Genomic DNA, 72,089 nt, shown 5'->3' with positions numbered 1-72,089 from the left:
TCGTGTATAGTGGGTTTTTCAACTGGGCCAAGTTTCGTAATTTTTTTCTTTTATGGATTTTCAAAGTAATTTTTTTTTATCTTATTACTTTTATCTATGTGATTTGAATTTTTGTGCAATGTTGAGATGTAGAACATACATTCTACCGACTTAAAATTTTTAGCATTTAATATGATTTATTTCATATTTAAAAATATATTGGTATATAAGCATGAATTGTTTAGTTCGGTTCGCAAGTTGGATTAAGTTTTTGGGTTAAAAATGAACTTAATTTTTTGGCCGAATTTTTGCACTTCTTTGATTCACACTTCTTAACAATGTAATTGACATCGAAGAAACAAAATAAAATGGTGAATGATAAAATAATCGAATTGAATGGTACCCACTTAATTATTTTGGTGAGAGGAAATTGAGGGAAAATAATTTGCTTTCTTATTTGATTGAACATAATTTTTTTTTTAAGACAGAAATAAGTGAGTCACTATGATGATTTGATTTATTTTTTCATGTTATTCAATGAGTATGGTTAGTTAGGGAATTATCAATATGACAGACTGCAATTGTTAGCATTTAAATTCATGAAGGTCCATTTCAGTTGCTTTTAATTTTCTTTTGGAATGTGAAATAAAAATTCTAATTTTAATTCTCATATATTTATTAGTTTAAGAAAATCATAAAGTACTCTTTCTTTTCGTGTCCCTTAAGACAAAATTAAATTATATTGATTTCAAAAATTTTATCTTTTCGTTTTTTTCGCCCTAGCCGCTCTGCTAGGGTTCGTGGCTCCGGGCGTCTTCGCCCGTTCGGCGAGAGCTTTCTCTCCGGTTTCCAGGGAAGTCTCTCTTTCTCTGCCTCTTTCTTTTAGCGTGGCTATTTTTTCTTTCTGGTTTTTTCGATTTTTTGGCCGGTTGGCGGTGAAGCTTCGGGACCCCTATTTTTTTGGTGGGGTTTCCCATCCGCGTTCTTTTATTGAAGCTCTTGCTGGTTCTAAACCTCCCTTTCCGGATTTGTGTGCTTCTACCTTTCGTGGATTACCGTCTTTATGGGTTTCCGACCAAGAAATCAAAGAGCTCGCTGCCCCTTTTCAGTTTTCCCTTGTTGGTTTCTTCCCTTCTAAAAGACCCTCTCTTGATTCTATCCTCAAAATTTTTTTCAATTTGAAGTTGAAAAGTGAGTTCTCTGTAACGGTTTTGGATTCTTCTCATATCCTGATAAAGCTTGCCAACGATCTTGACTATTGTAGGGTGTTCTGTCACCGCTCTTATCTAGTGTTTAATTGCTTTATGAAATTGACGAAGTGGTCGCCAACTCTGGATATTGCTGTTGAATCGCCTGTTATTCCAATCTGGGTTTCTTTTCCTCGGTTGCGCCCTCATTTTTTTTTTCACCTCGTATTTTGTTTGGACTTGGCGGTCTGTTTGGTAAGCCTCTGAAGATTGACGAAGCTACTGCTGTAGGTTCCCGCCCTTCCATTGCCCGTGTGTTAGTTGAACTTGATATAACTAAATCCTACCCTAAACAAGTTTGGTTAGGTTATGAATCATTAGGCTATACTCAAGAGGTTGTTTTTGATGAGTTTCCTTAATTCTGTGCCGGCTGTAAGTGTATCGGACATGTTAATGGTAATTGCAAACTTGTTCCTCCTGTGATTCAAAATTTTCCCAACCCTCCTTTAGCGCCTGTTAGTATAGTTGCTGAGGGTGTCTCTAAGACTTCTCTAGAGGGTGAGATGTTGAATAATGTTGTAATTCCTGAGAATGTTCATGCTGTTGAGCCGTCTGTTACCCCTGTTTGTGGGGTGGTATCTGTCGCGGTGGAGGTTTTTAATGATGCTGTGTGTCCTGCTGTGGGTGAGTGCTCTCCTAATACGAATGCTAAGGAGTTTACTGTTGTTCCTTTATCGGCAGAACCCATTTCTGTTCCTATTAATGTTGCACAAAATGATTTGAATGAGCATGTGTCTGATCTGGTGGAGTCAAATTTAACTACAGTGGATTCTGGTGGAATGGAGGCTGGCGGGACTACTGCTGGTTTATCCCCAAATGCTATTCCTTTCTTTCCTCCTACCATACCAATTCCGAGTATGAATCCTTTGTTGTTTCACTCGGATACCGTTAATGTTGCACCTTTGGTCACTGCTCGGGTTGATATTGTGGCTGTATGTAACCCGGTTATCAATGATTTAATTGAAATTCCTGTGAATTTAGTGTATTCGAATTTTATGGCAAATCAGGTTGGGGACTCGTCTGGTTTGGACATTATGAACCACTTTAATTGGTTGAATGAATCGTCGGATGGTGAATCTGTATCTGATTTTTCAGAAGTGGCAAATCAGGTTGGGGACTCGTCTGGTTTGGACATTATGAACCACTTTAATTGGTTGAATGAATCGTCGGATGGTGAATCTGTATCTGATTTTTCAGAAGGTGGCTTGGCTTCTCCCTTTTAAGGACCATGTAATCGCAATTTTGATATTAACACGTAGACCCCTATGAGGATTTTAATTAAAAAAAAAATGAATGATGATGTGTTTGACAAACAAGATGATTGGGAACTAAATCATGTACATGCTGGGTGAAATTTATGCTTAGATAAATATGAAGTCGTCAAAGAACTATTTTACTATGATGGATCATTTGGAAAAGTTTAGATCAGAAATTAACGTTTTGTTTGGAATAGCTTTTTTGTTGCTTCTTGAAACAATTTTTTCGTACAAAAATTTTAATTTTTGTACTAAAAAGCTGTTTTAAGAAGCAGTAAGAAAGCCGTCCCAAATGAAACCTAAAAGCTGGGAATAACTCTCGTAGTTTGAATTCATATTGTATGAAGTATTTTTGTATTAAAAGTATATTGTTGGTGTTGTAAATTTTTTTTTTTTTTGGCTTGTGTGAAGTGCTTCATTATGTTTATCACTTTTGCGAAATATTATTCTATTAGGATCATAGTACTATACAACTCATTCAATTTTGTCGGAAAAGAGATCCTCATCTACTATTGGATCATAGAAAGAGACTATGGAGAAGGGTCCAAAGTGGACCAACTTAATTAGGGCACACAATGTAATTTATTTGACATGGTCGAAATGGACAATTTCAGATGAGTTTCTTGCAACAAAAGTGTCTGTATAAGTCCCCCACATCTAACCTCACTTTCTCTCTCACACACACATTTTCTTCACTCTCTCACACACTCATTTTCTTCAATGGCTTTCTTACTGATAGATAATCATGCTTGATTTTAGAATAATATATTTACAACAATGAAGAAAGAAGTTTCGTGTATAGTGGGTTTTTCAACTGGGCCAAGCTCCGTAATTTTTTTCTTTTCTGGATTTTCAAAGTAATTTTTTTTTATCTTATTACTTTTATCTATGTGATTTGAATTTTTGTGCAACGTTGAGATGTAGAACATATATTCTACCGAGTTAAAATTTTTTGCATGTAATATGATTTATTTCATATTTAAAAATATATTGGTATATACGTATGAATTGTTTAGTTCGGTTCGTAAGTAGGATTAAGTTTTTGGGTTAAAAATGAACTTAATTATTTGGCCAAATTTTTGCACTTCTTTGATTCACACTTCTTAACAATGTAATTGACATCGAAGAAACAAAATAAAATGGTGAATGGTACCCACTTAATTATTTTGGTGAGAGGAAACTGAGGAAAAATAATTTGCTTTTCTTATTTGATTGAACATAATTTTTTTTTAAGACAGAAATAAGTGAATCACTATGATGATTTGATTTATTTTTTCATGTTATTCAATGAGTATGGTTAGTTAGGGAATTATCAATATGACAGACTGCAATTGTTAGCATTTAAATTCATGAAGGTCCATTTCAGTTGCTTTTAATTTTCTTTTGGAATGTGAAATAAAAAATATAATTTTAATTCTCATATATTTATTATTTTAAGAAAATCATAAAGTACTCTTTTTTTTTTCTGTGTCCCTCATGAGGGAAAAGTTATTCTGTGCAGATACCGCACGAACACCATCCAGAACAAATTAGAGCGAGTCACGTCATCCTTTTGATATGTACCACGGTGTGTATCACTGTATACCAAGTGACGTTGAGCGCTCTGATTTGCCTCCGAATGATTTGATGTCCGCACAAAATAATTTCTCCTTATGAGTTGTGTTTTGAGAATTAGCAAGTGAAAGTTTGGTGTGGTGGAGATGAGTGGGAGAAGTATATTTTGAAAATATAAAAAACACCAAAAGGTTTAGTACTTTTTCAAATAAATTATTTATTTTGAAAATAATAAAAAAGGAGTAAATAAACACATCTAATTTTCATTTTAATTATTTTTTAAAACAAGAACAAAAAATGTTCCTAAACAAGACCTAAGTTCAATTAACTATTAATAACAAGGGAACTAAACACTAATAATTAATTATAATTAAATTTTAAAAAAAAAAAAACTAAACACTCAATATAAAATTATTAAAATTAAATGCATTAGAATTAATTTCTCCAATGCCTTATAATTAAACATAACCTAAGTGTTCCTCTTTCACAAAGCATCCTATGTGGATCTCTTCCCTCATTTGTATGTTCAATTTATAAGGTACAACACTCTATACTAAGTTGCCTCTTGGGAGAGATTATTCTGTGCGGACACCAGACAGGAGAACCGTCCGGTTCACGCTTAGATATCGAGCGGTACCGAGTACCGCTCGGTATAAACTTGGTATCGGACGTAGCGCATTTTCATTGGGGGCTGGAATCCGAACATAATAATTTTTCCTATTCTTGGCCATCCCTACAAAATGAAATTAGTAATTGCCTCTCTTTAAAGATCATCTGTTGCTATCTTGAGTGTTACCATATGTAATTATTTATTGCACCAATGACTAGAGGTATCAAAATTGGGTCACGGGTCGAGTTCGAGTTAACCTAATCCCTACTCGTTTTTGCAAATGGGTTTGTTTTTCAGACCTAAATGGCTAAATCCGACCCTCTTCAGGTTTGGGTCAACCCAACCAAACCCGTAAGGCAGCGACACAACAACAACTTCCAAAGAGATGCGTGGGTGGGCGGGTAGTAATGCTGGAAAATGCGTAGGCGAGCAACAGCGTGATGCGGGCAAGCGATTTGGGTAGGTGCAGTCAGGAGATGCATGCAGATGTGTGGGCTGGCGACTCGGGTAAACCTGTGGGCGGGATATGCAAGCAAGTGACGCGACCACGGGTCATTCTCGGGTTTCTGAGTCAACCTGAACCCGACCCATTTTTTAAAACGGGTCGGTTTTTTGAACCCGAACTTGACCCGTTTCACAAAATGGATTAACCTTAACCCGAAATTTTTAAGTTGGGTTCGATCGAATTTTTGGGGCATGTTAAATATTGACACCCCTACCCATGACAAAAAAGTTTGGGTTGGCTATGACAAATCACAACAAATGTCCAACTGCTGAATTTGGTAAAGTTTTAGCCTACTGCTTTCATAATTGCATTCATGTCCATCTGTCCAAATATTATATTAAATTAACTTCTTCCTCGCTTGTGGAATTATAATAAGTAGGTGTGTCAATATTTGACACGACCTGATAATCTGACTGGAACACAACCCAAAAATTTTGGGTTAGGGTCAACCCGAACCTGGAATGAGTCGGGTTTGAGTTCAACAATTCGACCCATTTCAAAAAATGGGTCGGGTTCAGGTTGAACCTTTGACCTGAAGTTGATCCGTTTTTGACCCGACAACTTGAGATTAACCCATTTTTAGACCCGAGCAGTTTGTTGTTGGCACCGGGTCATTCGGGTCGTGTCAGGTTGACCCATACCCGAAGAGGGTCAAGTTCGGGTCTGGAAAACCAACCTGTTTACAAAAACAGATTGGGGTCAGGTTGATCTGAATAGTGTCGGGTCAGTTTCAGATTCAACCCGAACCCGACCCATGACCCGTGGCTCAAAATTGACATCCTTATAAGAAGCATGTGTCCAATGTGGTGAGTGAGTCCCCATCCTCCTCGAGAGAATTATTAGGATATCATTATAAAATCCATTACTCTCTATATAACTTTTGTGAATTATTTGAATGATGATTTGTCTACAAACAAAATGATTGAAAACTTAGGCTTTATTTGGGATGACTTTCTTACTCTTTTTTAACATAATTTTCTAATATAAAAATTAAAGTATTTATATTAGAAAGCTGACTTAAGAAGCAATAATAAAATCATCTCAAATAAAGCCTTAATCATGTACATGCTGATGGGCATATTTTAGTCATGAAAAAACTATCTTTCTATGATGGATCCTTTGGGAAAACTGGGAATCGTGTGAGCCTTATTGTGGATATAAAATAAGTATATTGTCGTGGCTGTAAAATTTTTAGGGTTATGTGATGTGCTCCATTATGTTTATCCTTTTTGTGAAAGAATATTCTATTAAGATTAATTATATGAGAGAGTACTATACAACTCATTTTTTATTTTGTCGGAAGAGAGATCGTGAGCTACTATTGAATTGTAGAAAGAGACTATGGAGATGGGTCCAGAGTAGACCAACTTAATTAGGGTACACAATATGCAATTTATTGACATGGAAGTCAAAAGCTATCACATGAGTTTCTTACAACAAAAGCATGTAAGGCTTCGTTTGGGGGCATCTTTCTGTTTCTTAAAGTAATTTTTTAGTACAAAATTTTTTTATTTTTATACTAAATTGCTGCTTTAAGAAAGAGGCCTAAGTCCCCCACATCTAACCCCACTCTTTTTCTCTCTCTCATTTCCCTTATTTACTTTCTTATTAGTAAATAAACTGATTTGATTTAAGAAATAATATATTGAAAAAAAAAAAAATCTATGAGAAATCATACGGTACGTAATGAGCTGAATATGAACATAAAATCGTTTATGCTCTTTTTTAAAATGATTTAAACACAAACAAAGCTTCATTATTTGTGTGTTCCTGCACCATTTTAATAAATATTATTAAATATTTTTTGAATATAAAAAATAGCAACATCAAGCCTTTATCTTATTATCAGGGTCGGAAAAAAAAAAAAAACTATGTGGGCGACTACATGAATCTTTTTTGAATGTTCTCCCTTATTCTGCCATATTATGAGATAAACAAAATACAAACAATGAAAATAAATCCATTTCGTTTATTTGTGTAAGCCTCATTTGCATGGGCAGATCCTCATTGTATTGAAAAATTAAATTTTAAAGGGGATATTTTGGAACATTTTGGGTATTTTGGATATTTTGCTCCCTCTAAAAAACAAATTTTGTCATAATTTTATCAATCATAAGCGTCTTTGCTCATCTCCCACCCAAAAAAAATTTTTTGCCCGCCCTGAAAAAAGAAGCTGGATCCGGCCCTACTCATTTGCACACCTTCCAGTTGTTTTTTTTAATCTTCTAGGCTTCCGTGAAAATAAAAGTAATGCACGCATTGTTTGTATACCTAATTTTAGTTCAATGCTAAGTAAATTAGTCCTCTTTCGATCTCTTTCATCACAAACGTGGTAGCACATAAGAAAAAGTTCTTAATATGTTTGTAATGGCTTATATCAGCTCATCAACATAAAAAGCATTTGTTGATCGATCTCAACTTAGATTTCGTTTGGAACGGTTTTTTTATTACTTTTTAAAGTTGTTTTTCTAGAATCTTTTGAACAAAAAAATTTGATTTAAAAATCAGTAGGAAAGTTATTTCAAGCGAAGCCGTAGAGTCTTTTAGAAATAGACGGATAGCTTTTTTATTGTTTTATTTTATACTGCAAACAAAATTTTAAAAGGACATTATTATTTTTTTATTATTTTTTAGAAATTATGTAATGAGAAGTTGATTTTTAAATAAAACTTGTTAATGTTGATAATTTAAGAAAATATTTGCTAAAAAAAATATTTTACCCATAATTTTACAACCATCATTATAAAATACTGCAGCCGTCCTAAACACCCATAGGCTCAACCCCCAATACTTGTGTATTTTGTAAAAATCATCTTTGCCAAAACTTTACTTCGAAGAAAAAAGTATTAAATTTGATAAAATTCTATTGTATGATCAAATATTTTATGATAGGTAAGCTTTTATATCTAAATTTTTTACATGCTTTATTTGAATTAGTTATTTTTCAATGATAAATAACTATAAAAATGTTATATTTAAGAAAAAAATTGTGAAAGAGATATAAAATTATGTGCTTGCTCTTTTTACAGGATACCATTGGTTATTGATAATTGAATTGCCTTTTTTCAGGGGAAAAAAAAATATCTTACACTACATTGACTCAATTTCAGTATAATTAATTTTTAAACATAATTATTTTGAGATTATTTTTAATGAATAAATAAGAAATTAATATTTATATTACATTCTTTTTTTTTAATTAATTAAAAATATCCAAACCAAATTTAAATTAAAATATTCTTGGCGGGTGAAATCTGGCCCTTCATTTTCAGAAAAGCCAAAATAGGAGAAGTTTAAAAATCATCTTATTACATAGATTCTATATATTAAAAAAAAAATCAAGTTCATAGGTCTTAAATCAGAATAGATCAAATCACTGTTACCTTAATATAATTTATTTGCAAACGAAAAATTGAGACGTTCTGTTCTAATACGGCGCCACTTCAGAACTTATCTGTCAAGTCACGGTGAGTTCGAACTTCCAATCGGGCTTTTTTTGGGCTGCTCTATTAAGGGGGCCTTTTGTTTATTGCCCACATGTAAGAGCCCAATAAAATACGAATTCAGCCCATCTTAGCTCATCCATATGACAGCCCATATATATCTGTTAACAAAATATCTTTTACTTAGGCTTCGTTTGGGACAGCTTTCTTACTGCTTCTTAAAGCAGCTTTTCAGTAAAAAATTTAAATTTTTCTACAGAAAAGCGGCTTTAAGAAACAGTAAGAAAACCGTCCCAAACGAAGCCTTAATTTAAGCGGAAAAAGCTATCACCATAAGATAGTTTTCTTCCGGCCTTACGGGTTTCAAAGCGGTTCTTCGAATAATTTTTTAATTTTCTTTAGTGGTCTAAAGCTGTTCTTGGAATAAATTTTTGCCATTATTTTTCTCCTTGTTTTAAAAAGAATATATACAAAAAAGTTGTAGAAAGCAATAAAAAAATTATTTCAAATAAGACCTAAAGGGTTTATTTGGGTTATTTTTTTATTGCTTTATAAAATAGTTTTTTAACATAAAAATTTTTAGTTTAAAAATTTTTTTCATGATAAAAAATTATTTTAAAAAATAAAAATAAAACTTTTTTCAGTTGAAGCCTAAATCGTCAATATTTTGACCAGAGGCAGTTTTTTGGACCAAAATCAGCCGATCACATAATTAATGAATTGACATTAACTAAGAAAAAAATTATGTAAATAACGTCAGTATATATCTAGATGCCGTTAGATCAGATGCGTTAAGGGCCTAAGGCCTTCTCGGGTTACAATAAACTATATCCTTTGTATATATAATTTACACTAATGGAATAAATCAAATTAAGTTAGATCTTCTGATTTTTTTCTATTCACAAAATTGTCACGAAAAATATAATATCTCCTATAATATGCTTTTATTATATATACATATGTTCAAAATTACATGATTACACATGTTCTATTTTTTACTTAAAGAAATTTTAATTTTTTTTTAATAACCTACATTTTTTCTTATAATTTGAATAAGGGTTGCATGGCTTGATATTTGTACATACAATTAATACATGAATGTCAATGTACCATGGGCAATGATTTTCCTTCCCATTCTTAGAGTTTGCCCAAAAAGCGAATTCTTAGTTCACGACCGATCAACTGTAGCAAAAAAAAAAAAAAAAAAAAAAAGACATCTTACTCAGGTTTAGGTTATAATTTTATAAAATCTTACCCTCATTGTTGGCTCAAATTCTTTTTTTTTTAATCTAGGTCTATGGACTTTTTTATTGGAGAGAAATTATTCTATACAGCGTTCGGACAGGAAGAACTATCCGGATATATGAGTGTATATATAGTGCGTATAAAAATTTTTATATACAATGTATACAAATGTGTATACAGTGTGTACACTCACATGTCAGGACGATTCTTCCCGTCCGGACTCCGCACATAATAATTGATCTTCTTATTGACAATGCCTCTCTTCCGTAAGAAAATTTAAGAAACTACATTATTTGGTGATGGATTTTGGTTGGATTTCCTCGAAGGAGCTCATTTCTTTATGGTTTCAAAGTGATCTCTCGCCTAAAATCGCTAAGAATTAGTGTCAAGCATTCATATCTAGCTCCTTTCCTTTTCCACTAAGCGACTCGCTTCATTTATCGTTTCTTTCTTTATATATAACTCCACTGTTTTTCTTCTTGTTAATTAGATGTTATTTGATTCTACATGTTGAGTGTGCTAGGAAACATTGCCTTATCTAGCTCACGGATTGTTCGAAATTTGATTTAGGTTTTGTTTGAGATAGCTTTTTATCACAATTTTTTTATGTTAAGATTTCATTTGGAATAATATTTATTGCTTTCTAAAATAATTCTTTAATATAAAAATTATTAATTTAAAAAAAATTAAACTAGAAAGCTACTTTAGAAAACAATAACAAAATTATTCTAAACAAAACCTTAAAATCATGAAATATACGAGCTTTCACTATTATAGGAGGTTTGAGGAGCCAAGCCCCTAAACCCTAAAATACAAGAGTTTCCGTATACTACTAAAATTTATTCTAGTAGTATATTCTTGAAATATTTTTAAGTCAAATCAATTATTATTTTTTCATAATAGACACATGACTTCTACTTAATACGCTCTCATCTCCAATAATCTCCTAATCACATAGAAGCTTTTTTTTATCTTTTATGATATATTCTCTTTTTTTTTTTTTTTTCCTTTTTGCTTTCGTTGATTTCAATGCCTAACACCATAAGCCTTGAGCTTTCCTTTGAATGGGCAGCGCTCAACAGTGCTTCCACCAGACCAAAACTTCTGTTTGGGATGGTGTTTTCCTGTTTTTTCAAAAGCAAATTGCCCATAGTGTCGAAGAAGCTCAATAGGATAAAGCCTGACTTTATGTACGAACATCTTTTTTTATTAAATTTTTTAACGACATTGAATGCCAAATATATTAATTTAACTTAAAAAACCCATCACCAATTTTAAAATTTTTTATCAACCAAATAAAATTCCACCCACTCCCAAACAAATTCTTATAAAACTAAAATTTATTTTCTATTTAATATATTTATTATGCAATAGATATAACATAAAAAAATTAAAAAAATATATTAATAATCACCACAAATAAAATCAGCTAAATTCTACCAGCTGCAAGTAAGCAGTCATGATCAAAGGGCCAACCCCTCAACCCCTTAATATTAACTCAACGCTTTCTTCTGTTATCCAAAGCTAATAATACTCTTTCCACCATTAGTAAACTATATGCATTCCACAACCTAATGATAACGAATCAATCATGATATCATATATGCACGTTGTTTGTGCTGAAGGTCAACACCTGCACCCTTAATCATAGCTAAATAATACTTAATTAACACAGTTTAATCCACAAATTAGACGATAATTAGTAGTTTGACCAGCCATGTATTGTTAACTTGACCGAACAAATATATTAGTTCTCCATGCAGCAAAAGCTGATTAATATTTAGTTTGTTTTGCTGTCCTTACTGAAAGACGTACACAAGCTTCCATAATTTTGTCATTAGGTTTATTTATTTGTTATTGCATTGATGTCATTTTTGTAATTTTTTAATGAAGATTCCACGACAAAAGTAATAAGATGTCAGCCAGGAGGAAGAGTGTTTCCCACTCCTACAACTCATGCATGAGAACTGAGATTTCGGTCTTTGCCTGATCAGTGCCTCTCAACTGCCCAATTGTATATTTACTTGCAGCTTTGTCTGTTTAAATTTTGCCTGGCAAAGTGTTATAGATAATTGTTGATAAAACAATTTTACACGTATTTTCTGGGGAGATTTTACATATTAAACTGAGTAACAATTAGATCGAACCTAAGTTATCCGGCCATAGGGGTGTCAAAATCAGGTTGCGAGTCGGGTTCGAGTAAAACCAGTCAGATTTTACAACTTGAACCCAATCTGCAAAATCCCGGGTAGAAATCTCAGGCAAACCAGGCGAAGTAGGCAAAGACGGGTTCGAATGGGCCAGACGTGTGGCCGTGGGGGTGCGAAAAGACCGGAGTATCGGATCGTGCGAGCTGCAGGAAGATCAGTGAGACGGGTTCAACGTTGCGAGTCACGCAGTTAGGGCTTGCGTCTGGCTTCTGCAGGCGGGTCAGCAGGAGCGAGAGTGCCGGAGTGCGATCTGTGAGCCATTAGGCGACTCGACCACGACGAGAAGATGCGGTCACAGGACGATGCCATCGAGACGAGGTCAGTCACGCGTGATATTCTCGGGTCAATCTCGATTAGTTTCGGGTTCCCAGGTCAACTCGAACCTGTGCTGATTTTACAAATGGGTCGGAATCCTGAACCCGACACATTTCTCAAATGGGTTGACCCTAATCCAGAATTTTCAGACCGGGTTCGAATTTATTTTTTTAGGTCATGTCAAATATTGACAGCCCTAATTACCCGGTTTGAAATGAAAAAGAAAGAAAAAAACCACAAACTGAAAGGTCTAAAAATAAAATCTTTCTATAAGAAAGAAAGATTCAAAAATATCATATCAGATAATAAAATTGTTGAAATAGTTCAAGCGGACGACTAAGTAACAAGAAATGGGAGGAGAAGGAGGCAAATATAGCAGAAATCATCAATCAGAAAACCAAAGTAACAAGTGAATACTGAATCGCGAGCAAGATAGGCCGCCTCATTTAATACTACACCAATAGTAAACGGGATATTCAAATTAGGCAGCTTCAGGTTTTTACTTTTGTAATGAATATTACTTTTGACGTTATTAAGAATGCTGGTAGAGTTAAGAGGAGTATTGCTGTATGTGGAATCGTCCAAAGTTTCTCTCCGTCCAGATACATATAATAGATGAGAGTGTAAGTAGTTAAAAACCGACAAACTTCTTTCTAAAAGTATGTTCCATATTAGAAGAAATATGTCAGAAAATTGGTTGAAGAGATTGGCTAAACAAAAAGTGATCTTCAAGTGGAAGGCGCTTTTTGATTCATTCAGACGAGAAAGATAAGGAAAAGCTCATGATTTTTTTTTTTCCTTTTTCTTCTTTAAACTTTCTCGTAAAGTATCAAGGTGGAATGGCATTTTAAACCTCTATTCGTAAGAGTATTGATATGTCATAAAAAAAATATCTTGAATGGGCACGAATCTCCAGGTAAAAATCAAGTTGGAAACTTCAAAAATTAAATCCGGGGTCATCTGAACTCCGATTTAAGCAAACTTATAGTCAAATTGTGCATCTCTGAAATATGAACCCAAAAACACCAAATTCGACTCAATCAGAGCCCAAATGAGTTCAAATCAAGGACCCGAAGAGATATTGTAAAGTTCGTACCACAAATTGAGTTACCAAATGGTTTCAAAACATGACATGCTTATAGTCGAATCGAGTGGCTCGACGAGACAAATCCAACGAGCCCAAGATTGCTGAATTTCAACATCATTAAGACCTTCAAATGTCTGATGAACGGTACACGATCAAGGGATTCAATATCGGCCGTCCATCAAACCACTACACATTTGCCCCTGATCTCTCACCTATTTACTGGCCATGCCACTCTAGATCTAGAAATCTATAAATAGACCCCTCATTTATCTTGAAAGGAGAACTAAGCAAAAAGAAGAAGAGAAGAATGAGACGAGAAGAGAAGGATGATAATAGGGAAGAAACTCCTCCTCGACCACCGCCGCCGGAATTTGGAATTTTGCCCTAGTGATGTTGGAATTCCGTACGACCTCCAAGTGACACTGTAATTTTGCCCGACCTCCAGGTGACGCCGAGGTTTCACCCGAACTCCAAGTGACGTCGGAGTTCTGCCCGAATATCATTTAACGCCGGAGTTCTCCTTGGCCGCCAACTGACGTCGGACTTCTACTCGACGTCGACCTCCGCTCGTCTTCAAGTTTCTATCCAACGACGGACTTCTACCTGTTGTCGGACTTTCACCGGACATCTATCCAATGATGAATTTCTATATATTGCTGGATTTCTACATGTCGCCATCCTTCTGACTTCCGTCACTCGCCGATTACGGTCCCTCTGACTTTCGTCGCCCACCGACTACAGTCCTTCTGACCTCCGTCGTCCGTCGACTACGATCCTTATGACTTACATCACACACCAACTACAGTCCTTCCTACCTCATTCGCCCGCCGACTATGGTCCTTCTGACTTACGTCGCACACCGACTACAGTCCTTTCGACCTCCGTCGCACGTCGACTACGATCCTTCCGACTTACATCTCCCACCGACTACAGTCCTTCATATCAAACAAACACATCAGTGGTGATTCTTTGTATTCTCATTATGTAATATATGCTATAAGATGTACATCAAGTTAAGGCCTTCCCCCAAGGAAGGACCTCATTTGTAATTGACTGCAAATAATAGTAGATTCATTCAAATTGGGCTAGGCTCCGTGATTTTTCCCCCTTTTTTAGGAGTTTTTCTCGTAAAAATATTTGTGTCTCATAATTGCTATACCCTCTCTCTGTATTTATATACGTATCGGATTTGCGTACAATGTTAAGACGCTAAATTTTATATTTCTCTACCACCACGAATACTCCTAGACGCAACTAGTATATATCACATGTCTCTTAAATTTGTTTAGAGATGTTTTATATCACATACATATATATAATATAAGTTTATCATCTTAGCTTTATACAAATATCCAGCACACAAATAGATAAAATAGAGGGGTGCATCATTCACAAGAGACACTAGAAATTTTACTTGGAAACCCCAAAAAAGGGGCAAAAACCACAGGGCCTTGCCCAATTTGAATGAATTCACTAATGCTTGTGGTCGATTACAATTGATGCCCTTCCTTAGGGGAAGGCATAGACTCAATATTACAAATATATATCATATAGAGCACATTATATAGTTGAAGAATGACATAATAGTTGTTCCCAAAAGAAAGTTGTTCTCTTCATTTGGTTGGCATATCCATAATCGAATGATGATGGTTAAAAGGACCGTAGTTGATAGGTAACGAAGGTTGGAAGTACCATAATCGAGAGACGGTGGTCAAAAGGTCAATATATAGTTGGCAGACAACGATGGTTAGAAGGATTGTAGTCTAACGACGTTGGTAGGAAGAATCGTAGTTAGGCAACAATAGTAGGAAGAACTGTCAATGACTGCTAAATGGAGGTCCGACGGCGATTGACGAGAGGAGATTCAACAATGACAACCTGATGGATCATATTTATCAGTGGTAGTGTCGGGGTGGAGCTTTAGAATTCTCTAACCTTAAGAGCCTTTTCTCTTCTTCCTCCTCCTCCATATAATAAAGAATTAGGATTTAGTTATAGTTTTGTGGGATCGAGTTGCATGTCTTGTAAATAGTTTTTTGGGAGTTGCATGTTTTGTAAATATGGAGAAAATCAAGGGCACGTTGGGAGTATTCCATCGAATGGTCGATATTGATTCATTTGATCATATAATGTTTATCAAGCATTTATGTAAAAAAAAATGATGTCATAATTGAACAATCTTGGCCTCATTAGATTCATCTCGTCAAGCCGCTCAACTTGAACATATTTAAGCATGCCATATTTGATGATCATCCAGTCATCCAATTAATACATTGAACCTTCCTAGTATGCTTTGGACTCTTGATTTGGACTCATTTTGGGTCGGATTGAACCGATTTTGGTGTCGTAGGGATCATCTCTTTGAGATGTTCAATTCAACTATAAGTTTGTTGAATCAGATCTTGGATGATTCCAACTTTAATTTTGGAAGTAATTTATAACCTGGTTATGCCTCGAGATTCATGCACGATCAAGACAATTTTTTTTATAAATCAATAATACCAAGAATAATAAAAAAATAAATTGGGAGCTGTAGTCCCAAGAGAAAATAAACAAAAAAGGATGAAAAAAGATAATAAAAAGGATGTAAGCCACAAAAAGAAACGCATGAAGAAACTAATAGTAATTTTTTTTAGAATCACAAGTTCTCTAAAAATATATCATTTGAAGGAAAACCTATAAGCTGGTGATTCAATCTAACACATTAAAAAAAGAAAAAAAAAAAAAAAAAAAAAAGGAAGGCAAGCCAAACGTAAACCACCAAGAGGGCAACCCAAAAGAGGGAACTTAGGAAGATCAGAAGAGCATCAGCAACCAGTCATCGCCAGCCGAGAAGGTGCAACCCAAAAGTTTTCAAGCATGAGAACCTGCAGAAAGTCTAGAAAGAGCATAAGAAACCAAACATATAAAGAAATTCTACTAAAGGAAGACCCTGATAAAACACACCATAAACCAAACCAATTCAAAACAACCAAAAGAGAACCCAAAGCCAAAGCCCAAAACAATAGGATCCAACCGAGACTAAACAGAAGAACCAAAACCCCTAAAGCCCGACCAACCACCAGAAAATAAAAAATTCACAGCCATAAACCCACAAAACAATAACAAAAAAGAAAAAAATAGAGGAACAATAACAAATAACACAAAGACCTGCTGACAAAGTTTTTTTTAACTTTCTTTTTCTTATTTTTATTTTCACGCTATGGGAAAACACGCAATTACCGTCGAACGTTCTGGCAAATTTTTTGTTGTAGGAAAGTACGGCGTTCGTACCGACGCATTTTGCGACTGAAAACAACATCGTTATTTCCGGCAGAACGATCATCGGTAGTTTTCCGACGCCCAATACGCCGGGGTTAATGTCGAAAAATACAAGCATTTCATTCTGAGCGGCCAGAACATAGAGAAACTAGCTTTATCAATTTTCAACACACCCAAATTAAAGTCCTTTAAAGGAACTTTAGAATAGGAAACATAATTATCCGCATCACAACAGATATTATCTGAGAATTCCTCCTTCCAATCCGAATGATCAACATGATCAAAATAGTGCTCACCAACAAAGTATAAGGGGAATTTTCTTTCACACATTGCAGTTAGGATATCCCCCTAAGTATGAGGGAAATTTTTTCATTTTTAGGATTTTTCCCAATATCTTCCTCTACTTTAACCATCCAATTCTAATTCTACTTATAATATACACATCGAATCCATCTCTAGAATCATCAACAAGAAGAATATAATCAACAAAATGCATACACCGTAGTACAATCTCTTGCAAATGTCTATCGAGAAAATCCATGATAAAAGGAAAAACTTACGGTGGATTTCCTGCAAATGAGGCGGCGACTATATATCGGCGGAAAATTAATGTCGGTCGACGAACCGGTCTCGGCAATGGCAGCGTTCGGCTGAGGCAACTGATGCGAGTAGAGCAAACCGAAATGAGGGGGAAAAAATGAGAAAGAAAACGACGTCGGGAGGGAAATAGGGATTTCTTCATCGGCTTTTACGATGGATTTTCCACTGGCATAGTTACTGGTACAAAATCCGTGAGAATGCGTTTGTCGGGTTTAAGTAGGCCGGCGCAATATCCACGGGATATTCTGACAATATTTTTTGGAGGATAATACGCCAGAATAAAATGTTGGTCTTATAAATAACGACAAAGATGCCGGCGGACAATCCACCGGAAACACCATCGTTAAGGTTCCAGTGAAATATACGTCGATTGATTAACCGCTTTTACTGGCATATTTACCTCCATTGGAAAGTCAGATGGTAATACAAGATTTTCTTGTAGTGTTCTTTCACTTAGGTGCCCTCTCGATTGATGCATATTATATTGAAATTGTCTTCATCACTATCGGTGGGTCTAGAAACCTCTATTTATGTTCCTCTTAAATTATTGCAACTTTATGCCTCTTCCCATCCACTTAATGATTCCTCTTTGTAGCTCATTATAATGACTATATCTAAACTGTAGAGGATAAACTTTTAATCTCCATTAGTTGGGACCCTATAGATCCCCTTAGGTCAATTTTAACTCTACTTTTTTGCTAAAAATATATGCAGTTATTATAGTTTTTGAATTTTACTATCCTCTTCTCTTGTTGGTAGTAAGCTCCATACCAAAAAAAAATTGGATAATATTCAATTACCTTCTTTATCATCAAATGAGGGTATACTTACTTTGTTATTTTTAAGTAATGATATGACCAAAATATTTTTCACTTTCATTTTCCTTCGATTTAAAAATTATATGATGAGAACCAACCATTGTATTATATTAAGAATTATATGATGACCCATTACTCACCAGAAAATATTTATATTTCATTGGCTCTAAATTAGGATGAAAGACTACAGTAGTACATTTTTTAATTCAGCCATGTAAGTAAAGTGATTCTTCATGTGTATTAGTAAATGAACTCTAGAATTCTATCTACTTAATGAATGTCTGATTGCACTAGTTTGCATTTTATTTTCGCACCTAAGGCTTAATCTTTTTATTGCAAGTTTTTTTTCTCAGGTCTTTTTATTTGAAAAACCTACCCATACTAATTACTTCACTATTTCTCTAAATAGGCCATCCATTATTGAAGTACTTGTTAAAGTTGGTGTTAGTACACACTTTTCTTATTCTAAATGGAATAGTTCAAAAAAAAAAAAAAAAAATCATATCATTAAGGATATGTATACAATAGTTGTTACTTGTGTTCAAATATAAATTAGTTTGACAAAGTATTTTTTCTATTTCAATTGGATTACATCAAGGATCAGCTTTAACCACATATCCTTTTCCTTTAGTAATGAATATTCTTATTAGATATTAGGAAGAGGAAGTACGATGGTGTATACTTTTTAATGATGATATTCTTCTTGTAGATAAGATTAAAGATGAAGTTGAAGAAAAAAATTAAATTATATAGATCAACCTTAGAGCCTAAAAGTTTTTATTTGAGTAGATCTAAAATTGAATACATCGAGTGTAATTTTAGTCTTAATAGATCTAGTTGTTATGACATTGGGTGATCAAATAATTAAAAAGAGTGTGTTTTAGATATTTCGGGTGTATTAATTGTTCATAGATGGTGAAAAAGATTGGCATATTATTAGTAGAATTTAAGTTGGATGGTTAAAGTAGATGAATGCATCGAGCCTATATACTATGTGATAGAGAAGTACCCCTAAAAACTTAGAAAATCAATATTAGATGGTAGTAAGATTTGCAAATTAAAACTTTATGGCGCAAAATGCTAGCCATTAAAAGAGAAGTATAAAACTAAGTGGTGTTGCAGAAATGATGATGCTCAAATTGATGAGTGATTTTACATTCAGAGACAAAGGGAAATGAGTTCATATATACATGCAAAGATTATAGTATCTCCAGTGGCAAATAATGTTAGAAGAGTCACTTTAGATGGTTTGGTCACATAAAACATCAGCCTTCCAATGACCCAATTAGGAGAGTAGATGTATTAGATCTTACCTATGTAAATAAATGTGCATGTATACCTAAATGACTTTGTTATAAAATATTAGAAATGATTTTTTCAATAGAATTAAATGAAATTTTGACTTTTAATAGAACACAATAAAGAAATAGGATTCATGTACGTAGCCGACTACACATAGTAGGATAAAGACTCGATATTATTGTGTTACTGTTTTTTATAGTCAATTATGCAAAGAGTTGTGACTATTATTCAAAAGACCCAAATTTAGTTATTATTTTTATGCAAGTCACACATGTAATCTCTATCTAATGTAAGAGAAAGAGTATGCACATCAAGCCTTCTCTAAACCTAAAGCCTATGATGACAGTGTTTTCCTGGGCTTCCACTTCATCTTTTTTTTAGTAGTGTAACTGAGCACTTATCTTTTGTTAAAAAAAAAAATTGCATTCTACCAATTTACAAACAAGTCTTTATCAAAAATCGATTAAGTATCTACATAAGATAGATGTCCAAACCGGTTATAATCAATTATCATGTGGTTTGGAATTTCTACAAAAAAAAGTCACCATGAGCCATAGACATTGCTTTCCACTTCTCCTTGTCCTGCGAAGTGGAGGATTAAAAAGAGCAGAAAGCAATGGGAGAAAGGCAAAAGGCAGACGTAAATCATAGATGTAGGGTCTTCAAAAGTATAGTGAAGGCTTTATTCATGAATGATGTAACTCTTGTAGCTAGAAAATATCAAATTTGATGAATATATAAATAAAACGACAGTGCCAACCAGGAGCCTACAACTGATTGATACCAGACAGGCTATGCTTTGACTTCCGCCCCCTCCTCCCTTACTTTTTCAAATATACTCATCTCCGATCTGTCTCTCTTTGCTGAATTGAAAGCCTCTTCTTGTAAGACACTTAGTAAGCTTGTTGGCTGAAGCCAGAAGGACCCCTAACTCCCTTCGTTTTCTTAGTTTTTCATTTATACTCATCTCTGATCTGTCTCTCTTTCTAAAAGAATCCCTCTTCTTGTAAGGAACTAAGTAAGCTTGCAGGCTGAAGCCAAAAGGAAGCTGTCAGAGATGGGTAGGGCTCCTTGTTGTGACAAGGCAAATGTGAAGAAAGGACCTTGGGCACCTGAGGAAGATAATAAGCTTAAGGATTATATAGAGAAGTATGGGATTGGTGGAAATTGGATCGCCCTCCCACAAAAGGCTGGTTAGTGACCATGATTCATCTCTCTCTCTCTCTCTCTCTCTCTCTGTCAAATTAGGGAGATTTTTTGGTGAGCATAGTTCAAATTTTCTATTTCATTTGATTAGTAACTGTACTCTATGTAATTTAGCTTTACTCTGGAGTCGGTATCAATATAGAATAAATTTGAGCGAAATAAAGAATTTTTTCACTTAAATTTTCTATGGAAATTAATGTTTTGAGGGTTGAAATTGGCTTGCTTGCAGGGCTAAGGAGATGTGGGAAGAGTTGCAGGCTGAGATGGCTAAATTATCTGAGACCAAACATAAAGCATGGTAACTTTTCTGATGATGAAGATAGGATCATATGCAGCCTCTTTGCTTCCATTGGAAGCAGGTTAGTTAACACTCTTTTGCCTTCTTTTTCTCAATTATTCTACTTTTAGCTAGGCGATATCCCTTTTTCACTCCATCATTAATTTACTTTAGAAACCTGCAAATGACATAAAAGAGAAAGAAGGAATATATGAAAACCATCATTCCTTACTTGCTTTACCAAAGAGCACTCATGGATTAAGAAGCTTCTTCCATACCTGACCACCTTCCATGCATTCTCAGCCCCATGCATGCGAGATTTAGAAGCCTAGCTTCCTTCTTAAATTTAACATAGATGAAAAAAAAATTAAAATTAATTTAAATTTAGATCAGAATATAAGACTTCAATTCTTGAACTTCAAGGCGTTTTTTTTTATCGAGTTATGAAGCTCTCTATGAGAAAATTTGGATAAGTTTTTTGATTAGGATTATCAATAAATTTATTTTGAAATAATGTTATATCTGATTAATCAATCAAAATTTATATCACAGTAATCATCTCAAATTAAATATAGTAATTATAAATTGAATCCTAACTAAATTTGAATCTAAATTTGTCTCTAGTCAATATACATAGGCTAATACATTTTCAACATATTTCAATATAAGAAATTATTATGTTAATATGAAATATGTTGAAAATGTATTAGCCTCATAAGTGTGACAAGCGTTGTTGATCTGAAAATTTGTCTCTCAATTGAAAATTATTAAGTGTCATATCTGCTTAGTTAAAATAAACTCTCTTTTATTTACTGACATACACTTTTCAAAGTGTAGATGGTCCATAATAGCTTCTCATCTTCCTGGAAGGACAGATAATGACATTAAGAACTACTGGAATACAAAGCTCAAGAAGAAACTATTTGGAATCTCGCCAACTCAAAGGAAATCAAGTCATCAGGTGAAGCAGCAGAATCAACAATTACCAGCTTCTCTTGATCATAATCTCCTTCATCCCTCTACTTCTACTTCATTACTATCCCATCACCAATACTATCCATCCATATTTTCTAACTCCACCACTTCATCCCCATTAGTTCAAATGTGGCCATCACAGCAATATCAGACTGAGTTAAATAGCAGCAAGCTCCTCATTTTTGGAGGAGACCAGTTGAACTGCTGCTCTTCTGAAATAAGCTTCGGGAGACCTATGGAGTTTGAGTCAGAAAACTATTCTCTCTTTAATGAAATAGGAGATCAGAAACTTCTCTTTGGTAGCATTACAGGAGGAGGAGGAGTAATAGAAGCTCCACTGATAAATTCTGATTATGAGGAGATTAAGCAAGTGATTAATCCCAAAAACATCTACTTTGATGACCCCAGAAGAGCAACCGAGGCCAGTGGGAACAGCTTTAAGCCCCAAGAAAGGGTCATGTACTATTACTGATCTACAGCTATGAGCTAGCTATCAGAGATCATCAAAAGGAGGAGGAAATTATTAGCCGAGTCAAATATAGGTACCACCTATATGTATTTGATTTATGTATTATTATCTACAGTAAATATTCTGTATCTAATAATACATAAAAATTCATAATAGTATATGCGTGACTGTATATGAGCTTTACGCACGTAATAATTTCGAGAGAAGAAGAGAGACTTAATTAAGGAGTTAAAAACGTTTTGTTCTTAGCTTGGTAGATATATTGGATGAGCCATGGAAGGGAGTACATGAGCTCAAAAAGATCAGTGTGGGGTTCCATATGGTTGTGTGCATTTCAATCTTTCTACTATTGACATGATTGATGTTCCTTTTTATTGGTACAGTCACCAAGACTCAAATGTTCAGAGAAGAAATAATTATTTTTGGTCCATGCCTTCCTGAAGACATAATTCCCAATATCCTAAAAATAAGAAAGATAAAAAATCTCTCTCTCTTTGTCTCTGGGTTGCCTTGTATTCTGAACCAAGAGAAAAAGGCAGCTTGCTTTCATCTTGTAGTTTGAGCCAAATGAGGAGGCTTTGGAGTTCATGAAGATCTGCGAGTTGTGGAGCTGGTTGGGTAATAACTGATCGATCGTTCACGTCTCTTGGACGTTATACATGCATTTTTTATTGCAAGTTTTTTTTTTTAATTTGAATGTTGAAATATATAAAAATATAAGAAGTAATTTAAAATATATTTGAGATGCCTATAGTATTTTATAAAATTAATTATAGTGTTAGAGTAGATAAAATAACTTAGGTTTTATTTAGAATAGTTTTTATCACTGTTAATTCTTTTTATATAAAATTTATATTAAATTTAAGAAATTCAAAAGAAAATTTTAAAAATGATGTTTTAAAGTATTTAATATGCTAGATGTTTTTTTTATTTTATTTTATGCTGATTTAGTATTATTTATTTTGTGCAAGATATTAGCATTGTCATTATTTCCATGTCAAATATTTAAAATAAAACTAGACTCCCAAAAAAAATGTAAGTCTAAGATAGCTTTAATTATCATATTTTGTTAAAAACATGAATGTTTTTATTTTTATTTTTTGAACTTCATATCTATAATAGTTGAAAAAACTCATCATCTTGGATAATTTTTTTAAGGAGTATAACACTATGTATATTTGCATGTTTAAAATCATCAGCAACTCTATCTCTAGTCAATTCAATTTCGCCTCGAGATCAGCTCAGAGTCATTTGATGATCTCATGTCAATTCAAATCAAATATATTTAAATTTGGCTCAATCCAACTTAAATATATTCAAAATTATGTGTATAAGCATTCGTATACTCAGATATATACATATAATTTAAATTTCGATTCATCTTGATACAGCTCAATCTGATCCAAACTTATCTCAAAATTATCTCGAAATCAAACACATCAAAACTTTCAATCATTGCTCTACTCCTTTAACCTACTTCAAACTTAAAAATCAATTCAATCTTCGATCTAAAATTTCGGCCATACACTTATCAGATAAGTCATATCCAATTCACAATTTTTATATATTGTTAGATCTAATTCCAATCATTCAAGCTATATAAACATTACCACTAATAACTTATTAACAGCGCATTATGGCTTTCTTCTCAACGGTAAAGGATCTGATCCGAACCTGATCTACAACTTAGTTGTCTTTCTAATATTTTAATTAATATTATAAGTTAGGAGTAATATGATATTATAAGTATTAGATGGAATCCTGACGTCAAACTCTATGATTTAGCTCTTACTTTTTGAAGTGAGATTCTTCTTTGGTGGTACATATTTTTTATGGATTTGTGTTTGGGAACTAAGAAGGATGTCAGTTTACTCTCCATTAATTTTTTAGGATAGCATATCCCTAGATGAAGAGAGAAAATTTGTCGGGTTCTTAGGTTTGGCGATGCTAACAAAGACTAGCTGGTATAATATTTAAAAAATTTTACCGTTGAGTGTATAGGTTTTTTGGTTCTTCTCTAACAGTAATTTATATTGCATGAAATGAAACTTATAAATAGTTACATTGATGATGAGAAAAAGAAAGACTATTTTCAAGTGCATATAGAGTACTTTCCCCGTAAGGAACAAATCGCACATATGTAGTAAACACAAAAATTATAAGAACTTCTAAAACCTAAAAAGACTAGGGGAAAAAGCAAGTTATAGGGTACTTTTATAAGATACAGCCTGTTCAAGTACCAAAATTAAAGAAGTTTGGCAAATCTAGACATCCATGGGAGTGGAGGATTAAAGGTTGTGTAGCATTATAGGTGAAAGTTTGGTAGTGACGCACCGAATTGTTTTCGAGAAATAAGCTTCAAACGATATGCTCATTTTTATTCCATAATTATAGAATAAAATTTCTCAAAATTTTGAAGAAAAATGTCGTTTCCGATAAGTATGCAGTTAGCAAATAAGTTTGTTTATAAGGCGGGAAGATGTTGCAAAAATGGAGAGAAAAACCTTAAGTACGAAGGAACTTTCCCCACAATAATCTCACATTTTTTGTTCTACAGCTTGGTATATTCTCATGACAATATCGAAGGAATTAACATTTATTGAACTTTGTGGGATTAAAAATGCATTATTACTGAAATGACAATGTTGAATTGATATAGGATTATTGTTTTTTATATCATTGCCAAACAAAGATGTTGTGGAATCCAATAAGAAAGTACTTATAGGAAAATCGTTATTGCAACAATAATATCATTAGATTTATCTAGCATCTCAGGATTAGTAATAATGAATATAGTTTGGGTTGGAGGGATGTTACAATCAATCAACCCCTTAGTGATAATGTAATACATATCCAAAAAGGACTTAGAAGTATTATCAATTATAATGTTTTTCTTTGGCTTTTCTTAAGTTAAGGCATTAGAAATATTAATTATTTATTAAAAGCAATGCATTAGTTATGATAATAGACTAGTAGGCCTTAAAAATTTATCCCTTATCAACATTCATGAGAAGTGTAACCACTTCAATTTTTTTCACAAATATATCAATAATGTCTAACTCAATAAAAACCCATTCAACAAATAGGCAAGTAGTTATAACTATAACAACATCAACAATTAAGGATTTATCAATAATAAAAATAGTAGTAAATGAATTCTTCCAATGGGGAAAGTCACCCACAATGACAAGATAGGTGATGCATAAGAAGAATCAAATTTGAGAGTCCTTTTCAACATCCTAACATAAAAATACATCAATATAGTATGATCTATGCTAGAAAAATCTAGTGTGATATTAATATATACATTGTAAAACAAAATGTGTCATATATATATATATATATATATATATATACTTACAAATGATTTGCAAAAACAGCTCCAGATTATCTGCAAAAACCAAGCCAGATGATCTGCAAAAACAGCTCCATATATATATAATTAAAGCCAACAATAGAGTAAATATCAAGTAATCTAAATGATATCTAGCTTAAGTCTACCAATAAAGACCTTGCCTATAAGAGAAAATTTAAAAGGTATTAGCATGTAGTTTTTTACTTCAATAAAAATAAGGGCATCTTTTCAATAATGAGTAGTGAGTGATTTGAATAAAATATTTGAGTTCTATGACTTTTAAGCATCAGAAGTTTGCAAAAAATATTTAGGGATGCATTGTAGTTGTAATAACTCAAAATTTTGAAATGGTTTTCTTTAATAAAAAAATTTGAATTTCAACATTATGCATTGTCGAAGAAGGAAGAGAGAGGGAGGAGAGAGAAGGTTGTTCAGAACTTTTCTTCCATCAATTTTGTTATAAGATTTTCTTTTATTTATTATAAGAAACCTAAATCTCATTTTAGCTTTCAATGATTTCGAGTTTGACAAATTTATTCTCTTCTAAACTCGATAAAAATGCATTATTCTCTTAATTTATTTAGTTTTTACTGTATAACTTTTTGTATATAATAGATATGAATACTTTGGTCATTTTGACATTAAAAACACTAAATTTCACCTGGTATATTTAAAGTTATAATTTTTTTAAAGTTATAAATTTTCTTGTATTGAACATAATTGACTATTTTATACTGTATTTTGATTGTGGCGTTTATATAAGCAGGAAAAAATGTCTGTTGACACTATAAAAAGAGTTGGCTACTTGGTTGTTAAAACATAATATTTTATGCAGGAGGATGAGTGAATGTGCTTTCTTTTAAAGATATTTTATGGTGTTATCCAGGTTGTAGATTGTAACAGTTGATTGAATGACTACAATGAACAGAAGGTGAAGACTCTTAATAATTTTTAAAGTCACCTGTAATAATAATGATAAAAGATGAATTATAATGATATAATGATTAAAGAATGAATAAATGAAATAATGACAATATCACATTAAAGCTGGATATCTTATCTTGCTGAATCATATTCTAATGCATGCATATAATGATAGCATTGATAGATAAAATAGTAACGTGTCTATATAGATAACATCTGAATGGATGCAAATATTGATGACATATAATTAATAGAATATATATAAGAGTATAAGACTAATGTGATATTGTACCTGTGATTCTTTTTAATTATTGATACTTGAATGATTATAATACTATTATTTTACTAATTTACTAATTCGCATGCATGTTATTAATTTCTATATTCATTGCAATATTTTTTTTACTTTTATTATTGATCATCTTGAACTTTACAAATGATAATTGATCATTGATGAGATTGATTTTATTAACTGAACTGAGTATGGATATTAATTCTCCAAGCCTTGTGTTGAAAGCTTTTGTGTGTCTGAGTTACTATTGATTCTTTAGTTTATTATGTGAATTTGAATGATTTCAATAAGGGTGGGAGTCAAGACTAGGTGGAATGAAATTGATAGAGATTCTCAGGTCTTTCTTTAGATTTCGTTTTGCATTTTTTTTCATTTTATAATTAGGAGTTTATGATAAATTAGTGATTGTAATCATCTCATGACTATGATATATTAATTTTGGAAGAATGAATATAGTGAAATATTTTAATATATATAATTTTAATTGCTTTTGCTAGAAATTTGTTTATATTGATGATTTATAGAAGCTCTAGTATATTATTAAAATGATAAAAAGACAATTCTTCCAAATTTGAATATGAACCGTGATAGTAACAATCCAGTATAATGATGTCACCTAACCTCCAATCCTCATACAAAACAAGAGTAAAATATAAAACTTGAGGTGCAATCCGCATCAATAGTTCAAAAGAAGTCAAAAGGTAATGCTTAAACACTATAAAAGTAATTTTTTAAATAATAATATTTTTAAAAGAAGATATGTAAATGAAAAATTCCGTTGTATTATGTTATGCTTAACCAAAATAAGTATACAAATGTATATATAATAGAGTTTCTAAGAAAGCTACATAGATCTCAGACCCCACGGTTACCAGAGAGGGAGCTGGTTATAAATTAACGGTTGAGATTGACTGTGTACCTACAGTTAGCAGAGAACACTGTAAGTGAAGAGAATAAACGGCAGGCTCTAATGGAGATACTTACTCATTAGAAATAGTGGAAATATTATTTGTTTTAACAAATATAAAAAATTTCTGAACTAAAAATTCTTATACTAAATACTACTTTAAAAAATAAAAAAAAAATATCCCAAAAGATTTTTTTTTTTAAACAAAATGAGTTACAACATTCGGCGAACAATACTGTAAAAAACAGGATACACGAGCTAAAAATCAAAACAATAAAAAAGACAGATAGAGATCAATAGAGGGCTCAGCAAAAGGCCAAGGCTTCCAGCATCCCCGTAGCCTCGCAAAGACCATCCAGTAAGGTGAATAAAGCGGACAACGAACACCCAATTTGAGGACATCACCAAAGGTTGCCACCAGCAAGACGAAGAGGACACGAGAGCCCCAGCCATATCATTGCCCCATCCTCGATCAAAAAACAGCAAATAAGCGAACCAGGTAAGAAATTAGATAAGAAAAGATAAGTAAAACTGTTTATCCCAAACGAAATTAAACACAGTAAATATACTTATTCTTCAGCGTTCCCTACAGCTATACAATTTATACACTCGACTTAAAGCATAGGATTCTCATTAAAGTTTGGCTAACATGGTTTGATTTTTTCTGAGCTACTGAAAGCTAAGTTTGTAGCCATTGGTGCGTGTCAGTGTCTAATTAGTTCCCCTTACCAATTCATTTCTCATCATCATCTTCTCTATGCTGAGATGAGACTTTATATGAAACCATGCATGTTGTGTCTACAATTATTTAATTATTTTAAAATTATGATTCTGATGTTAGTTGTCTTGTCATCAATTGTTGATCAAAATAAAGTCTATCTAACTTTCTCCATAAAAATTCATGGATGCAATGAATGGATAAATAGCACCATATGGTTTTATTTTACTAATTATTATTAATGATGAGCAGTGATATTTAATATTAATTCAAAATGAAATTTTTATGAAGTTACAGCTCAGTTTATAAGCTTTTTCTATTGTGAAGCAGTTCATGATCAATAATTAACTAATCATGTAATGATATGAACATTATAAGAAATGCAAAGCTTGTTCAAAATAGGGATATCTAATCCAAATTATAAATAAGACTGCCAAATTTTCCTTTGAGATAAATAATATAGTTGAGAATTATTTTGCTTTATATGGTAATTATTTTATAACTATTGCTTAAATTTTATTATTTTAATAAAATTTCTTTTATTTTGTGCATGCTTAAGAACACTTGATATAATTTTTTTTTTTTCGAGGAGAGGATAGAATTGGTGCCCTAGTAACTTTTCTTAAGAGCTAAATTGATTCCCTTATTTCCTCGCTAGGCGGGAGTATTGGAGTAGAATTGGATGATCCAATGGATGATTTTCAAGCAATGTATAGTTGGAATGTTGCTCACATCGTTGTAAAAGCCTTTTGTGGAGGTGGAAAAAAGGGTAGGAGAAAAACTATAAGAAAGTAAGTTGTTATGTTTGTTGCTGCAGTCTTTTGTTGTTGGCCTCCTCTGTCGTTTTTGGTTTTGGGTTTTGTGATGTCTTAGTTGGTGGCTGAGTCTTGTGTTTATGTGGGGGCCTGTTGTACGTGTGTTGGTCTCCTTTCTCTCGGTTGGTTGTGGCTGGTCGATTTTCCTACTGAGGTTATTAACCTGTTGGTTGTGTTTCGTGGCCTGTTTGGGGTTTGATGTAGCTCTTTTGCCTGGGTTGTTAGCTGACGGCTATTATTGTGGTTTTAGCAAATTTCATAGAAAGAGTCAAAGATTAAATTTCATAGAAAGAGTCAAAGATTAAATTGATATTGTTATATATTGGAGAAGGATTGATTTGATAATAATAATAATAATTTCTATGGGTTTTTGGCTTTGGCTTCGATCGGTCCTTTCAAATCAACCCTTCTATGAAATTATGTACAATTTCTCCGCAAGTACTCAGAAAGGACCGAAGCCATTAAAATTAACTATTGACAGCACTCAAAGTGGAAATCCCCACATTTTCTCTTCTTCTAGATTAGGGCGAACACTCGTGCCTGTTATATTTTTCTTAACTTCAAGCATATGTGCTCCTCTTTGCTAATTAAAGTAACTATATATACAGCGGGCATGCTGCAAGCTTTAAAGTTGACAGCAGCAAAATGAAATGCATATGGCCTATCAGCTTTATTTTTTTCTTCAGGAAAATGATGATGAAAGTTTGAATATAAGAGATAGGGGGACCATATAAGCATTATGTGTGAAATTGTACCGATGAAATGCATGCATGCTACTGAAAAGGTGCATCCGGCCCTTAATATTACAGGGCAAGCGTGCTTCATTACCTTATATGTGCAGCTTCTGAAGAATGGTACTGGAAAAAAATAAATCTAACTGAGCTCTTGATGTAACAGTATACACCACAAGTGTAGCATATATATACATTAAATAGAAAGAGATTTTGTGAGAATTATAAGTTTAGGGTATACAAATTAAAAGATAATTATTTTGTACAAATACATCAACCAAAATCCTCTAGAACAAGCACAAATATCAATCATCAATGCAATCTTTTGATTGGAAGTTTTGGAATTCAATTTGGGATCATGTCGACTTCAACAAATTTATAGTTGAACTGGTTCTCTCAATGAGACAAATACATCGCAACCAAAAGTGGTATATTCCGACAACAAATGAGCCCCAATGAATTAATTGAAGTATTGTTAGAAAATTTGAAATATTAATTGAAAGATCAAATGATATTCAAATGTTGCATGCTTTTAGTCAAACCGAACACCACCAATGAGCAACCACCGCCGTCTTAACACCACCGTCATTCGACACTACTGAATCATCGCCATTTAGCCAGTCTCATTGGACTACAATCATCGATAATTACCATCATCTGATCAGTATCATCGAACAACCACCATCCAAGAACATTGTCATCCCACCACCACCATCAATCACAATCTACAGATCACCATCATCCAATTATGGTCCTCCAACCACTATCACTCAATTATGAGCCTTCAAGGACCATCAGTACTAGTCTACAATCCCCCAATCATTTTCACTTCTCCCGAACATCGTTGTCTAACTACACTACCCCAACCTTCATCACCTGACAACAATTACCAACCATCGTCACCATACTACGATCCCTTACCAACCATCTTGCAATGTTGATATCCTTCCAACCGATGTCGTCTAATTATGATCCTCATAACCTCTACCATCAGACTACACCGATGTTCATTGACTATGTTACCATGTGTAGCCAACAACATTAACACATCATTGCATATAAGTTTGACGCATGCACAAAAATTGATGCTTGTTAATTTTATCATTACCAACAACGACACATACCATCATCTATACGATCGATAAATGTCGTTGACCTGCTAGATTTTCTAGTCATTGGTTTTCCTTCTCAAAGGAGAATGATCGAATAAACAGTAAATGATTTTTTTAAAGATAACCCCCATACCATAAGGCTTTTTCAACTGCCACCATAAAATCATCATTTGTAGTTCATGTATACTATGTTTTATCAAAGTCTTCTCCAATTATAAGAAAGACATCATTTTTAATCAACTACATACTTATGTTGCAATCCTAATAGTTTTTATCACATTAGAGATATTAAACAACAGCTTTTGAGTTTGAATTATTCTTTTCATCATATTAGAAATGAAGTTAATGCCTGTGCTTCCTGGCTTGCTCAGTGGGGGGTTGTGATCTCAATGGTATTTTTGATTTCATTTGGTCCAATAGTCCTGAGCAGCTTTGGGACTTACTTAAGCTAGAGGAGAATGGGGTGCCTTATGTTTATGATTAACTACTCTGTTTATTGGTGGTTCTTTAATCTGTTGCATTGTTATAGGATTATGGTTTGCATTACTACTTGGTTTTTGTGGGATTTTTGGTTTTATTTATATACGTATTACTTCTGTGGTGTAGTTTATTTTTTGTTTTAGAATTTGTGTTGCTGTCATTTTCTGGTGCTCCAGGGTATTGCTAATTTCGTTGTAAATTTTGACTTGAGCAATGATCTTACTGGTTATAATGTTGATGGTCCTACCTATTGTTGCTCTTCTATCTTCATTTTCTGGAGTGCTGGGGGTAACGGTGGGAATGTGGCTGCCAATTTTGTTGTAGCAGTTATGGTTTTATGGAGGATTTTGCAGTTGGGGTTATATGGTTTCTGTTGTTGTTTGGTTATGGATAATTTTCTGTTGCTATTGTGGGCTCCATCTCTATTTTCTAATGGCTGGGACCATCATTGGTGCGATGGCTAGAGTAGGTTTTCTTTTTTCTGGCAGCTGTTCCCTATCAGATTGTCTGTGAGTTGTATTTTAAACTTTATCAAAGATCGTAGGTGTTTTAAGATGGTTAGTTGGGACTGGCTGGGCTCTTTTAAGATGGTTTTTGGTTTTTATGAAGGTAGGATTGAGTGGCGTGGGGATGTTCCAAATGAGGCTTTTTCGAAGAAATTTTATCTGAGCTCTTTAAGTCTTAATTCCAAGTTTGGCTTCACTGAGCACAAATCTTATTCCACCTACTACATTCATATTCTCTCTTTATACCTATGTGATTACTTAACCTATTTATTGTGGTGGTGTAGGTTTTTCTTTGCAACTATTTTCTTTTGCAGGTGGAGCTCATTCTGGATCAGTCCAAGGATTTTTGTAGAAAGATTGGGGTTTATTGTGATACTTGTTTCTTTCTTTTTTGGATGCTAATCTATAACGTAAATAGCTTGTTTCTAGGTTGCATTGCCTCTTTTGTTAGGGGAGTTTATTGGCTCTTAGATTTCACTCTGAAATATTTTGTACTCTTTTGAGCATTTGTGAGTCGATGGACTCCTTTAAGGTCTTTGTATTCCTTTGTGTTTTAACAAGTAATCCCCTTTGGGTTAAAAAAAACAAACTACATATGTACATTAGTAGAATAATTTCAAATAGGATGAGCCATGCGATTTTTTTTCTTTTTGAGTTTATCCACCTAATAGCAATAGTGCATCTTGTTAACCTCTTTTATCTGTGTTGAATCTTCTTCGTTAAAAGCTAAATAGCTCAATATTTTCTTATCACTTCAAATATTTTAGCCTGCAACATGCACTAAAAAATAATAGTCAAATTTTATATCGTAAAATATTATATCCTTATTATTACTGGTTTCAGCCTTTTTTCATTTTACTCCCTTCTTTTGTAGTTTTTTTTTTCTGTATGTATGGTGGCTGGATTTGGGTTTTTGATGGGACGCCGTCTGATTGTGACTTTTTTGGTAGTTGTGGTTCGATCCACTTTTTTTGCAAGAAGTTCGAGCTGATTGAGACTCTTTTGCTTTTCTTTTTTTGGGTGTTGTCGTATTGCAGCCCTAGATTGTTCTTAGGTAATTTTGTAATTGTTAGATTAAGGAACCATCAGCTCGTACGTTTTATTTTGTAGCTTTTTCGAGCATTAGTGAGAATATTCTTGGATGGATCCACTACCTCTCCACCAAGATCCATTACTGATGCTACCAGCCAGATTGTTTCAAATCCAAACTACAACAACCGGCTCTTGTTGGATCAGAATCTTGTTGTGGCGTTGTATTCTGTCATATCATCCACTATTCTGCCATATGTTCTTACGGTTGAGCAATGGACTGAAATATGGACTACACTTGATCGTCGAGACTTCAGTCAAGTACCCGATCAAGAATTATACAATTTAAGCATGAGCTTCATTATCTGACAATGAAAGACAAAACAATATCTCAATATCTTCTTCTCTTATTTTCTCATTAAAAACTCACAAATTTAATGTACTAAATCTAAGCTTAATTCTAGTCTAGTAAAGCCCAAATCTTTTTACCTCAATCAAATTTAACTTGTGACCTACATTTAAGATGGAATCATAATCAACAATTTTTTTTTCCAAAACACACATTAAATTAAGACTTCATTTGGAACAACTTTTTTACTACTTTCAAATACAAAATTTTTTAATCCAAAAAAATTTTGTACTAAAAATTGCTTTAAGAAGCAATAAGAAAACCGTCCAAAAGAAAACATAAGTCACATTACTTAGTATTTGTTTTTGACAATTTTCTTATTACTTTCTAAAATGTTTATTTTTAAACAGTGAAAAAATAACGGTCTTATAAAAAAAATTGCTTTGGTAAACAGTAAGAAAACTAAGGTTTTGTTTAGGACAGCTTTCTTACTGCTTTTTAAAGCTGTTTTTTAGTTCAAAAATTTTACTAAAAAACTGCTTTAAGAAGCAGTAAAAAAACCGTCCCAAACCAAACCTAAGAATTCATTTATGACAGCTTTCTTACAGCTTCCTAAAGTAGCTTTCTAATAAAAAAATTAAAATTTTTGTACTACAAAGCTATAAAAAATTAAAATTTGTGTACTACAAAGCTGTTTTAAGAAGTATTAAGAAAGCCGGGAAAAAACCACGGGGCCTAACCCAGTTGAAAATGATTCCACTAAAAGTTAAGGAAAGTACAATGGTCTGACTCGTCCTTGGAGACGACCATATTACAAATATCAATTGAGAGTTTTGCAAAAGTCCAACATCACTCCACTGTTAGGTGATGATCTGTTAGCACTCCGGTGTCAGGCGATGGATCGGCAGTGGCACTTTAGTGTCAGGGGGTACTTCAGCTTCGGATGGCACTTCGGCGTCCCTTGATGGTCCGTCAGTGATGCGACAGAACTACGACGGTGGTGCGGCAGAACTACGGCTATGGTGCGGCAGAACTACGGCCGTGGTGCGACACTACTCCGGCGTCCCTTAGTGGTCCAGCGGTGGTGCGGCAGAACTCCGGCGGTGGTGCGGAAGCACTCCGGCGGTGGTGAACCATATAAGTGTGTATATTAGGGGTATAACCATATAAGTGAGTCAAGCCAACTCGTGAGATGAATTGGACTCGATAAATGGCTCGTTAGTCACGCTCGATGAGCTAACGAGTCAAACTTGAGCCAACTCTGACTTGACTCGTTAGCTTGCGAGCTAACTCATTTAAGTAAAGATTAATATAAAATGTATTTAAAATATATTAGCATTTAGTATTTTAAATACAAAATTCAATTTTCTTCAATTAAGTTAATTTTTATTATTTTTCTTTAATTTTTCACTTTTTAAGTATTTTTATTATAATGATTATTTAAATCATAATCATTTTCTCTTTTTATTGTAAAATTGGAACTAGTAGAATAAAACTCGAGCTAGAATTCGAACTTAATTAATTAATCAAGCTGCAACTCGGCTCGGCTCGGCCCAGCTCATTTACACCCAGCTTATGTGGCTATGTACATCAATGTAAGGAGCTTTCTTGACATATATGGATCTTTTTATAGCATAATGATAGGGCTAAAAAGAATGATAGTGATATTACATTTGTTTAATCCCTAAAAAAAAGTTCAGTGATTCGGTCTTCAATTCAATGATGAAGCACGGGAATGAGAACTCAAACTTATCGCTTTTCTAAGGCTCCTTTGGTTGTTTGAGGTTAATAAAATATTTTTGAAAACAGTGAATTTAGTTAAGCCTATTATTGAGAGTTATAATATTCAATATTGAATGAATAATTACATACTTCTTAGAAGCTCAAAATATTTAAACCTTTATAAAAGTTAAAAAAATTCAAAATTTTAGGCATTTAGATAATTTTATTATATAAATTTTAAATTCCATAAACTGCTTCAAATTTCCTTAAATGTAAGGATTTAGTTGTCATCTTTGGGCTGTTCCACTTTTTCATATAGTTTCTTATAAACAAGTAACAATTACTACTCATCTAATCATTTTGCCTATTCTTCAGTAAACAAGAAAGGATTGTACTTTCTTGGCCACGCGGCTTCCACCCATGGGCCGATCCAGCTTATTTTTTTAGGGTGGGCAAAAAAAATTTTTTGTGGGGATAAACAAATATGCTTAGAATTGATAAAAGTATGACAAAAAAGATTTTTGAGGGGGCGGGGGGGGGGGGGCAAAATGCCCAAAATATCCAAAATATTTCAAAATATCCCCTCCAAATATTTAAAAAAAAATTTTTGAGGGTGGGCCTTGGTAGATCCGCCCATGCTTCCACCACATCTCCTCGTCGTTATTTCTATCTCTCTTGTATTCATTTCTATATACAATGAATGTTATAACTTATAATGAATAGTGATCTTTTCCTACAGTTCATTTGTTTATTTGTTTATCTTCTTGCCTCTGTTTGTAGTGTTAATATGGTATCAGAGCAGTAATCTTCTTTTCTTCTCCTCCTCTCCATTTTTTTTTTTCCGGATCTCTTATGGATCCCTCTCTAACAATGTCTTCTTCCAACCAATCCGCTATCGAAGCTCCAGCTCCTTCCCTTTCCTCTCTGATGACTCAATCGTCCCTTAAGTTCTTGATGAGTAATGTCAAGAATATCATTGCTCAACCTCTCACAGCCAGAAGCCATCCTCTCTAGAGATCTTAGGTTCTCAAATTATTTCGCGCAATGGGTATGAAGGATTCTTGGATGGATCCACTACCTCTCCACCAAGATCCATTACTGATGCTACCAGCCAGATTGTTTCAAATCCAAACTACAACAACCGGCTCTTGTTGGATCAGAATCTTGTTGTGGCGTTGTATTCTGCCATATAATCCACTATTCTGCCATATGTTCTTACGGTTGAGCAATGGACTGAAATATGGACTACACTTGATCGTCGAGACTTCAGTCAAGTACCCGACCAAGAATTATACAATTTAAGCATGAGCTTCATTATCTGACAATGAAAGACAAAACAATGTCTCAATATCTTCTTCTCTTATTTTCTCATTAAAAATTCCCAAATTTCATGTACTATATCTAAGCTTAATTCTAATCAAGTAAAGCCCAAATCTTTTTACCTCAATCAAATTTAACTTGTGACCTACATTTAAGATGGAATCATAATCTACAATTTTTTATTTTCCAAAACACACATTAAATTAATACTTGATTTGGAACAACTTTCTTACTACTTTCAAATACAAAATTTTTTAATCCAAAAAATTTTGTACTAAAAATTGCTTTAAGAAGCAATAAGAAAACCGTCCAAAAGAAAACATAAGTCACATTACTTAAGTTTTTGTTTTAGACAATTTTCTTATTACTTTCTAAAATATTTTTTTAAAAAAAAAAAAGTGGAAAAATAACGGCCAAAACCTATCCCAAACAAAAACTTTTTAAAAATCACCTCATCAATTGCCAAAATATAATTCCATATTAGAAAATAAGAACAGAAAACAAATTCTTACAAAATATCCAAATAGTGCACAAAATACTTCCAATAATTAAATCATTCGTTCAAATAAGTTATGACAGCTGCATTCATCCATTCAATTATTAAGGAGGCCTCCGAAAACAAACCTTGATTCTTTTCTTTAACTGGTTCTTTCGTCAATAGGATCCCAAAAAGAAGAAACAATTTTTGACAGCATACCTCATGGGGATTCCGATTCCTTTCTCTACCCTGTTCAGGCAGCGAGTGAATTACCCGTTGCTTCCTCTCAAATGTTACAGACAAGAAAGAATGAAGAAAGCTGATCAGGACCAATTTAATAGATTTGACTGGTATCCAGATGATAATACTTTCTATATAACATTATTTGAAGACCCAGTTTATGGTATAGCCGATATGGGACTATGATATGTGAATTGCATAAATCAAGAATAAATCAATGTAGGTTAAGGTTTCATTTGGGTCAATTTTTTTATTGTATTTTAAAATAATTTTTTAGTACAAAATTTTAATTTTTATACTAAAAACTGTTTTCAAAAGTAATAGAAAAATTGTACCAAACGAAACTTAAAACTGATGAGACAAATATAGCCGAGTACCAACATTATGGTCTTGTCATCGAGCAATTATTATGTCTGGTGAAATTCGAACGTATCCGAATTTATACCGAGCAATACTGAGTTTTAGGTGACATGACGGGTGGTTATTGGTCTATGAACGCATTCAGTGACCAGACGCAATAATTGCTTCTTGTCATCAGGTGAAGTAAGGCAATTAAAAGAGGAACTAAGAAAAGCAGTGGTAAAACTGTACAAGGTAAAACACATTTTTCAGCGGAGTTGATGGGAGTAAAATTTTAAAGTTCTAAAGGCAAGTCTTAGGGCCTATTTGGTATAGGATTGCATTTAATTTTAGTAGGATTTAATAAATCTTGTAAATTCAGATAAATCTTGTAAATTGTTTTGTATCACACATGTTAAATTATGATAAATCTTGATATATTGTTTGGCAACGTATTTTAGGATTTAAGATAATTGGTTCATTTAAAAATTAAATTTATTGTGTTTTGAATTAGTTTTTATGTTCATTATATGTGACTATTTGATAATTAGATAATTAGTAATATAAAAAATAATTTAATAATTAACACCCAAATAATTAATTTAATAATTAATGATAATTAAGGTAACTTTTTAATTATGTTACTAATTATTTACTTATATTCTTAAATCCAAATTAATTCATTAATTATGTTTTGAAATGATAAATTATTTAATTAATACACATATTAATAAGTTAATTAAAAATTTAAATATTATACTAATTTAATGACAAATATATGACTATTAATTATAATAACCAATAAATTATAAATATTAATTAAATTAAATTAGATTATTTAATTATATTATTGATTATATAAGTAATTAATTAATTATTATTGTTTGAATTTTATTAATAATGTTTATTAAGATTAATTTATACTTGCATAGGATTTGTTTTTCCTCGTCATCATTTCTTCGTGGCTGCTTCGGCTTCCCATGCTTTGCGTGTTGTGCGTGCTTCACATGACAGAAGCTTGCTTGTTGATTTTGCCTCCTTTGAAGGCGTCGGATTGACAATCACCACTGGAGCTTGCTGGCTATGTTGGTAACCGCCTCCTTCTTCCTTCAAGACGAAAGTTAGTTCGCTCACAGACTCGTAAATACTATAGTTTGTAAATCCTTAAATTCGGCAAATGACGGGATTTAGTAAATCTCATATTTACAGCGTAAATTTGTAATTTCGGGATTTACACGGGATTGGGATTTACGAGCGCTCAAAAACTTTTTGGCAGGTTTTACCACAAATCCGGCTTAAATCCAAGAACAAATTCAATACCAAACAGCCTCTTATACTCTTATCAATCAACGCAACGATGAATAGAGAGTAGAGACTAACATAAAGCCAAATTAATTGATTTTTAGATCTAAAAGCATAAAGTCTAAGATTTTGTTTTGGATTATTTTCTTACTTCTTAAAGTAGCTTTCTAGTTAAAAAATAATAATTAATTTTTGTACTAGAAAGTTGCAATACAAAAGCCATCCAAACGAAGCCTAAAACATGAATCAAATGTTATAAGGGCATTGTTCTTTAACTTCAAATGTACACAACTTCATACATATTATTGCTTTTACTTCACTATCAAAGATTAAGATCATGCTTTACAATAATCATCAACAAAAGTTTACTACTAAAAGTAGCCTTACATCATTCTTCATCAGAACATCATGTTGTGTGACCTAGGACATGTTTGTGAAAATTAAATAAGAAATATAATAGACATAGCAACACACACAAATAGATATATATATACGTCCGGGACCTATGCGTTAATATGAAGAAGAAATTACAAGTCCGTAGCGAATCAATAGCCCTCTAAAAATACAACATTTAAAAGAAAACCTACGAGCATTTGATTCTGTTTATTATAAAACAAAACCCACAAAAAAGAAAGGCTGAAAAGAAAATCAAAGCTAAAGAGACTAAAAAGGCCACAAAAGAAATCCAGTCAGTAGGAGTTGTCGAACAATAGCAGCCACCCAAGCAAGCACAAATCCCATGAGGAGCAACCATAGTAACCTGAAACAGCCTGCAAAAGGACCTAATAAACCTTTGCAGAAGAAAGAACAAAAAACTAGAGCACCAAAAGGATAACAAGATCAACAACCACAAGGCAGAAAAGAGAAGACAACACGATAGAAAAGCTACGTGAAACCCAGCACCCCGGACAACAAAGAAACAAACAACAAATGATAGAGACCAAGAAGTCCCCAACAAGACATTCTAACATGACAACCAACAACCCCACAACCAATAAACAATACCACCACCAAGAAAATGAACATTCAAAAAAGACCAAATATACAATAGTAGAAGAGAAGAAACCAAACTATTTTCTTTTTGGCTTCTTCCTACAATGTTTGCTACCACCCATAGCAAAAGCTTTTTTAACAATGCGGTTAACATTCAAATTTTACATCTCCTGAACATCATCCATAGGCCCATCTAAGTCGTCCCCATCACCCCTGCAGGTTGAGGATACATAATCTTCAAGCCAATCGTTTTGCTCCAAACAATCATTCTCCATATTACCCACTAATTGGGTAGTCAAAATCTCATTATAAATAAGCGAAACTGGGACATCTATAGCTGGTTCCATCAACGACACAAGAGATTCATCAGAAGCCTCAACAGAAGAGTCCACCACATCCCCATACCTAATATGCACAACACCCATGAGTAAGAATGACGACAACCGCAAGAATGAACATTAAAAATATCATATACAAAAGTAGGCGAGATAATGGGAGTAGTTATAAGGTTAATTATACAATTAGCATCCATATATGCCCTCACTAGTCAAAGGCACACCAACCTCATCAGCATCACCAAGAACTGAAATCAAGTGAGCATTGTCCACACCACCATGGCCCACAACATCCCCAATGCCAACACATGAAAATGATCAACATCCACATCAGAGATAGTTTCATTACACAAGGCATCATTTACCACCACATTAGAAACAGACGAAACATAAATCATAACAATTATATCTAAATTATCCAAATTGTCCAAACCATCCACAGCATTCCCAACAGAATTAACATTAACAATAACAATAATAGAAGCATTAATAGAAGCACTCGACAGGGCAGTATTAGAGAAATAATCATTACATTTAACTTACGAATTACATTTCAATTGCACACCCCTTAAATCACTCGAGGAAAATATCTTCACAATTGATCATATTAATATTCTTAGCATATCTTCACCAATATGTTAGTTTTAAGTTAAAATTAACTTTGCATTAATTCTTGGATTCTAATTTGAAAATTATTATTATTTTTATTAGGTAGGTCTCGCGATATTTTTATTGCCCAACATTGTGATCTAAATAACTTAGAGAATTAGTTGTAATTTTATATAAATTTTTTGAATTTTAATAATACTCTTTTGTTTTATAATACTTCTGAGAGATTTCCCTATTTTACTAATTAAATTATTCACTATAAAACATATATTCTCATCCATATTCATATTCTTCAATATAATTTATCCAACATACATAAATTTATTGCATCTAGGTAATATTTACATTCTTATAAATAATTATTATTTAAAATTATTAATAACTCATATCTATCAAAATTATACATCATATACTCAATATTTATTCAATTAGTAATGCGATTATCTTCTTAACAGGTCATCGAAAATCAACTTAATCTAATACAAATTTAGAGGCATATTAAATTTAAAAACTTTCAAAATTAAATTCAAAATCATCTAAACTTTGATTTCAACACACTCATACTAAAATTGAATATCGTCCAACCACATGAACGACATCAAAAGTAGTATGATCTGGATTTGAATAATCCAAGATCAAGCACTTGAAGCATCTTTCATGCTTATAATCAACTCCGACACATCCATTCGAGGAACAAACAATCTCTAAATATTTCATGCTTATAGTCGCATCGAGCATCACAACGAAACGAATCTAATGAGCCTAAGACCTCTTAATTCCAACATCATTAAGACACTTACCCAACCCATGCATACTTATACTCAACTCACACTATATGCATGAGTTCTACCCAATTTTGAAAAATATATAATAGAAATACAATCTATGGAGAAATTCATATGATTTATCCAATTCTGATAAAAAATTCGACGTTATAATATAACAAGCATTTTCTGCTTAGACTGAACCAAGTAAAATTTACTGAGTTAATGCAATTTTTGTATATGGTAAAGTCTTTATTATTTGGCCTAAACTCTTTTGATCAAGTATGAAATTTTCTGTCTAAAATCTATCAACATAGAGTAGACCCTCACATAGAATTTCTTGCTGAAATCTGCTTAGCTTAAAAAATTATGAATCAAAGATGAAATAAGATAATTAAAAAGAATTATAATAATTAATATTGGTGTTATTTATTATAGAAATAGAAAAAAAAATATAATTATAGTTGTTGCGTCCTGGAATATTCGCGACGGTAGAGAAATATATAGTTTAATGTCTTAGCATTGTACGAAGATCCAGCACACAATCAGATAAGTGAGAGGGCGTAGCATTCATAAGAGACACCAGAGTTTTTACGTGGAAAACCCCTAAAAAGGGGGAAAAACCACGGGGCCTAGCCCAGTTGAAAATGATTACACTAGAATTTGAGTCGGTTACAAAGGGCTGACCCGCCTCCAAGGGCGATCAGATTAAAATTAACAATTATTTGATAGAAGTCTGGCGTTAGACCCGGTGTCACCTGATAGTACCCTGGCGTCACCTGGAAGTTCGAGTGTTAGTTGGTAGTCTGGCCTTAAGCAGAACGTCGGGCCTTGAGCAGAACGTTGGGCCTAAACGTCGGGCCTTAACGTTGGGCCTTGAGCAGAACGTTGGGCCTTCAGTCGGGCCTTGAACAGAGCGTCGGGCCTTCAGTAGAACGTCGGGCCTTAAGCAGAATGTTGGGCCTGAACATCGGGCCTTCAGCAGAACGTTGGGCCTTCAGCAGAACGTGGGGCCTGAACCGCGCCGGTCCTGAACGTCGGGCCTTGAGGTGGTGGTGCAACGAAGCTCTGACGATGGTCTGACGAGGTTCCGGCGGTGGTCCGGCGAGCTCCTGTGGTGGTCCGGCGAGGTTCCGTCGGGGGTCGAGGAGGAGCTTCTTCCTTCTCTTCACCACTTATCTTCTTCTCTTCCCTTCTTGCTTCCCCCCTTTTTGTGAAGAATGAGGGCTCTATTTATAGATTTTCTGGAGTGGCATAGCTCGTAAATAGGCGTGAGATCGGGGGCTAATAGGGAGTGGTCGAATGGACGGCCGATATTGAATCCTACGATCGTGCACCGTTCGTTGAACATTTGAAGGCCTTAGTGATGTCGGAATTTGGCAATCTTGAGCTCGTTGGATTCATCTCGTCGAGTCGTTTGATTCGAGTATAAGCTTGTTAAAATCATAGACCATTTGGTAACTCAAATTGTGGTATGTACCTTCCAACAGTGCTTCGGGTCCTTGATTTGGACCCATTTGGGCTCGGATTGGGTTGAATTTGGTGATGTTGGGTTCGTATTTCCAAGATGCTCAGTTTGACTGTAAGCTCGCTGAAATCGAAGTTCGGGTGCTTCCGGATTTAATTTTTGAAGTTTCCGGGTTGGGTTTTGCATCGAGATTCGTGCCCAATCAAGATAATTTAATGATAACGTATCAATAGTAATTGTTTGATTATCTTTATTTATATTAATAAAGTTTAAAAACCTAAGAGTAACAATATTATTCTCTCAAGAAAATCTCTAAAGAGTGTTTGAAATTTTACTTTATTTTTTCCTAAAATTTGATTAGGGGTCTAAATAAATGGCCAACCTAATAACCCAACCCAACCCAAAAAATTTGGGTTCAAATTGCCTTGATTAATAAATGAGTCAGATTTGGGTTGTGCATTTCGACCAATTTATTAATAAGACGGGTTCGTGTTAACCCGTCAACCCCATTTTGATTTGAAAAAGACCCATATAATATTTTTTCCCTTAAATTCTTTTATTTGTTAGTGTAACCTTCACATTTTTTATCAATTAAACTAAAATTTATAGTTAACAATGTTAATAAAAATTATTTTTTAATTAAAATGAATTATTGGGTCAAGTTTGAGTTGTTGGAGGCTGGGGTATGGGTCAACTTTTTTGACCAGTTTATTAAAGATGTCGGGTTTAGGTTGATAAGATTCAGGTCGTATGAATTTTAAGTTGGACCTAAATTTGACTTGTTGATCTATTTTGACATCCCTAAATTTATATCTAAATAGAAAACATATATCATGATATATTGATTAAATTTTACATTATGATTAAATTTAAAGTACTTACTTGTTATGGGATCACTGAAATATATAATAATAATGATAATAATAAAAATAATTCATTTTTATGAGAAAAATTTTCCAACTAAATTGAGATATGCATTTAGTATTAGGGTAATAAAAATCTAAATATTTCAAATATTCTGCTATATTTTTAATGGTAAATATAATTTTAAATATAAATAAAAAACTTTGGTGTCTCTTATGAACGCTACACCCTCTCACTTATCTCATTGTGTGTTGGATCTTCATATAATGCTAAGGTGTTAAATTATATATTTCTCTACCGTCGCGAATACTCCAGGACGCAACAATTATATAAATTATATACATAAACTAGTTAATATTAATGATATTTTAATATAATTTAAAGAATAAAATAATAGATAAAAATAATTTTAAGTGTTTAAATATAAAAAAATATATACATTTTATGATATATATATATATATATTCTATCTTATCTTGATAATTCCATGTTCAAGAAGGTCAAACGCTAGTTTCGCAAGGATTGGACGTTTCTTCACGGCAGTCCATCCAACCGTCCAAAAATTAAAGAAGTTTGCTCACGTAAGTCCATCCAGCCGTCCAACACGAGTCAGGTTTTTGGAGTGAAGAAATCGAACTAAGCAGCTGGCTAGAAGGAAAATCTCTGACAAATTGTGCACCGTTGATTTAACAGCTGTCGCTAATCCATGTCATTGTGCAATTACATTAAACGTGCGTTGCATTAGATCGTCCGCTTAGTGAAATCTCGCCGCTTGCAGTCGTACGGCCATGTATAGATGGAAAGTCTTTCCTTTCCATCTCGCAATCGTTTAATTTCCTAGCTCAAATCAAAATCTACAATTTCTTTCGCGGGAGAACAGGGGGATGGAGAAGGCGATTGAGAGACAAAGGATTCTTCTCCAGCATCTCCAGCCATCTTCTTCGAACGGATCTTCCGTGCTTTCGGTGAGCACCGATATTTTTCCTGGCCTGCAGGATTCTTGATTGTTTTTGGTTATGCCTTTCTATGATTTAGGGTTTTGATCTACTATTTAGTGTTACTTCACTTTCACGCATTTGAACATGTGGAGTTTTTACCCCTTTCGGACCCTGGTGTTGCTTAAGTTTGGTTTTTTTTCCCCTTAAGTTACCTCTGCTTATCTTTCATTTGTAGTCTTTGATTGAAATTATGTTACTTGGTGTGTAATTACCGTACACTTACTTGATTCAGGCATCGGTTTGTGCTGCTGGGGATAGTGCGGGGTACCACAGAAATGCTTCATTCGGTGATGATGTTGTGGTTGTTGCGTAAGTCTTTAATAGCTGTTAATTTAATTGCAAAAATATGGTTAATTGTTTCATGTTTTTGGTTATTGTTTGATTTTGCGGATGATTTTTTTTGGTTTGAGAAACAAAATGGTAGATTGGTATTCAAATTCGTTCTTTACGCCGCGAGCATACTTTATCTTGGAATTAAAACAATTTATTGATTTACGTCTTTTGTTTTTTGTTTGAAATGCAAAAAAGATCTATATATTTAATCATTTTGATTGCTGGATAGTGTGGTATTGTTGGAAATCGGGCCAGTAGAGTGGGGTCTGTGTCAATTTCCTTAGAAAATTTTGATCTCACAGAGACATAGTCGCTTAAAGTAAATACCTATGCAATATTTTTTATGTGAAAAACCTTGAGGGGAAAAACAAGGGACTTTTTTCAGTTGAACAATTTTTATTCTTTATAGGAAATTGGTACAATGTTGGTTGACTTTCAAGTAATTTGAGGAACGTCCAATGCATTATGCATTTTGGGCAATCAGAAAAGGTGAATTCGAAGGCACTAATTTTGGTCCTCACACCAATTGGCTGTAGATGTTGTATGGTATGCAGAAAATGGAGCTATGTCATGCTTAAAGCTCGCTTCAATGCAATTATTGTTTTTGATGAATTTGATGCATGATTTTTAAGGAGATGACTACAACGCGAGCCTTGAATGAGATGGTTGCAGCAAAAGCAGGGTTGTGATGTAAGTCTTGCTGGCGATGATTGCCGTGAGCATGGTTGTGATGCAAGCGAGGTTGTGATGGGTAGATATTGAAGATGGATGCAACGAAAGCAAGGACAGGAAAAAGATGGCTATAATAAGCAAGGTTGCGATGTAAGTGAGGATGCAATGTATGTCTCGATAGGAGGAAATTTGTGGCTCATGTGAAGTTTGCATAGTAGGTCTTATCAAATACAATTGCAATTCATGCTAAGTTAGGGCATCCTCTTGACGTGTTAGTGATTACAGTGTAATTGAAGGTTGCAACAAGGTCTTGATGTGATGACTCTTGTAGTGCAATCAAAGATTTTAGTGCAAGTCTTGATTCATATAGGATGGTTCATAGGAATTTCAAAGGATTTGAGCTGCTCTTTGAATTTGAAAATTTCTCCTCGTATTGGGCCTATTGGCTGAATGTGGGGCTATTTATAAATAAATTTTAAAAGGACATCATGGTCCTCATTCAAAACATTCCTTGTAGCTACTAATAATGAGTGATGCAAATTTTTCTCTCAAATGTGATCAAGAAATGTTGCCCCTGGCTTGATCTGGTTGGCCATCTTAGACCATGTTTCACTTGGTTGGTTGATGTTTGTTCGACGATGGCACCTAACAGTGATCATTGCCGATGATGTGTTTAATCAATGATTTGAACATACCACTTGGTTGATCTTTATGCATCTAGTTCATTGATGATGACAGGTCAAAATTTCAACAATCTAATTGATGAAAATAATTCTAATAAGGTTTGTCATATTTGCTTTTGAATAGTCAGGAAAGAGAAACGACGCATTTTTACATGGAAATGTTTAACTTTTTGACAAGCGACATTTGTCACAAACAATTGTCAAAATGGTGGCCTATAGAGATTGCATTTTCTCTGGAAGTTGAAACATTCATGATTGATTTGCACCATAAAAATCTTGCGTTGACATGATTAGAGGGCACCAATGTATTACTCTTGCTTTAGCATTTTTTATTTCCATGAATTTATTTGAACAAACTAGTTTTTTTGGAGAAGAGTATATCTTTCTAAACTTGTATGGCATTGAATTGTTCCTTTAAGAAAAGGTTCAGCTCTTCTAAATTATTTTACGATTCATTCATTGATTCAAAATTTATGCTATATTTGGTGAAATTTTTGGATTCATTTGCTAAAGAATCCAATTGGAATCAATTGATGTCCCTAAGAAATAAATCAAACCTTTTTGAATTGTTTGATCAAATACATCTTGGTTTGTGCTCAAGTGATGTTCTCATAATAAGATTCAGAGAAGACGTTTGTTATTTTAGCTTCCACATTAATTGATCACATAAAGATTTGTTGACTCTATCTGTCACTCTTGATGAAGCACACCTCGGCGACACCTAAGAAGGAACGCCTGGAGTAAACTTTACTATTTGATTTAGATCATCATTAGCACTTACTTTAGATCCATCAGCAACAATATGGTTGAAATCTCTATCAACATCGGTTTTGTTTTAGTTATCTTTTTTTTCCATTAATAATCAGTAGGGGCACTAGTAGTGTAACACAGATCTTAAAGATGACATGGCTTGATTTCTATCCTCAGATTTACCAAGGGACCAAGTTTTTCCCCTAATCGATGGGCACTATGTTCTTTCCTGTATCCTTTCATTGAAGCTTATACCCCACCCAAGAAACCTGTTCAAGGAGATCATCTTTAAAATTCTAGCAATTAGTCCCAATCCTTTATTTCCTCAAGCTTATTTATTGTCTTGGGTATGCAGAAAACACGGTGGATATTTCTTGATCTCTGAAGTAGTCCATAATTTTTCTATTAAGGTGCTCAAGTTTTATTTCTACATGTTGCATCAATTCATTACCATGAATGTAAAGACATTTGTTTTAGTTTAGTGCTTTAAAAACGTTTATAGAATATGTTTCATACTATTTGATTGTATTGTTTTCTTCTCCTGGCCCTGCCAATATAGATCGAATGGTTATCTTATGCTTGGTTCTGTTTTGTCATGGTTTTCATTATTGCTGTTGAAGTTTATTACTTGCTACATAGGAGGACCGTGGAGTTGGGCAATTTCTATTCATTCATTATTTGAAAATATTGTTTATTATACAAGTGGTCATTTTTAAAGTATTGGATTTTATATTTAACGGAGAAAAAGGATTCATGTAGCCGACCCCACGTAGTGGGACAAAGGCTTGATGTTGTTGTTGTTGTTGGCTTTTATATTTACTGGCAAACTTTCATTATATATAGGGCTTATCGAACTCCAATATGCAAATCCAAGCGAGGTGGCTTCAAAGATACACATCCAGAGGACTTGCTTGCCACTGTGCTCAAGGTTTATAGTTGATATTATTTGAACTAGCTTATATGATTACCATACTGGCCAAATTATCAGATGTTTTAGCCTTTTGTTCATCATGAAATAATTAGTTCCTGTGTTGATTTTTTTTAATTTGTTATGGATTTTTCTTTCCCTTTATACCGTCATTGCAGGCTTTGGTAGAGAAGACAAACTTGAATCCAAATGAGGTTGGCGATATCGTGGTTGGAACGGTCCTAGCTCCTGGCTCTCAGAGAGCCATTGAGTGCAGGATGGCAGCATTCTATGCTGGATTTCCTGGTAACTTGATCATGCCCACTCTTTCTTGTGACCACATGCTAGAACTACTAAGTACCAATTATATCCTAATCATGCATCTCATATCTTAGTGTCTTCTTCAACATGCAGAGACTGTTCCCCTTCGAACAGTTAACCGGCAGTGTTCATCTGGTCTACAAGCAGTTGCTGATGTTGTTGCTGCTATTAAGGCTGGTTTCTATGACATTGGTAAGATTATTTGGTCACCATGTGCCTGTTGGGTTCTTTTGTTTTGTTCATTGAACTCATAATGTGGTAATCTGATTTGAACACAAAGGAATTGGTGCTGGACTGGAGTCTATGACTGTTAATGGGCCTGGCTGGGATGGTTCTATAAACCCCAAAGTATGTATTTTACTCAGTATCTGTGTATAATGAGCATTTTCATCTTCGTTAAATGCATTAAACCTACTCTAATAATAACAAACAAGGTTAGAAGCTGAGGATGACTTCACTATCATCATTGAAATGTCTTTCACTTATTTATTCTATTTTATTTCTCAGGCGAATGCATTCCAGCAAGCTCAGGATTGCCTTCTTCCCATGGGAATTACATCTGAAAATGTTGCACATCGGTTTGGTGTGACTCGACAGGAACAAGATCAAGCTGCTGTAAGTTTTAGCTCTACAGATAGTTCGTGCTCTTGATTTTCTGCTTATATATATATATGCTGAAGTTTATCAGCTTTGTACAGGTTGAATCTCATAAGAAGGCGGCTGCAGCAACAGCTAATGGTAAATTTAAAGACGAAATCATTCCTGTGACAACAAAGGTAAAACTAATTCAATCGTTATTAATGTTGCTGCTGTCAATATTTTTGAGCAAGCAATGATTGCGTAAAATCTCATAAGCATTTTATTATTACTTGTTAAATATCTATATGTTTATGTTTAGTACATGCAAAAATTATACTGGCGTTAAGTGGTGTAATACCATCCATCTAAGCTTTTGAATCTCATGTTTTATCACCTAGAAACTCTTGGTGGACAGCACTATTTTTGCAATCTCTGCATACAACAAATAAAACAGCTTCAAACAATAAATATCCTTCATTTTTCAATAGTGTGTGAGGCCATGGGGATGTACTGTGAATTTAAAGCGTTTTGGAGTGCTTTTGTTGTCAAGCAACTCTTGGAGGACAGTTCTATTTTAGAAATCTCTACATATTAAAATCAGTTTCAAACAAGAAATATCATTCTTTGTTGAATAGAGTTGGAGGCAAAGGAGGGGTTGTGAACTGAAGCAGTTTTGGAGCACTTTTAGCTGTATTTTTTTTTTTAATTCTTTGTAATTTCAATGTTGATATCATGTAGATCATTGACCCGAAAAGTGGAGCTGAAAAACAAGTTACGATTTCCATAGATGATGGCATACGCCCAGAGACATCTCTTTCAGGATTGGCAAAACTTAAACCAGCCTTTAAGAAGGATGGAAGCACGACCGCTGGTATTGAATAAGTTCTTTCTGTCAATGTGACAACCTTTTATGTTCTTTTTCCTTTTATTTGAACTTTCAATTGTATGCGTGCATTTAGGCAATTCAAGTCAAGTCAGTGATGGTGCCGGAGCTGTACTTTTGATGAGAAGGGATGTAGCTGTCCGAAAAGGGTTCCCAATTCTTGGAGTATTTAGGTATGTTTAATCCCGTAGAAATTGTTTTTATGCATTTTTGTTTGTTCATGTCTTGCTAATTCCTTCTTTTTGTCCTATTCAGTAACTTGAACTATTCTTAAAACTTAAACCAGTCTCTCTTTTCATTGCATTGCATGACTATTCTGGCTTCATTCTTGTTATTGCATTTAAACAATGTAGGAGTTTTGCTGCTGTTGGAGTGGACCCGGCTATAATGGGTATTGGTCCTGCTGTTGCAATCCCCGCTGCTGTAAAATCTGCTGGCCTTGAGATTGATGATATAGATCTTTTTGAAATAAATGAGGTAATTTTTTGTTGCTTTCATTTTTCTGTTAACTGAAACTTTTTCTTTGTTTGTCAAGTTTGCATACCTAAATAAGCTTCATTATGTATAGGCTTTTGCTTCTCAATTTGTATATTCATGTAAGAAGCTTGAGCTGGATCATGCTAAAGTTAACGTCAATGGAGGTGCCATTGCTCTTGGGCATCCTTTGGGTGCTACAGGTATGCTAAATTATATTAACCAAAATTTTATCTATAAATCTTGTGACACCTATTTGCACTGATAAGTTCTGCACGTTCAAGCTCATTAAATGGTTTAGATTTTATGTTATAAGGTAGAACGAATCTGTGTTGATATGCCTAAAGGAATAACCATGTTGATATAGAAAATTACCTTTTTTTTTAAAAAATTTGCTCAAGCGGTAGTATTTTACATAAAAACATCATTAGAAGGCATATAAATTTATCGTAAACTTACCATGTGTAACATTAGTGCCCTGGTCTTCTCACTAAAGTTTCGCTTGTTTAGCCAATGTTTGGGTTAGAATGTCACTGGCATTACCTTAATGGAGACAATATTACGATGAAATTGGCATTTTAGTTTTATTGTCCAGTTTGTTTAGCTTCATTACCTGATTTGCAAATGCATATATATTATCTCCTTGAGGTATGCCTATGTTTGATGAATGTCTTCAGTACAATGTAGAAGACACGCTGATTCCATTGCTTATGATAAGAGCATTTTTTGTCTATAATTTTGAAACGTTTTTTTGTCTAATGCTGACAAAATTTTCATTTATAAATTATAATTTCATCAAGTGGTATTTTCAGCCATTTCTTATCGTTGTACTCGTGTAGATATATCTTTTGTTTGTCTTGTCTATCCTGTTTCTGTGTAATGGCTGTTAATATAACTGACGCTGGACTGTTTTTAACCTTTCTGGGATTTTGTAACAATCGGGTAACTGGTTCCTGTGGGATTCTTACGGGCTTCATGAGTGAAACTTATCTCTGCTGATTAGGCTGGTGATGTTGTATGAATCGAGTGTTGACCAGTAAAATGGTAAATTTTTCATGGAGAATCCATTATCTTAAACCAATTAAATATGATCATTACATTGCTTTCGGCAGCTAACACCACATGCAAACTTGACATCATATAAGATCGTGTTGACTAAACTATATTCAACACCACATTCAACTTTTGGCAGGGGAAAAAGCAGGATCATTGAGATAAGTCTGATCTCAAATACTTAGGATTCGGCTGCATGCTGCTGTTGCTGGTACTAACAACAATAAAATTGTGCTTCTTAAGCTACTTTTGATTAATTCAAATTTCAAATTTCAAAGTATGCAGAAATTGTTGATATGTTTTTGAGGCAAAATGCTTTTGTTCTTCTTTCAATGTGGACTAGATAGCATCCATCCAACGAGGATACAATTTTATTGGCCTTATCAATACCTGAATTGTTTCTGGTAAAGAAGCTGTTGGAAGGTTTATGGAGTTTGATTTTTACTGTCCACTTTTCTTATTGGTGGTTCCTTCCATACTTAATCAAGATCCAACCCCAAATTGAGTTACCTAGGGGTTGCATGGACATCGCCACCTCCAACAACAACAATAACAACAACTTCTTAAAGAAACATGTAAATTAGCTGTAAATCGGCACCAACACCAGTAGAACCAATCTCAAATTGGGGGAAGTTAAAGAACATCCAAATGTAGATAAAGAAGTTTACCAAAGACTTGTGGGGAAATTGATCTATCTTTTCCACACCATATCAGATATAACATTTGTTGTAAGCATGGTCTGCCAGTTCATGCAAAATCCAATGCATGCTCACATGCAAGCTGCAGACAGAATACTACATTATCTTAAGGGTAACCTATGTAAAGGGATTTTCTTCAGAAGAGATTGTAGAATAAACCCATGGGCATATACTGATGCAGATTTTGCAGGATTAGTAGTAGATAGATGATCTACCTCAGGATATTGCACATTCTTTGGAGGAAATCTTGTTACATGGAGAAGCAAGAAACAGAATGTGGTGGCAAGTTCTAGTGCATAAACAGAATACAGAGCTATGATCTTAGGAATATGTGAGCTACTGTGGATTAAGATAATTCTAGAAGACATAAGGATCAAGATAATTCTAGAAGGGCCAATGAAGCTACACAACTACTGTAACAACAAATCAACAATCAGCATAGCTTACGATTTGGTTCAACTTGACAGGACCAAGCAAATAGAAGTGGACAGACGTTTCATAAAGGAGAAATTAGACTGTGGTCTTATATGTATCGACCATGTCTCATCAAAAGATCAACTTGCAGATATTCTTACAAAAGGACTCGATAACTCTACCTTTTTGGGACTGATTACCAAGCTAGGAATGACGGATCTGTATTCCTCATCTTGAGGGGGAGTGTTAAATCTCAGCCGTCCCTTAGCATTTTGATCCCACGGCTAGGATGGGAATTCGTGGGAGGCTCACATATTAAATCCTAGCAATCCCTTGGCATTTTGATCCCACGAGTAAGATGAGAATCTGTGGGAGGCTTACCTGGATCACGTTGATCTTCTTCGATATTTAGATGACTGATTTAGAAAGGATTATATTAGAGCAATTATGTATTATTATGTAATTATTTATTTCTTTATTAATATATCTTATATAGATCTATAAATAGGGACAAGTTTGTGCAATAAAATAAAGTATTTTCTCTCTCCAATTCTCTGAATTTAACATATATTATCATGATCAGCATGTTACTGGCATAGTCAAGAAACTCGGAATACTTGTTCTAATTTATTAGCAAGGGTAATATGAAATATCAGATTTGAATACCATATAAAGAAAGTTGTCAATAACTGCTTCAGCTTCTAGTTGGACAAATAACATAATAAGCAATGTTATGAAATATAACAGAAGGGAAAATTGTTTTGGAGTATTATACAGTATAAGTATATCATGAACAGTTAAAAGATAAAGTTCATAAACCATAATTAGGCTGGTGATGGTGTATGAATCGAGTGTTGGCCAGTAAAATGGTAAATCTTTCATGGAAACTCCATTATCTTAAACCAATTAAATATGATCACTACATTGCTTTCGGCAGCTAACACCACATGCAAACTTGACGTCATTTAAGATCGTGTTGACTAAACTATATTCAACACCACATTCAACTTTTGGCAGGGGAAAAAGCAGGATCATTGAGATAAGTCTGATCCCAAATACTTAGGATTCGGCTGCATGCAGCTGTTGCTGGTACTAACAACAATAAAATTGTGCTTCTTAAGCTACTTTTGATTAATTTAAATTTCATTTTTGAAAGTATACACAAATTATTGATATGTTTTTGAGGCAAAATGCTGTCGATCTTCTTTCAATGTGGACTAGATAGTATCCATCCAAAGAGGATACAATTTTATTGGCCTTATCAACACCTGGATTGTTTCTAGCAAAGAAGCTGTTGGAAGGTTCATGGAGTTTGATTTTTACTGTCCACTTTTCTTATTGGTGATTCTTTCTATACTTAACCAAGATCCAACCCCAAATTGAGTTACCTAGGGGTTGCATGGACATCGCCACCTCCAACAACAATAACATCAAGCCTTTATCTCACCACTACGTGGGATTGACTATATGAATTTTTTTTCTCCATTGTTTCTTATTAAGAGTCAAATTCTTATTTAATTTTAGTAAAAAATGTCATTTTTAATATTTTCTAGTCAAGTCTTTTTAGGCCTAGCTCTATCTTTCTTAAGATAGGCCAAATCCAACATATCTACTCTCATAATCTGGTTATCAGAAGGCTGACGTTTTACCTGTCCAAAACATTTAAAGCGTCTATCTAATCTTATTTGCCATTGGAACTACTCCAACCTTTTCACGACATACTTGTTTCACATTTTGTCTCTAAAAGTAAAAACATGCGTTCACCTGAGCTGCTGAGCATGATCATCTCTGTAACACTTAACTTTGTATTTCTTTTTTAATCGCCAATATTTTGCACAATAAAACATTGTAGGTCTCACCACCATACAGCTGAAAAAATTAAGAAAAATGTTAATTCCGGAAAATATACTGAAAGTATATGTTGAATAGAAAATTATTAACTTTTACTATTATGACCGTTCTAACCTTCTGTAGAAGTGTATCAGCTCCTGTAATTACAACTCTATAAAAAAAAAAGTGGAATGTATATGGTCGTGAATGCAGTAGGAATACCGAACCCCGTAATACTTATTCTGTAATCATCTTATTCGTGTTTTTTTCCCCATTCTTTACTTTTTGTTCTCAATAGCAGGAACCAGTGAAATGCTAATTTCTCATTATTGTCTTCTTTTATCGCATTCAGGTGCCCGTTGTGTGGGTACTTTATTACATGAGATGAAGCGGAGAGGCAAAGATTGCCGGTTTGGAATAGTTTCTATGTGCATAGGTAAATGGACCAGTCTATATCAAAGTTTGCATTCCTATATTTTCTTTTTAGCTGAACTGTATCTTTTTTCCATTTAATTTGACTATACCATTTGAATTGTGCGTCAGGATCTGGAATGGGCGCTGCTGCTGTATTTGAAAGAGGTGATGCTGTCGATCAACTCAGCAATGTAAGGCAGATTGAAACCCCCAAATTCTTGTCTAAGGACGCCTTATAGAACTGGTTTCCTTTCGGGAGTCGATAATTAAATAAATGAAGCGTCTCCATAGATATTCGTATTATCTAAGAGGCTCTTTCAATTCGTGTTGTTTATGAATGGAACGAGTAAAGATGTTTGTTTATTAGTACCTACCCTTATATTCCTCCATCTTATGTTCAAATATTTCATTCATATTATATAATCGGTTTTAAACGTGTTCTGTATTGTTTCTTCTTACAAGCGAAAGATGCAAATTGCAGGGTCTGATTGTTTGCCTTCAAGTGGATTAATTATTATGTGCAGACGCCGAATGCTGTCCGGAGACCAACCAGAATGCGCCATGTCACTATTTGCTTGGTACTGTGGCTCGGTACTGTTGATGTGGCGTATTATCGTTGGTCTCTAAACAACGTTCTATGCACAGAATAATTTCCCCTTCAAGTGAAAACCAGTGGATTTCGTATTTACATCCACTTGGGCTGTTTCTGAATGTTTACATCCTCCTAGATAAATTAAAAGGGGATTTATAAACGTGCCACTTTTTTTTTTTTCAGAATGTTTTAATCACTTAAATTTTTATAATTTTCGTATTATTTTTTAAGTAGTATGAATAATATCACTAACATATAAAGTGAAATATATATTTTATTATGAATATATTTTGATGTGATTTATATCTTTATGATATTTTATAATTATAAATGTGTTAGCTAGGTATGCAAATATTTTTGTTTTGTGATGTATGTAAATTTATCTAAAATAGAATATTTTATTTAGATGCAAGTGGTGTTTCCTTTTCTTTGCCGTAGCGAATAATACTAAGGTTTCGTTTGGGACAGTTTTTTTATTGCTTTCTAAAATGGAGTTTTAGTACAAAAATAAAAAAATTTATACTAAAATTTCGTTTTAGAAAGCAATAAAATATACGTTCCAAACGAACCCTAAGTGTTTAACTTTCTAAGCAGTTTCTTTGCTCTGGAAAGATCAATTAAATAATTACCTGTTTTTTTTTTTTTGTGAATATTTGAGACATTAAGGTAAATTTATACACTATATAGGTAAGTTTCAACTAATGGATTAAAATAAGTCGTGTAATTATTTATGTTTTAATAATAATTGTTAATATAAATATAATTTAAAGGTGGGCGGTGATAATTGTATAATTCTTAAGGTGGAAATTATTATTCTTATTCGTGATATTTATGTTTCTTTGAAAATGTTTAAAGTATATTGGAAATATCAGTCTCTTATATTTTATTGAAATATAATATGGAATAGATTAAACTATGAGCATCTCTTTTATAATATTTTTGTTTGAAGGAATTTATGGTGAAGCTTTCTTAATCATATCACATGCTTAGTATTAGTGCAATAAATTAATAATAGTAATAGTATTAGTAACAATGAATCAACAATGACATTAGTAATAGAGTTATACTATAATAATGAATCAATAACATGCATTTTAGTAATCATACTAAAGAAGTAAGAAGTTCTAGCTATCACGGTATTTTTTAGTAATCAATAATGAGTAATCGTTAGCTCAGTAACAAAGGCATCACTTTTTGTCCGTCAGCATTGTAATACCTCCTTAAAACTCCTAAACATTATATCGGTAGAGGATAACACTCAATATTTAACGAAAAATCTGTCGGCCTACTATTCTTTTTTAGATTAATCAATCCTAAACCAACGGGTCAACCAGTCTTTACTTTTCTTCCTCACTCCCCACATACACATTATTATCATAATACTATAACATTAATAGCGACCAACTATTGCTTAATTTTAATTCACACAATTATTTTTAATGAATTGCAGTAAATAAAGCATAATTGGGCCTAATTCAAAAAGCGTCAGTGTCTTAACGATAGGCAATAAAAAATCTTAGTTAGTAGAAATTCATATTTTCAAAAAATAATCAATTTAGCAAAGATCATATATAACAACAATCTGAAGTTTTAATTGAACTATAACATTATTTTTAGATGTCAAAATAAATTTCTGAATTAACAAAAAACTATGCTTTTTAAAAATCACATAGCTGAAAATATCAAATAATTACACAAAATATTCATAATCTAAATCTCCATTACACATTAAAAATTATGTAGTATATGTTCAATAATAAAAAATTATCATCATTTTTTATAACAAAAATACAAATTTAATCAGAAAAATCTCAAAAATATCAAATTATTAAAATCATAAATAGGATAATGATTTCTTATATGAAGACAAGAAAATCTCTCAATAGGACCGAGTGATTAAAATCACTCTAAGGCCTCTAAATCTTTATTTCTCTTTTCTCTCTCCTCTCTTTTCCTCTCATTTTTTCCCCTAAAGGTTATCTATTAAAAGAATTTGAGAAAAAAAAAGGGATTAATAAAAGTTATATTGCTTTAAGATATTTATAATAAAATATTAATGTAATTATTTAATTTAATTATCTTTTAGTATAAATTTTATATAAACTCTTTATTTTTAAAAAAATTATTAAAAAATACTCATAAAATAACATATTTTATTTAGAAAACTTTGATGAAGTCCATTTGCAAAACGATCATTTGACGGTCCCCAAAGCTTCCACTTGTATGGATAGGTGTGGATTTCCTTCGAAGCTTTTCCAGCCAACTAGAGGTTCTTACTAAATAAAAAAATCTTGTTGAATTTTATTTTGGGCTCTTTAGATTCTAAGAACAATTAATATTATTGGTGCGATTGTGTGTGTATATTTATATATATACACTATAACTCGAAAACTATACAAAATATTCCACATGAGGCACGTTATAATGAAAAAAATCATCACTTTAAATGCCAGATCACCAAAGAAGCCCCTACAGAAATTTCATAAAACTTAAATGAATAATCAAAACGGAAAGATTGTATGCAATAAAACCCCCCCTAAAGTCCAAATACACATATAAAATTTTCTTAGATTTATTTCCCAAGTTACAGCGTCAAAGATGGAGAGTCAGATCAACTTCATCACTCTTCTTCTCTTCATCTGTTGCACTAATTTCCTTACCATCAATATGATCTCCATGACTATCACTTCCCTTAAACAATGCCAACTCCAAGTTTACAGATGTAGAATTCGAAGAAGGTTTTCTTCCCACGTTTAAAGTTGGTTCATGACGCATTTCATTAAACCTAGAAACCCTAACTTCACCCCTTCTCTCTCCATAATACTCATATGGGAGAGAATAAGGTTGGTAGTAGAGAGGATTATGGTTCATTAGAGGCAATGGGAGTGTAAGAAGTTGATGAGAAGCACTTTCTAAACCATAAAGAAAAGAAGATCTTCTGTCGATATAAGGAGAATTAGTAAGCCGAAGTGAATGATGATGCATTGGGTTTGCAAGAAGCTGAGCATGGCGTTGAGCTCTCTTCACAAGCTCTCTTTCTCTTCTATGGCCGTTCTGGTGACCGCCAAGTGCTTGTGAGGTTGTGAAGACCCTATGGCAGTAGTTGCAGTTGAAAACCTTAGATTGCATGCCTTGTATGACTTCTTCTTCTACGTTTGACATAGATATTCTCCCTGCATGAATGCGTGGAAAAGATCACTAAAGGAAAACAGCTGTCTAAGGACGACGTGAAAACAACAAAATCTACCCGGGGGTTATTTTATCGCCGGTATTTTTGGCGGTTTATTATTAAACACCGCCGAGTAAACTGCCGGTTATTACCGGTGTCCAACAGCCGGTTTAACCACCGGATATTCGGCGGTTATTTGACTGCCGGAATTATTGCAGGTAAACGCTGATTTTTCTATAGTGGACCCCAAATCTGAGGCAATAGTACATACCTATACTCGAAGGATGGAGAAATTGTTGTCGTTGGGATGTCGATCGCTGCAAATTAAGTTGAAAATGACAGATGAAATAACAAAATGAGAAATTAAGATAAGAGACGTTGGGTTGTTAACAGTTTGTGATTGGACCCAACAGTCAAATTTTTTCATAGAAATGCAGAGCATATATATATATATATTCTAACCTCTTGTGGGAAAGTGAGAAGGGTTTCATGTCTTACCTTTGAGAAATGCTTCAGTGGATCATTTTAGCTTTTCTTGTGGAAAGTGAAGATAGATAAGATATTGAATTCCTTGTAACTTCGGCTTTTATAGCATGGAAAAGAGTAAGGACTGGTACATGTGTACTTGTAAGTATGAAAAGAGTACATGCTTTGAACCGATTTGCAAGGCTAAGAGGGGAGACAAGGAAGTGACAAAGAAGGAAGGACAGGTGGAAGTCGGATAGAAATCAAAAGTAATTCGTAATGCTAAAACGAGCTTTGAGAATTCTTCAACATAATTATTGTTTCTTAAAATGATTTTTAGTACAAAAGTTAAAGTTTTTGAACTAAAATATTGTTTTAATAAGCAATAAAAAAATCGTCCCAAACGAAATCTAAGAATGCATGCTTTTACATATATGAAGCGAAATGTTAATGCAGAAATGAATGATAATGAATAATTTTTTATAGAATTCATATAAGAAATTCCTTGTAGGATTTTATCCGTTGAACTCAGAGGATGAACCGAATTCCAATATGGAATTTTGTACAACATTTCTATAAGTAACTTTATATCATCATTAGCTTTCATATATAACTTCATACTTAAATGACATATCATTGATAGATATATGCATAAACAAACGTAAAACCCAGTGGCAAAGAAAATTTATAGCGTATTAACTCCTCTTAGGATTTATGTGTGTGTAGAGAGAGAGAGAGAGAGAGAGAGAGAGAGAGAGAGAGAGAGAGAGAGAGATTTACTGGGCTGGTAATAATAGGTTGTGGATTTATGACATAGGCTTCCAGGATGACTATTTACTATAGAGGTTCAAGTCATCTCCCCTTGACTGATATGCATATATATGTGAATTTATATAGTCAGATTCATATCAAATGTTTCCAAATCAATGGCGACTGATGAATTGTAGATCAGAGCATCGGCGGCCAGTGATTAATTTCCAGGCTAAGAAATTTCTTAAGATTCTCCTTATCTATGAAGCCACAAGTAATGGTCGATCTCTTCAGACATGCATGTATCACTTGTTTGAATTATTTTCATTATGACGACGAGATGAATAAGAAATCAAAGCAGCAACTTTGGTTATTTTAGAATTACAGATTTTATTAACATAATGTTTATAGTTAAGAGCTTAATCATCCACTCGTATAAATACAGTCGACTTTGTAGTTAAGTCAAACTCGAAATCATTTGAGGCGTATTTTGAACTTAATTATATCATCTCTCTTTCTCTCAATGATCAAGATCTACAGAGAGAGAGAGAGAGAGATGCTCCGATACTATCGAAAGAGTATTTTCTGGTGATTAGATTTTTATGATAGAGCTCCCCAAATTACAATCAATATTTTTTATTAGAATTTTTAGCAAATGGTCCATAATTTTTAAAAATAATTTAAAGGGGATTTATATACATACCATTTTATATCATATTATTTACATATCTAATATTCAAAATTTTAATATTTTATGCCTATCATCAAAAGATTTAAAAGGGTCAATAAACATTAACCTTTTATCCTTATAAGTTATAACATTTAAAGCAGTTCTATCCGTGTAACTATAATTCTAGCAATTTATTAAAAAAAAACACTATGAATGAAGAAAAAAATAATATGCGAATAACCTAAAATTTTTGCATTCTCTGTATGACATTTTGTGTGAATTTTTTTCCCTATACAGTTCTTATCAAAATTTGATTTTTAAGGCATAATTAAGACAATGGCTTTTCACCAAAAAATTTGATGGTATTGATCTTATTTTTCTTTGAGGATGTAAAAATCTAAGATCATGATTTCATTTATGACCATTTTTTCACTGCTTTCAAAAACAATTTTTTAGTATAAAATTTTCTAATTCATTTTTTTTAACAAAACACTTTAAAAAAGTATTAAGAAAAATGTTCCAAACAAAAGCTATTAGTTTCGAATAAAGTTGCATTAACCTCTTTTGGAAGAATAAGATTCAAAATGTTAAATGAAGATCGAGAGATCCTGCAAATTATTAGTATGAGGATTGCAAGGAATGCCAAAACAAGTGAATTATAATTGGATAAGCGAAGATGTTATCGAAATTGCATTCAAGAAATCATCGTATTAAATAATATAAAGATATATTTTAATGCATTTTGTATCAGGAAGATCTTCAAAATTCATAAATTTATGCTAAAGATAATACTTTTGATTAAATGCGAAAGATGCCCAATGAAGATTGTATTATTACTAAGAAACTTATCATGATTATCACTCATCAATGGATAGATTTCATTTAATCAAAATCAAACTCAATGAAAAAAGAACTTCTTCCCATGAATTTGTTGTCCTTTGAGCCTTATAGTTTTAGGATATTTAAAACATTTTTTGTGTTGTTTTTTTTATTTGATTATTATTTTCTTGATGCTTTTCTAATGCTTTTTAAATATTTATGTTATGAGAAATTGTCATAATCAGAGTTTCTAATGCGAGATCACTTTAAACAAGCAATTTATTTTTTTAAAATAGAACATTTTTGTGGTATTCATAACAGTTTTTTTTTTAAATTAATATTATTTTTTGCATAATAACTTCACAGCCGTCTTTATAAAATCCTAAGTGACATATATATATATATATTTATTTATTTATTTATTTCAAGCAAGTTAAGGTTTGATGAAGAAGTCAGATATATATTTAATCCTGAGGAATTTTTTAGAAAAAAAAATCTAATGAAACAAGTGATCTGTTTTTGGCTAGAAAGATAGTAGAAAAATAACTTTTTTTTTTTTGAAAAAAGATTATAGATTAATAAAACAAAAAGCTGTTACAACAACAAAAAAAGAAAAATAAGCAAGCAAAAGAACAGACCAAACAACATAGGGAAATGAATCTAAAATCGAGCTCAGTAATTAGTCAAGGCTTCCAGCGTCGAAGACATCCTGAACGGAGAGGAATCGCTAGAGAATCCTCAAGGTCACAAACCGAGGGCATAAAAGGAATGGCATTAGGTAATAATAAAAAATCCTTCGCAGCATCCGACCGATTAACAGACTCAATAACATCATTTTGAGCAACATTAATAGAAACAGAAATGGGTGCCGTAATCGAAGAACAGTCATCCACAACTGGACAAAAAACTTCATTAAAAACCTCCAGCAAAACAGAATCCCCCCCACAACCAGGGTTCGCAGACGGCTCAACAGCAACAAGAGGAACAATCTCAGGCACGGAAACATTATTTATCATCTCACCCTCCAAAAAACCCTCAGCAACTTTAAAAGCATCCAAAGAAGCACAAGGGGGGTTGGGAGAATTCAGAATCACAGGAGCAGCAGGTTTGCAATTTCCAAGTACATGACCGATACATTTACAGCCGGCACAAAATTGAGGAAACTCATCAAAAACGACCTCTTGAGTATAACCTAAGGATTCCGAACCTAACCACACTTGTTTCGGATAGGTTTTAGTTATATCAAGTTCAGCTAACACTCTAGCAATGGAAGGACGGGATCCAACAACAGTGGCTTCGTCAATTTTCAGAGGCTTTCCAAACAAACCGCCAAGCCCAAACAAAATGCGAGGTGAAAAGAAATGAGGGCGTAATCGAGGAAACGAAATCCATATTGGAATTACAGGCGATTGCACAGCAATATCCAGAGTTGGCGACCACTTTGTCAATTTCATATAGCAGTTAAACACAAGATAAGAGCGGTGACAAAACACCCTACAGTAGTCAAGGTCGTTGGCAAGCTTGATCAGGATATCAGAAGAATCCAAAACCGTGATAGAGACCTCACTTTTCAGCTTCAAATTGAAAAAAAAAATTTGCGAATAGAATCAAGAGGCGGTCTTTTAGAAGGAAAGAAACCCACAAGAGAAAACTAAAAGGGGGCAGCGAGATCTTGGATTTCCTGATCGGAAATCCATAACGACGGTAATCCACGAAAGGTCGTAGCATACAAATCCGGAAACAAAAGTTTAGAACCAGCTAGAGCTTCAATAAAAGAACGCGAATGGGAAATCCCACCGAAAAAAACCGGGATCCCGAAGTTTCGCAGCCGCCATGCCGGCGCAGCCGGCAAAACTTATTAATGAAGACCAACGTAGTTTTAAGTCCATGAAAATAAGATCCGGTGGTATGACTAACCGAAAGAATGGCAATAAAAGAAAATTGGTTATGGCCAAATAAAAAGAAAATAAATAAAAATTAGGGTAAAAGCGTCTAATGCTACAACATATGAGATTTAAATAAGCATAATTCTACAAATTCAAACTTTGGTTATCTAAAAATAGAAATAAGGAAAAAAAATATAATCAATGCGCATGTCAAAGCATGTTACTTAACAACATTTAACTTCTAAACGTCATATACATATTATTCAAGCAGCTTATCTTACAACTCATATTAAGTTTAGTTCGGAAAAGCTTTCTAAAACGTTAAATTTTTTAGTACAAAAATTTTTAATTTAAAAAATAATTTACTAAAAAATTATTTTAAAAAATAGTCAGTGGACCCAAATGAAGCCTTAGTGTATTGATTATGAGCTTGAGCTTTTAACCTAAAGATCCAAAATTCGAAATTTTGTATATTTCATAAATTTATGATTAAATTGTTCAAATTCATATACATTGGGCCAACATATAGAGAAATTATTCTGTGTGGACATCGGACCGTCCGAAGACGAATCAAAACACAGAACGTCACCCAATACATAGCCGCGGTACACAACAAAAAAGTGACATGACACGTTATGATTCGACTTTGGACGGCATCTGTATCTGCACAGAATAATTTTGCCAACAGAGTACGATCGAGATGTGTTAATTCAAACAGGTGGAAAGCTGCTAATCAAACTCCATGTACAACTAGTCTTATTCTAACTCTTTTATGAGACCAACCCATTTTTATTTGATTGTAGACTAATCACACCCAATATACTAAAAAAACAAGCTGATTATGACCTCATGATCTGAAAATGACCAGTTCATAGCTCTAACCCTAAAAAAACAGTCTACAGAGGGTTGTGTAAACCATTTATTCTCCAGGTGGGCTTGGGATCCCCAACCTAACCTGTTCGACCCAATGACTCAAATTGGAATCCATTTTAGCAGCATCGAAATTACATCCTTCTAAATAATATAAAAACATTCAGCTCAATCTTTCTTAAATAGTAACATACTGACTTCATGAACTGAATTCATCCATACAAAGAAAATACAGCAATAAAATATCAGAATCATCCCATGCAAGTCATAAGACAAAATTCAGAGTATCGATAAAAAAAAAAAAAAAAAAAAAAAAAAAAAAAAAAACATAGAAGAACACTTTAAGAGAAGCAGGATAGTCGGCAGGCTTAGATGTTCTCAACTCTTCAGTATTATACCTGTCGACTCAATTTACCTGTATGACTCAGGACGTTTAGGTTTGCTCTGGACAATAGCCTCAATCTTCTCAAGCACATCAGGCGTCAGCTTAGGAAGGACTTCGAGAGCCTTCATGTTTTCTATTATCTGATTTTGGAACAATTAAGAGTAAATTAGGTTATTGGAGCCGGACAGGGGAGGCTACTCTGCCTAAAAGTGTATACTGAAGATATAGACTGATTTTTTTTTTTTTTTTTTCCGATATAGACTGATTTTTTTTTCCCGAAACAAAACCGGTAAACACAAATACACAATCATCTGTACGAGTATAAATGATTGTGAATTTAAGGTTTCGTTTAAGACAGTTTTTTTGTACTTTCTAAACAACTTTTTAGTACAAAATTTTTTTGAATTAGAAAATTTTATATTAGAAAGCAGTATGAAAGCTGTCCCAAACGAAGCCTAAGTGGGATATTAAGATGCCTTGTAGTTAAACTTGATTAGATATTCTCAACAAAAGCCCAACGTCGGTATCCAAAACTCTAACTGAACATTTCAAGCTGTTCAAATTCTCAAAAGAAAAAAAGAAAAAAAGAATAGATACAAGAAAGGGGAAATTTATTTATTTATTATCTCATATCTCATCCTCTCTAAATAGAGAAACTTATAAACGAGAAGACTTGCGCAAGCTAATTACTCTAACTAATTAATCAATTTAAACTACTAAATGTACTCTTAATATCCCACTCAGATTCACAATAATGCATGTAAGAGTTAGTTTGACCACTAATATTGAAGTTTTATTAAAATCAACTAAAATTGCACCCTAGTTACAAAAAGTTTACAGAATGTTGAACAATTTCCAAAATAAATTCCAAGACTTCTCCATTTTAAGAAAATAGTATTACCTCCCGTTAAAGGGGAAAACCAAATAGCACTGATCAATTGAATTGTAGTATTGTTTATTTTAAAGGGTAAGGTGCAAATTTGATGAAATGAAAATTGTATGCTTTCTGGTTATAAGAACTCTTCTGGCCATAATTAAAACTAGAATGATTGCTTTGCTCAATGACTTCTACTTAAATGCATGAAAGAAATTACACGAAGAAGATTTAACCATTTTCTTGAGGGGATTGGAACTCTCATCTTCTCTTTTGAAAGACAATGGATAAAAATCATAGGAACTATCAATTGTCAAAATAAACATGCAACAACAATAACAACAAGTCTTTATCCCACTACATGAGGTCATCTACATAATTTTTTTTTCTCCATTGCATCCTATAAATAGTCAAATTCTCATTTAAATCTAACAAAAAAGTTATTTTTAATACTTTTAAATCAATTATTTTTAGGTCTACCTCAATCTTTCTTAACATAGGTTGGATCTAACATATCTACTCTCCTATTAGGGTCATCAAAAAACCGACATTTTATTTGACCAAACCATCTAAGGTGACTATCTAATTTTACCTGCCACTAGATCTACTCCAACATTTTCACGTATAATCTTATTTCGCATTCTATCTCTAAGTGTAAAGCCACTCATCCACCTAAGCATCCTCTATCTCTGCAACACTTAATTTAATGTTTCTCTTTTAATGATCAATATTTTGCATCATAAAGTATTGCATGTCTCATCATAATCTTATAAAATTTTTCCTTAAAAGTTTACTTTTCTATCACACAACTATTACAGAGGATGAATGTGTATTTTCACTCTAAATGTTGATGGTTTATTTCATTTTAAATATTTTGAATTTTGGAATTTTGAGCTTTCTTGGGTATTTGGGAAGCATTTAAGTGTTTGTGAATTAATCTCTCTGATTGAGATTTGCATTCAACATGGCCATCATCTGGGTATTCATGGGAGAAAACATAGGAGAAATCAGCAAGAAATAATGAGATATTGACACAACAAACCAAGATACAAGTTGATTTACTATTTGAGAGGTAGATCGACTCTCCACAAATCCTAAGCGTCACTAGGAACAACTCCAAAGAAAACAAAAACAAAACACAATTTATATAATGAAAATAAAAAAAAATTAATTAACCCTAAATAAACCTTCATAATTCCCTCCCAAATTTGAATTAAAATAAGCTCTATTTCCCTAAATAAACCTTCATAAGTTCCTTCCAAATCTGAATTCAAATCAGCCCTCTTTCCCTAAATAAACCTTCTTAATTCCCTCCCAAATTCGAATTCAAATCAACCCTCTTTCCCTAAATAAACCTTCCTAATTCTCTCCTAATTTTGATTTTCTATGAAAAATAATTAAAGGTAGAATTAATCCCCTTTGAGCCTCCCTCTCTCCTTGCCCCCACCCACACTAGTGGGGCCCACAGGCTCAATCGATCTATCAATACTCCTCTCCCAAAGAGCTACCTTGAGCACAAGGTGGAACAAAGGAATCTGCTATTGAATCATTCGGTATAGTTCCCATGTTGCTTCATAGTCGGGCAGATCCTTCCACTTGATCAGTGCTTCTCAAGTTTCTCCTGCGGTCAAGCGAACTCCTTTCATTTCCCTTGGCTCAAGAAGTAACTTTAAGATTCTTTAACCAATCCTAACAATGAAGTGTCGCCCCAACAAGTAGGGTGCCATCCACCACTTTTGGATGGCCAGCACAATCATTATCAGTTCCCTCTCATAGACTGACTTAAGCCTCGCCCTGGCAATCAACACATAACTAAAATAAGCCATTGGTTTCTGGTCCTGCATAAGTACAACTCCTATCCGATGCCCCGAATCACCCATCTCCACCATAAAAGGCTGGCTGAAGTCGAGTAGGGCTAACATTGGCACGCTGGTCATCGCATTCTTCAACTCCTCAAAGGCCTTAATAGCGGCTTCACCCAAATTGAAATTATCCTTCTTTAGTTATTCGGTCAAAGGCCATGCTGTTGAATTGGATCCCTTCAAGAACTTTTTGTAGTAGCAAATAAGCCCCAAGAACCCTCTCAACTCCCTCAAGCTCTTAGGTATTGGCCATCCTAGCATGGCCTTGATTTTGCTCCAATCAACTGTTACTCCTTCATGTGATACCACGTGTCCCAAATACTCCACTCTAGGCTAGGCGAATGAGCATTTCCTCAAATTGGTAAACAAGTGGTGGTCTCATAGAGTGGATAACATGAATCCCAAGTGTTCTAAGTGCTCCTCCTCACTCTTATTGTAAATCAAAATATCATCAAAGAAGACTAACACAAACTTTCGTAGATATGGCTGGAATACCCTGGTCATAAGGGATCAAAAAGTAGCTAGAGGATTAGTGAGGCAAAAAGGCATCATTAAAAACTTGTAGTGTCCCTCATGAGTTATAAATGTTGTCTTAAGAAAATTCTTGGGCCTCATCCAGATCTAATAGTACCCTAGCTTATGAATTTTTGAGAGAAACACCGCTCCATAAAGCTCATCCAACAACTCATCAATCACTAGAGAATAGGAAACTTGTCTAGCACAATCTGCTTGTTCAGTGCCTGATAGTCCACACCATCTTTCTATTTCACTAATAACACTGGACTGAAAAATGAACTGACACTTGATCGAATGATCCCTGCTTCTAGCATCTCCCTGATCAAGCCCTCAATCTCATCCTTCTAGATTTTAGAATAATGGCATGGACGAACACTACTATATGAGTCTCCTTCCTTCAAAAGGATAGCATGCACGTTTTCCTGCGAAGGATGCAACCCCTGAACTGGTTGGAACACCTCTCGATACTCTTGTAGGAGTATCTGAACCATGTATGGTGCTTTTATCTTCTCCCCATCCTCTTCTCCTTCCAAACTCTGCAACTCCACCAAAAATCCCACCCCTTCATCCTAAATTTCCCTCACCATAGTTTTGAGTGAAACCATAACTTGGACAGACTAAGATCCCCTCTAATAACCACTTTTCTCCCCTCAATCTTGAACTACATCATTAGAGCCTTCCAATCAATCTCGTTCTTCCCTAACTTTTGCATCCACTTCATCCCCAGTATCACATTTAAGTCTTCCAATACCTTGAACCTCTAGAAGGATTATGATCACCCATTTGCAAATTCTACTCCTCTCTACTTTTCATGTTCCTAGCATAATCCCAAAGCCACCTTGTCTACTAATTTCAGTCCAAATTGATCCACCATCCTATTGGAAATGAAGTTGTGAGTAGCTCCACTATCCATCGGTACTACCACTTCTTGATGCCTGATCGTCCCCTTAATATTCCTGGTGTGGTTCGATATGAACCCAACCACTAAGTTAAGGGATACCTCTGCAACATCTCAGTACATATGATCATCTTCCTCCTTTACTTCCTCTTCTTCAACATCTTCCTCCTCATCGCGGACTATCAGGACCTGTAAGGAATGGTCCTTATAACGGTGGCTTGAAGCGAAGTTCTCATCACACCTATAAGCATAAATTTTTGGCCCTCTTCTCCTGAATTTCTAACTCAATCAACCTCTTGAAGTTCCCCCTTGGTTATACTCCCTAACCTCTATCCCCATGGGGCCTCCGTCTGAATAGGCACCAACTGCACCTTTGGTGCCATAAATGTAGTGGTCGTGCGGAGGGAGTCTTCCAAACTGCTGCTACGACTACTACTCTCCAAGAAGTTCTTATCCTCCACCAGTTGGGCTAACTCCATAGACTTTCCTAAGCCATGTGATCTTAGTACTCGAACTTCTTGTATTAACAAACAGATAAATTAATTAAAAATATGGCTCAAACGATTTCAAGCTAGACTTAACTACAAAATCAACTGTGTTAATATAAAACACTATTCATGAGTGGGTGACTAATTTCTTAACTATACACAATATGTTTATCAAATCTGTAATTCTAAAATAACCAAAGTTACCGATTTGATTCCTTGTTCATCTCATCGTCGTACATGTCTGAAGAGATACACCAACACTTGTGGCTTCATACATGCATATATAGCTGAAAAGATAAGTAGAATCTAAAGAAATTTATTATCCTGGAAATTAATCACTGCTCGATACTTTGATCTCCAATTCATCAGTCGCTATTGATTTGGAAACATTTTATATGAATCGAAATTGTTAAATTCAGAGTTGGAGAAGGAATGGCTTTAATTTTTATATACAAAGCTATCTCTATTTATAGATCTATACATAATATTTTAATAAAGAAACAATAATTATATAATCATGCATAATTGGCCTAATATAATACTTCCTAAATCAGCCACCCAAATATGGAAGGAGATCGGCATGATCCAGGTGAGCCAAGCACAGATTACCATCCTGGCCGTAGGATCAAGTGTCAAGGGACGGCTGGGATTTAACAGAGATCGGCGTGATCTAGGTGAGCTACCCACGGATTCTCATCTTTGCCATGGGATAAAATGTAAAGGACAGCTGAGATTTTAACACTTCTACTCAAGCTAGGGAATACAGATATGTCATTCCTAGCTTGGTATCTAGTCCCATAAAAGTACAGTTATCAAGTCCCTTGGTGCACCATAGAGTCCTCTATTTTATCAAAATTTTGGGAGAAATTAGCTTCAGATATTACGGTGGCAAAAGATAGCAATGAAGGCTATATTAAACAGGGAAACAATGAAGGTTGCATTAGTAATAGATAGGATAACAACCACAAGGGAAGGCTGGAAATGAAGGCACAACATTAGGAAAAAAAATTAGATTTTAGGGTTGCGGCAAGTTTCAAGGACAACAACAAAAAAACATGTCTCAAGTGGCTCAACACTTGGCAAATAAATCTCCTCCCATCTGATTGAGTCAGCCTTCAGTCCAATGCAAATCAGTCATCTGACTCCACCTGAACACTCCTCTTGTTCGATCGACCCCATACAAGCGCACGCAAGGCCTCTAATCCCTTTGGTCTAATCACTGGAAGGAGTAAAGGTCTTGCACTCTTGCTTGTCCCGGCCCTAGACCCTCACAAGAGGGAACTCTTAGCTCTTTTCATACGCACGCACGAGGAGGTCTTGTGCTCAACTTCTCTCGCTTATGCTTGGTCGACTCTGGTCATTACACACGAGAGGAGCCCTCCCGCTTGATCTCTCCTCGGTTTTGAACACATGAAGGAAGCAGAATGACCAATATTCCTTAGAATTCCAGCAATGAAGGCCGGTAGTGAGAATCTGTATTCCGCATAATTCTAGCACTGAAGGTCAGTGGTAAGAACCTGTATTCCTCAGAATTCCAGCAATGAAGGTCGGTGGTGGGAATCTGGCTCTAATACCATGTTAAATTCAGAGAATTGGAGAGGGTATGACTCTAATTTTATTATACAAAATTATCCCTATTTATAGATTTATATATAATAACTTAATAAAGAAACAAATAATTATATAATCATGCATAATTGCTCTAATATTATACTTCTTAATCAGCCACCCAAATATGGAAGGAGATTGGCATGATCTAGGTGAGCCTCCCACGGATTCCCACCTTGGCCATGAGATCAAGGGCCAAAGGACGGTTGGGATTTTAACATAAATATAAAAATTCATTTATTTATATATGTATATCAATCAAGGGGAGATGACTTGAACCTCTATAGTAAATAGTCATTCTGCTGGAACCCCATGCCATAAATCCACAACCTATTATTACCAGCCTAGTAAATGTCTATACACACGCATAAATAGTATGACGAATTAATACGTTATAAATTTTCATTGCCACTGGGATTTACGTTTGTTTAAGCATATCTCTATCAAATGTCATATAAGTATAAATTTATATAAGAAAGCTAATGATGATAAAAATTGGAATAAAAAAGAGGGGGGATGTATATAGTGCATACTACACGACATATAAACCTTTATCAGTAGCATCCTAGATTTAACCATGGTTGCTAAAAGTTTGTGATTAAACAATTGATTAATCTTGTAGTGCTCTAAAATTTCATCTCTTAAAATTTCATATTGGATGAAGCATTTTGGTTAAGTAAAATAAAAAAAAAATGATGACGTCAATATTCTATGAAAATTGCATATTATTTTCTTGTTGTAAATTACAAAACATTTACCTGGCTCTCCTTTGTTGCACCAGTAATTACTGATGAGACATTTGGATTTGAAGCACACCAAGCAATAGCAAGTTGAGCTAAGGTAGCACCAAGCTCATCTGCGATAGGCTTCAATCCATCAACTTTGCGCAACACATCATCAACAAGTGATCTGCTAGCAAGATTCTGCGTTGAACATTACCATGCTTAGACAACAAGAATAGCTGTTTTCTCAAACTTTCTTGTAGGTATTAAATTAATAAAAAAATTTGGATCAACCTATAAACTTTGTCTGAGAAACTACGCGTACAACAAATACAGTGAAAACAATCAGAAATGGAAGCATATAAAAGAAAAACACAAGGCTAACAAGTTGGTTAGGCAAGTCCATACGCCCAGCCCTTTAAATGCCCTTTAATAGCACCTAAGCACCAGCCTCATATTTAACAACCTCTAAATAGTGCAGACAGAACTTATAAG

General features: G+C 33.8%; 4 protein-coding genes across 4 annotated transcripts in view; 2 read left to right on the top strand and 2 right to left on the bottom strand.

Moving 5' to 3' along the window:
• The first annotated feature begins 20,224 nt into the window (after positions 1–20,224).
• Positions 20,225–22,734, top strand: LOC110097361 (transcription factor RAX2-like). The gene is made up of 3 exons (XM_028699854.1): positions 20,225–20,625; positions 20,868–20,997; positions 21,753–22,734. Exons 1-3 carry the CDS (start codon positions 20,490–20,492, stop codon positions 22,360–22,362), a joined length of 876 nt encoding a protein of 291 aa, XP_028555687.1. The 5' UTR covers positions 20,225–20,489; the 3' UTR covers positions 22,363–22,734.
• Positions 22,735–44,787: 22,053 nt separating this feature from the next.
• Positions 44,788–55,455, top strand: LOC110097354 (3-ketoacyl-CoA thiolase 2, peroxisomal). The gene is made up of 14 exons (XM_020823683.2): positions 44,788–44,976; positions 45,242–45,318; positions 48,291–48,375; positions 48,534–48,660; positions 48,769–48,867; positions 48,956–49,023; positions 49,183–49,290; positions 49,374–49,451; positions 49,993–50,125; positions 50,214–50,310; positions 50,491–50,614; positions 50,706–50,814; positions 54,959–55,042; positions 55,150–55,455. The coding sequence occupies exons 1-14, from the start codon at positions 44,896–44,898 to the stop codon at positions 55,257–55,259; spliced, it is 1,380 nt and encodes a 459-aa protein (XP_020679342.1). The 5' UTR covers positions 44,788–44,895; the 3' UTR covers positions 55,260–55,455.
• Positions 55,456–58,204: 2,749 nt separating this feature from the next.
• On the bottom strand, positions 58,205–58,774 carry LOC110097360 (zinc finger protein 3-like). The gene has a single exon (XM_020823692.1). It carries the CDS (start codon positions 58,772–58,774, stop codon positions 58,205–58,207), a length of 570 nt encoding a protein of 189 aa, XP_020679351.1.
• Positions 58,775–64,358: 5,584 nt separating this feature from the next.
• LOC110097372 (probable voltage-gated potassium channel subunit beta) overlaps positions 64,359–72,089 on the bottom strand; it is a 49,167-nt gene continuing 41,436 nt past the window's right edge. Inside the window, exons 4-5 of the mRNA XM_020823719.2 lie at positions 71,631–71,795; positions 64,359–64,766 (exon numbers count right to left, since the gene is read on the bottom strand). Coding sequence (XP_020679378.1) covers positions 64,653–64,766; positions 71,631–71,795 — 279 coding nt within the window. The 3' untranslated portion in view covers positions 64,359–64,652. The remainder of the gene's footprint in view (positions 64,767–71,630; positions 71,796–72,089) is intronic.

The sequence above is a fragment of the Dendrobium catenatum genome, unplaced genomic scaffold, assembly GCF_001605985.2.
Source record: "Dendrobium catenatum unplaced genomic scaffold, ASM160598v2 fragScaff_scaffold_1398, whole genome shotgun sequence".
Taxonomy (NCBI): Eukaryota; Viridiplantae; Streptophyta; class Magnoliopsida; order Asparagales; family Orchidaceae; genus Dendrobium; species Dendrobium catenatum.
This window is presented reverse-complemented; position numbering and strand designations above follow the sequence as displayed.

What these genes read in the sequence shown, in the direction of transcription:
- LOC110097361 (XM_028699854.1), top strand. Translation starts at nt 20,490, where the DNA reads ATGGGTAGGGCTCCTTGTTGTGACAAGGCAAATGTGAAGAAAGGACCT. An exon ending in CGCCCTCCCACAAAAGGCTG is followed by an intron (nt 20,626 to 20,867) that starts GTTAGTGACCAT and finishes GCTTGCTTGCAG; the next exon opens with GGCTAAGGAGATGTGGGAAG. An exon ending in TTTGCTTCCATTGGAAGCAG is followed by an intron (nt 20,998 to 21,752) that starts GTTAGTTAACAC and finishes TTCAAAGTGTAG; the next exon opens with ATGGTCCATAATAGCTTCTC.
- LOC110097354 (XM_020823683.2), top strand. Translation starts at nt 44,896, where the DNA reads ATGGAGAAGGCGATTGAGAGACAAAGGATTCTTCTCCAGCATCTCCAG. An exon ending in GATGATGTTGTGGTTGTTGC is followed by an intron (nt 45,319 to 48,290) that starts GTAAGTCTTTAA and finishes CATTATATATAG; the next exon opens with GGCTTATCGAACTCCAATAT. An exon ending in AATAGTTTCTATGTGCATAG is followed by an intron (nt 55,043 to 55,149) that starts GTAAATGGACCA and finishes ATTGTGCGTCAG; the next exon opens with GATCTGGAATGGGCGCTGCT.
- LOC110097360 (XM_020823692.1), bottom strand. Translation starts at nt 58,774, where the DNA reads ATGTCAAACGTAGAAGAAGAAGTCATACAAGGCATGCAATCTAAGGTT.